Below are 72,089 nucleotides of genomic sequence, written 5' to 3' on the forward strand. Positions count from 1 at the left end.
TTTTGCCATATAGAGTAGAGGGGAGCTCTTGAAATTTCTAATCAATGTCATATTCAGTTAACACTATCTGGGGGTGGGGGGTGGGGTGTGTTGTTGTTCCTATTTGCCATCAAAACTTCTATCCCTTCATCGTTATCATCCATAGGTAAAAAAAGTGGATGACCCATGTGACATTCTTTTTTTTTTCCATGTTTCAATCGCACAAAGTTAGTTTCACTCATACATATTGAACATGCCAACTTTCCCTTCGTACTCCAACGTGAATGTGATATGTAAGCTAATAAATCATTTATAGTCCAAAGAAGTGCCCATGCATTTTAAACACCTCTCATGTATGTGCATCAAAAGTCTGCACACCTTCTGACTATAACTCTTTCAACTCATTCGCCAAAGAGCTTAAATATATATATATATATATATATATATATATATATATATATATATATCAATGTCCAGGGGACTTTGGCCAAAGGAATTATTGAACTCATCATTTAATAGTGATCTTTCAAACATTTCCATAAGGCAGATTATACGACATCAATACCATGGGCATATGTTGTACGATGTACTCATATTGTCAAATGACTTGAAACTATCTGTTGCAAGCACTAAATGTGCATTCCTTGAGTTTGCAAGAAACCCCATGTGCCCTCTATTAAACTCATGCCAAAGTTCTGAATTTTTCAAATGTCTCAACATTTCTTTTTATCTAAATGCACCTTGGCATGCCACCTTATGTCTTTGGCTGTATCATTTGATGTAAACAACCACTAAAGTCTTAGTTTGAGTGAAAAATAACATAAGACCTTCTACTGAACTGAGTTATATTTGTTGTGTGCGTGTATATACTTAGGCTTGTGACATTGTAGACACTTGTATGCCTTTTCATATTCTTCTAAAACAAATTACAGTCATTTTTACATGCATGTATTTTTTGTAATGGAATCCCAATTCATGCAAAATTGTTTTGGCCTTGTAATAGTTATGGGGCGATTACTTCACAGGAGGAAATGCTTTTTTGAGAAAAGAGAGTATATTATCCAATGTTTTATTGCTCATGTTGGAAGTTGTTTTACTGGAAATAAAAAAAAGATGAGAAACTTTGTTTAACCCACTTGACAACCAGGGAATAATGGACTATTAGCATATATGAAGAAGCGAAATTTTTCATCAAACCCACTTGGTCCAACTCTTGGCTCTTGAGCATGACTACTGGACTTTGTTTAACTATCATTGATAAAGGTCTATTTAGCTTGTATATCATGGATACTACCCTCACTTTCCATTTGATAGTCGATTAATGTTATAGAAATCATCCTTTGAGGGGTTTTCTTATAGATATCGAATTGCTCACCATGTAAGGTTCGGCGGGTATAGCTAGGCAACTTCTTGTTCACATAGAAGTTATCCTCTTTCAAGTGTACATCTTGAAAAAACTTATTAGCACACCCTCTACGTTGGACAATACATCTTATTGTTTTACCCTACCACATGATTGGTGTATGTCATACAAATAAATGCCTCTTCCCCTTTATTATATTCTTCATTCAAGGGCTTGTTGCAAACTATTCTTATCCAACTCTTATCCATTTTCTGCATTGCATCAAAATATAAAAACCTACAAATCAGCCATTGACAACTGTACTAGAGAATACTCCAACACACTTAAGTCTAGATGGAAGAAGTCCCACACTAGGATTCCCAAATCACATCCAACTTCATTGTTCACTTGAATTCATGACTCCACCTCACCCATCCAGGACTCACATTTGTTTACTATTTTACGATTATAATTTAAGACACTTGTCAAAATTTTGGCAGCATCTCCCCACACTCATCATGTTATTTCGACATAATTAGTTTACGTGCATACACCACATTACCTTATTGGAGCTCAGTGCATACTAGTAAACGAAGTATACAGTATAACACTCAGAATTTATGGGAGATGCATATGAGTGCATTGACAATTGTGCCAAACTATAATATTAAGAACAATAAACATTTTTGCCACTCCCAAATTGTCTTACAAGACAATTCAAGAGTTGTACAATCTTAATTTAATCTTCATTTATCACTTCATTTAAGACAATTCAAAATATTTAATCTTAATTTATCACTTCATTTAATAAATAGTTATTTTTATCAAGTAAAAAAATGCAAATTCAATTTGATTTAAAGAACAAATTTCTTAAAATTGATTATGTACCGAATTAAGTACTTGACTATTGAATTTAATTAATTTTACTAATTAAGTAATTGGTTATTAAATTTAAGTAATTTACTATTTAATTACTTACATGATTTAGTACTTAAGTAACCAGTTAATTAATTATATAATTAGGTACCTAATTAATTACACTAAATGGTTAATAATTACTAAATATTTCAATTAGCTACACTAATGTTTCAATTAATTAATGATAATTTTTATGGTTATGGTGGCTATGATTGGTGGATTTGGTAATTGGTCTATCCTGATTCTAATAGGTGCATTTTACTTAGCTTCGATCAAATAATATTTCATTCTGGTTGTTCCCACCTACACCATTACTCCTGTTAATTTAATCAATCTAACAATTTAATTAATTAATTAATAGTTAAATAATTATTAGTTATTACATTGAATGGTTTAATTGGTTAATTAATTAATTATTTAAATAATTAATAATTATTCAATTAGTTAATTGATTAATTTATTATTAGTTAACTAGAATTATTTCAATTAAATAATTATTTATTACATTAAGTGATTTATTTGGTTTTTTAATTCAAGAATTATTTAATTAAATATTTAATTATATAATTATACTTCATTAAGTTAATTGATTAATATGTAACTATAACATTAACTATTTCCTCTCCAAGTGAGTTTCATAATTTTTTTAGGAGAATTTAAATTTCCAATATTTTCCAAAAATTTGCTCTTTTTCACAAGGAAAAAAACAACAGAGAAAAACTTCTCCAACCAAAATTGTGCAATTTTTTGGGAGGGGGTATAATTTTCTGGGAGAGGATACCCTCTCCTAACTAATTGCACATTTTTTCTTGGAAAAATATAATTTTCCTATCTTTTTCCAATTTTGTTCTCTTCTTCGCAAGGAAAAAGGAGGAGAAGGAAAACAAGGAAAAAAAAAGAAAAGAAAAGGGAACAATGAAAAGGAAAATATCTTTCTTAGCAAATTAGGAAATTCGGCTGGAAAAGATTTTGATCTTTTGCGTTGAACTTTTAAATTTTTTGGGAGCAAATAATTGTCTCCAAACAAATTTGTAAACTTCGCCAAGAGCATCTTTTCCCAGGATCGTGAAAAATTAGTGGGAGGCTCTCTCCAAGCAAATATTTATAATTAGCTAGTAGAAGGTGACTTTTGCTAGCGAGATTAAAATTCTCTAGGAGAAAGTTGACTTCTTCCAATGAATTCCAAATTCGCTCTCAGGTTTTTTGATGGCAGAATCCAATTTTCTTTTATGAGTATCAAGTATTGCTCTCTATTTTTCTTTGGTACCGGATCTGCCCATAATTGTCCAGTTGTAAGTTCTCCATGTCACCAGAATATATCCTCCAATAAAATTAAAATAACCACTAGTGGAACGTTTTGTCAACTTTAGACCATGCATAGTCAGCAAAAAAAGAAAAAAAAAAGGAAAAACTTCTGTTAGGTTTATAAAATAAACCTTTCCTTGGAGATCTTTTCAGAAATCTCAAAATCCTATATACAACCTCCTTATGCACCATTCTAGGAGACTTCATAAATTGATTTAACACACTAACTTTAAACAATATGTTTGGTCTTGTAATAGTAACACAACAATTTTCCAACAAGTTTACGATATTGACCTTTATTTTTTAATAACCAACTATGTTCACAGTACAAATCTAGTCCAGATTTTATGGGGGTATCCAGTAGTTTGGTTCATAACAATCTAGTTTCCTATAACAGTTCTATTTTTTATTTTCTTTGTGATAATAAAACTCCATATAGACTGTGAGTTACCTCAATACGAAGAAGATACCTCAAAGTCCCCCAAATCCTTGGTTTGAAAAAAATGTTTGCAAATGATGTTTCATATCTGCAATTTCTCATACATCACTCTTGGACAAAAAAATACTGTCAACATACATTAATAAAATAACAATGCCAATTGACTGCCTAAAAAAACACTGAAAGATTATATTGGAAGATAAGCTCAAGCCCACACGACCAAGGAAGATCCACATATTTAAGATTATTATAAGATGGGCCCACACGAGCAAGGAAGGCCCACAAGATGGCCCCAAACTCATAAGAAGTAGGACCCACAATGATTACCATGAGTTGACATCCTTATCACATCAGTTGGAAGATCAAGTTGTCTTATGGTCACGCCAAAGAAGAGCTTTAGTTTGAGTTATGTTTGTCTTTTATCTATATTGAGTTATTTAGTTATGTTAGGACTTATCTTTAAGTGTTAGAGTTTGGGTGTAATTGAGACAAGGGTAGTTTTATTGTAATCGGACTCTACTACCTCCCTCTATTATAAATAGAGGTACATGTACTCTAGTTACAATAAGTTATTGATGTCAATGAAGTTCCTTTTCCATAAATTCAACTTGGTATCAGAGCAGGTTTTGTGAGTTGACTTGGTTAACTCACAGAGGTTATGTGATCATTTTCTCTAAACCCTAAACCCTAAGTCTAGGTTCGTAGTTATTTTTTTCAGTCCCTATACCTATATTTTTCTTTGCATTTTTTACCTCTATACAGAGTTTTTCATATTTCAAAATATATTAATGGAAAGATATTTGAGTCTACTTTCCAAAGAAAAATGATTTGTTCCAATCGGAGTTATCTACATAGATGTCGATATTTGAATGAGCAAAGGTTAGATTGCAAAAAGGTTCAAGCAGCAGCAACAATCTTTAGATTCTGAGGTATTTTTTGCTATCAAGAACTAGACTTTATATGAAGAAATATATATAAAAATAAATATATGTAAGTCTAGTCTTTTACCTATTCAACCAATTTTTTATCTGAGTTATCTACAAAGAGAAATTCATATTTGAAGCAGCAAAGGTTAGATTGAAAAAGAGGTTCGAGCGGCAGCAGAAAGCATCAACTTCCGAGGTATTTTATGCTATCAATAAAGAGACTTTATATGGAGAATTATATAAAAAAAGAAAGATACATAAGTCTATTTTCTTACCTATTCAACCAATTCTCTGTATGATTTTTTTTATAAGGAGATATTATTCTTGGAAGAGTCGATGATCATTCTTGGAAGAAAGGAGAAATAGTACGTAGTTCGGCCAGATGACAGAGACCAGAATCTATCAGACTTACGAGACGAGCTTTGAAGCGCTCAATAGAACCATCAGGCAAATATTTGGTCTGAAAAACCCATTTAGAACCCACAATAATGGTATGCGTCGGACGAGGAACTAAGATCCAGGTACAGTTATTTTGTAGAGCTTGAATTTTTTTATCCATAGCGGTTAGCCAGGTAGGATTCTTGGCAGCTGATTTGAACCCTTTGGGCACAATAGATGTCAAGAGAGCATAAAGGAGACCAAAAGAGCCAGAGTAAGCAAGATAAGCCGAGTGACGAGGTTTAAAAATTCCAGCCTTAGTGCGTATGAGCATAGGATGAGATCACATCGGGAGTGCGGCAACAGGAGCAGGGGGTCCAAGCGGACCAGAATCTGGGGACGGCAGAGGCGGACCTGTAAGCGAATCAGTGGCCTGCAAAGTCTCATCCACAGGATCAGTACAAATAACACAGGGATGAGAGCCGGATGGAGTAATGTGCGGGGAATGAGGCGCCGGAGGAGATGGGGACAAGACTGTTGGAGATTGACCAGGTTCCAAGAAGTTGGAGAATTGGAGAGAGGAGAGAGGTTGAGCCTGAGAAGATGCTAAGGAAGGGAAAATTGTCTCATCAAATTGGGCATGTCTGGTGATATATATTCTAGAAGTAAAGGGATCAAGACAATAAAAACCTTTATAAGATGAGCAATACCCCATAAAAATACATGGAAGACTACGTGGGGAAAATTTATTAGGCATATAATCACGTAAACAGGATTAAACACGACAACCAAAGGGATGGAAATTTGCATAATTGGGAGAAAAACCAAAGAGAAGTTCAAAGGGGGACTTACCGTCAAGAAGTGGTGTTGGCAAACGGTTGATGATGTAGGCAGCAGTGCTAAAGGTAGCAACCTAGTACCGAGGAGAGACGTGAGAATGAAAAAGCAGAGCCAAACTAGTTTCAGTGACATGACGATGTTTGCGTTCAGCACGGCCGTTTTGAGCAGGGGTATAAGGACAAGATAGTTGATGATGAATGCCAGATTGACGAAGGTAGTTTTTAAAACAATTGCTTGTAAATTTGGCACCACCATCACTTTGGAAAATTTTAATACAAGCATAATGTTGATTTTCCACAAATTTTTGAAATTGAAGAAAAATATCATAAAAATTAGATTTCAATTTCAATGGGTAAAACCAAGTAAATTGAGAAAAATCATCAACAAATAAGACATAGTAGACAAACCCCAAGTTTGATGTTACCGGAGACGGACCCCATATATCGCAGTGAATTAACTCTAATATATGAGACGATCGTTTTTCATTTCGAGAAAACGGTAAATGATGACTTTTGGAAAGTTGGCACTTATCACATAATGTAGGAGAGGGTAATAAAGAAGTATGAAAAAGTTGGCCTTTTTTATTTAATAAAGAAAGGACAAAATGATGCACATGACCTAGACGAGCATGCCATAATTCATATGAGACATGGAGAATTTTATTGTGCAAAACAGAAATGAAGGCAGAGTTTCCATGCTCTAGCACATATAAACCTCCATCAAGTCTACCGGTTGCCACCACCTTTCCCGTTTGACGATTCTGAACAGTAAAAAAATCATTAGCAAATGTAACAGATAAAGGATAATCATTGGTCAATTTACTAATATATAAGAGATTTTTGGTAAGGTGGGGAACGACTAAGACATTTAACAATTTGAGGTTTGGGGAATGGGAGAGATGACCTGTATGGGTAATAGGTAGGGATGCCCCATTCCCTACAATTACACGATCCTTACCTGTGTAGGAGATAGACTGGTCCAGCATGGAGTGAGAAGGGGTCATGTGGGCTGATGCGCCAGTGTCCACGAACCAGTCAGAAGAGTCATTTGGGTCGGACAAGGAGAGCGTCGAACCAAAATTCTCGGCAAGCTGCGCCGACGGCTCCTGCGGGGAATACCTCTGGCGACATAGATCGGCATAGTCGCCGTCCTTATGGCAAATCTGGCATCTTGGTGGTCGACGACGGTGATTAGGGTTGGAACGACCCTGGCTGGAAGAGAAATCACCGTTGTGGCCATGGCTGGAGGAGTTGCGCGAGCCATTTTCGGAGTTCTGGCCGTGATTGTTGCCCGGACGCGATTAGGGCGAGAGGAGGTGCCGAATCGAGAGGAGGATGACTGATGCGCCGTGAATGCGGCAGTGGAGAGCGCCAGGCTGTCCATCAACTTCAGAAATATTTCGAAGCTTTCGGCCTTCGAAACTAGGTCGAAAAAACAGGGGAGAGGTGTTTGCGCCATTTGGGCGGTGGAGAAGCTGGAGAAATCGGGGCCAAGACCGCGAAGAAACCAATGTACCTTGTCGGTGCCATCAGCGGGGCGCCCAATGGCATGAAGTTGATCGCACAGAGCTTTGAAAGCTTGAGCGTAGGTGGAGACTGGACGATTTTTCGTTTTTCATCAGTTGGAGATCGTCCTTGAGGCGAATCTCCCGAGGTTTTGATTGGTGACTGAAAGAATTTTCGAGGGCAGTCCACACCTTACGGGCGGTGGTCAAGCCAACGACTTCTACCATGGCCTCTTCTGACAGAGACGATAGCAGAAGGGTGAGAAGGCGTTGGTCTGTCACCTTCCACGCCAGAAATTTCGGATTTGGCATCTGGGAAGTGGTAGGCTCAAACGGCGGTGGTGGCGTAAGAGTATCATCCACATGTCTCAACAAACCTTGGCTGTCAAGAAGAGGAAGAAATTGACTCTTCTATAGGAGATAATTTGAAGAGGAGAGCTTGATGGTGATCATATGAATCAAGGTGTTGAATGGGAGGAGATCGGAAGAGAAATTTGATGCCATTGAAGATAGAGGGATGTTAATCCAGACGGAGCTCTGATACCATGAGAAGATTATAAAATTCACCACACTCTCGGGTGAGTTCTTCCATTAATTTATAGATGTTTGTGTATCAATTACAGAGATTACAATTGATTACATTAATTATAATTTGTACAAAAAAGGTATAAAGGAGCTTGATTAGCTCCTGTAATTGAGGATTGTAATCCTTTGTAAGGAATGTCCTAAACAGGGCAATGGTCTGTTGTGGCATTATCTTCAACAACTTGCAGCATTAAAGAAATTCTATCCTTTCTTTCTTCTCCTCCTCTTCTTCTTCTTCTTCTTTTTCTTTAATTTTGTGATTTGTTTGTTGTAGATTGGGTTGCAAAACTTGACAAGGCAGTGCCGAACCAAAACTGTAATTACAGTCAACGGGACTAAAACAATATCAGCCTACACTGGTACAAAACCCGTCATTCTCCTTTCCCATAGTCTGTAATGTTGCTCGAAAGTCTCTAATGTATCATACCAATCTCTGTGTTTTTTTCTGAATTGACGGGGAGATTTGTTGGGAGAGAACAGGCACGACATTCGGCAGCTGCAAACGGCATGGTATGATGGACCTTCGTTTGTGACTTAGTGCCCCATTCGAACTGGGTAGAGCTTCGTCTACAACTTCACCATCATCGGCCAACGAGGAACTCTATTTTGGCATGCACACACCTCCTGGCTGCGCTCCACTGTGTATGGACCTCTTAAGATCGGCGTTCCTTACCCCTTTCCCGACCCCTACAGGGAAGTTACCATCTTCTTAGGTAATAAAGATCACATCTTTGCAAGATCAAGATGACCTTTGGGTTTCTCCCACCAAGTACCAATTTTTTTGTTGGATATGAATAATGAATCGCAGGGGAGTGGTGGAATGCAGACCCTGAAGCTGTGGTTCGCCAAGCTCTCCAGACAGGTGGGGCACCTAATGTCTCCAATGCGTACACCATTAACGGACTGCCGGGGCTTTCGTACAACTGTTCAGAGAAAGGTATATATGGTTCCTACAAGACAAAATTCATATTCTTGTTCCTGCATATTGAAATGGGAATTTTACCAAAATAACAGTTTGAAATAACTTATTTATGAAAACAACGACGGTATCAACTTATTTACAAAAATACTGAACTTTGACTAGTCCACTGTATATGTGGAGAGTCAAATGCGACACGTAAGCTTTGACTGCTTACACGTCGCCATGTCATCAGTGTGATACCGTAGATTAACACATCGCCTGCCACGTCATTATAGTTGACACATATTCTGCCATGTCAGCTGCCACATCATTACATGATAAAATTTTGAATAAATTTTAAAAAAATCAAATACACTTTTTATTACCTTATATCTAAAATAATAAATTATTAAAAAATTAATAAACAATTAAAAAATTAACTCTTACTTATTTAACACCATTTAATATCAATTAAAATATTTATTAATTAAAAAAATTATCATTACACTTTTTATTTCTTCATATTTTAAAAAATAAAATAAAATAAGTAAATTAGATTTTAAATATTTATAAATTAAAAAAATACAAAAAATTTATTTTGGAGTTTAAAAATACAATTTATTTGTATAACTTTTATCACCTTATTTACACAATAATAATGTTTAAAAATTTTAAATATTTATAAATAGAAAAAATCTAACTCTTACCCATTTATTATGGATTTAAAATATTTATAAATTTAAAAAATCTTACTCTTAAGTCTTACCCATATATTATCGATTTAAAATATTTAAAATTTTAAAAAAATATACAAAAAAGTTATTTTAGAGTTTAAAAATACAATTTATTTGTATACTTTTATCACCTTATTTACAAAATAATATTATTTACAAATTTTAAATATTTAGAAATATAAATAATCTAACTCTTACCCATTTACTATGGATTTAAAATATGTATAAATATAAAAATTTTTACTTTTAACTCTTACCCATATATTATCCATTTAAATTATTTATAAATTAAAAAAATACAAAAAAGTTGTTTTAGTGTTTAAAAATATAATTTATTTGTATACTTTTTATCACCTTATTTATAAAAATAATAAATTATTTAATTAAAAATCTTACAAAAATTTACAATAATTTTAATTTGACAGAAATTTCATTAACATAAAATCAGAAATTAAACAGTAAATCACAAAAAAATCTATATAGTAATTAAACACCTAAATACAAATCTCCGATTGAGAAGTTAATGAGCTTTCATTGGCATACATACTTCCATTTATTCTCAATCATTTGAAAATCCTTCCTAAGTTTGGTTTTGAGAAAGAGAGAGTCATAACCTTGCAAAACTCTGCATTTCTTTCTCTTTCCATCTCCTTGCATTCACATTAGTCAAGCTCCTACATTCTCCATTGTGCATCTAAGGTTGGGAGCTTAATAGAAAAGGCTTGCTAGAGCTATAATCTAGCTAAACAAGTGGTTTAATCTCCCCAAGAGATTAAGTTGTAATCGTGTATTTGAGCAAACACGTGGCTTGAAGGAGAGTCGGAGTTCTTCTTGTAATTCTAAGCTAATAGAGTGCTTATTAGTGGAATTTCTCTAGCATGAGTTCTTGGGCAGTGAATACCAATAGGGGAATATCGATAACAAAACATTTGGTGTTCAATTATGGTGTGTGAATTTCTCCCTATTTATATAAAATTTTATTTTATTTAATTCTTGCACTCCTTAAGTCTTAAACCTTGAAAAGTGTGCCTATTTAATTCTTACATTTTCAAAGTGTGAGGCTCTCTCTTTCACTCTAAAGCAATTTTAAGGGAAATTTACAAGATAGAGAGTAATGACTTTAGGATTTGCGAATTAATGCTGATTCTCCTCTCTACTCACGGTTTGGTGGGATATTTATCGCTTCTCCAACTCAAACTAGTCGTTATTTGCCTACTTGAAAAAATCAATACTTTGATTGATTGATCACTGTAAAGTTGTTGATCAATTACTTGATCATAAAAACTACTTTTCTGTTAGATGGTGACTGATTGATCGATCAATATGTTACCGTTGGTCTAGAAAAGTTAAGTTGATTGATATTGCTATTGGCTGAGCGATCAATCCAGATTCCCTCTGGTTGTGCAATACAAGTTATCAATCGATGTATTTTCCTATGATCGATCATGCTTTAAGTCCCCTACTTGACATGGTTTTGATTGATCGATAAATCAGGTGGGATGATCGATCGTTCCATGAGAAATTAGTTTGCCTAGGCAAAGATGATCAATCAATCGGGAAGGTTGATTGATCATGCATTTTAACATCAAATGACCATGTTTTTGATGATTGGTCATTTAACTATGGTTGATCGATCATGCTTTATATTTATGGTCTACACATTTCTAGATAAGCCATCATTACCAATGGCAGATAGATTATTCCAATCCAATTTAAAAGTGTAGACTTTTTAAAGCATGAGAATATTTTTCTCTAAGTGCTCTAGCATGTTGTAAATGATGTTTATGAACCTCCTAAATATGTCTAAGTGTAAATTATAACCTAAAGCTCCGATTTCATGTACTTAAGGAAAAGTGACTGAGTTTTGGCATTTGTCTATTACACTTGAACTCTAGTTTTCTTGTTGTCTTCTTCCTTGAGTGTGTTTCTTCAAGAGACATTCTTCAATTGTGCTTAAGGTCTTGAGTTTGGCTTGAAGATTTAGACCTTAAGATGCATTTACTCTTGACACTGAAGTATCTAAAATATTTAAATTTTCAAGTTGTTAGATCAATTAAGGTTTGTTATCATGAAAAATAATATGGGAGTCAAACTACAGTCAATACAAACAAAATATTTTATACTAACAAAATAATAACTTTTGTATCCTTTCTAAGTGCTAGAAAACCCAAGAACACACACTTAAGAGCACAAGGAGAGTTTATTTGGAGGATTACCAACCACATGAGCAAAACATGTAGAATCGAAAACATCAAGACAATGTTGAAATAAGTGGGCATGAGGTTTAAGAACCTTGAATGGAATCCGACCTTGAGATACAAAAGAAAAAAACCCGATTTATCAAATAATAGGTAGTAAGAACTACCTCAATCCAAAAAACTTAGGATCATTCATATACAAGAGAATAGTGCATGCAATATCCTATAGATTTCTGTTCTTACACTTTGCCACCCCATTTTGTTGAGTGGATACAGACGATGATTGATGCAAATTTCCATTAGAAGAACAATATGCAGCAACATGAAAATTCATAAAGTCCAAGCTATTATAAATATAAAAATGTTAATAAAAACACAAAATTGAGTCTTATTTTCATCATGAAAAGTGACAAAACATCAAACACTTCAAATTTGTCTTTCAACAAATAAACCCACAAATCCTTACTATAATCATTGTAAGAAGGCACCCATGTGATGGGGAGGCATGACTGGTAAATAGAGGAAGATCTCACTTAGAAGTGGCAAACAGGTAAATAAGATGACTTCCATATGGATGGCATAAGGGTGTAATTATTTAATATGATGTATGTTTACTTATGTCTTTTCTTTCTTAAATTATGTAGCCTTGAGAGCTTTGTAGTCATTGTAAACATCCTCCCTCAGCTATAAATAAAAGTCTCAAGGCATAGGGTAGAGCATCAAACCTCTCCTCTTCTCACTCACATTCCTAACCTATTCTCTCCTTTCCCATGAGCTCTGTCTCTCTCTTTCTCAACTAGTCATCCCTTTCTTGTTCTTCTCTTCTTCTTCTTCCTCTCTTTTTAATTCAATGAGTGTGTCAAGTTTGTCAAGTTGGAGTTTCAGTTGAGTAAGGATGAGGAACTCATGCTCATTCAAGATAAGGATTCTTCCTCTTTTTAGTTGAGATGATTATTAATGATTAACCTTGTGAAGAAGGTTGGAGAATGGGCATTTTCCTCTTATTTTCATGAAGATTAAATGCTGCTACTTTGTATGAATCAGCATAAGGTTGTTTGATTTGGTTTCCTCTCATTCATACAAGTTCGGTTAAGGAGCAGTTTTCTATATCTTAAGTTGTTTTTTATCCTTGAAAATTTATTTGAATCAAGCCTACTTGATTCTCTACTAAAATCGTGGTTTATTATGCTTGGTACCATGATTAAATTTCATTGAACAGGCCCTAGAAGACCACTGCTCTTGGCTATTTTTGCTTGGTTTTCCTTCATCATTGATTTCTTGGTTGACGCAAGGAAAGGGGGATTTTTTTTTGCAAGAAGGTTGCTGGATTTAGCAACGTTTAGGTCCTAATTTGGGATATATTCTGAGATTTCATTCTCTAAATAATCAAGAGCTAAAGAAAAGTCAAAAGGCTGAGATTTTTTATACATATGGAGCAAGCACTTAAGAAGGAAAGTTTTCTTCTTTGGATTTGACTTGATTTTAAGCAAGATTTGATGATTTGATTTTATCTAATTTTGGATTTGGAGATTCTTTCTTGGTTAATAATGATATAAGAATCCTTATAGATTGCATGGGGCAGAATACGGAAGGTTTATTCTTGTTTAAGTGCATCATGGATTGAGTTCGGATTTAAGAAAAATAGATTTGGTATGTGCTTTCTTTGATTCGTTTGTTGTTCTCTTGGCTAAATTCTGGATTGTAACACCATATACATGAATCTAGTTTGACTCTCTCTTAGCTTTTACTTCATCTTTGGCTTTAAAACCAAGAGGACGTGTGGTTAAGAGCTTGTTGTCCCACGTCGAAGAAAAAAAGAGGGTATTGTAATTTCAGCAAGTATGATTGATTCTTAACTTTAGCACACAAGCTCCTTTGAGTGTTGATTATTTGATTAGTGATTTATACTTCATGTCTGAAGATATTGGTTTTATTATGGTTGGAAAAAAGTGACCTACTCAAAATCACACAATTCCACTTAAGAGATTATCCAATTACTTCAATTGTTCTCAATCCGTTAAGTGTTTCTCATCACTCGTTACTTGTTAAGTTACTTGAATAGACCGCTTCCTCTCCTACAAGAGGAAGATAGTGTATTCACAAATGAGGATACAATTGTCCTTAGTTGGTTGATTAATAACATGGAAGAGATTGTTGCAAATAATGTGGTGCATCTTGAGACTGCTAAACAAGTGTTGGAAGATTGGCCCAAGCCCACACTACCAAGGCAAGCCCACATATCTAAGAATGTTGGAAGATGGGCCCAAACCCATAAGATATGGACCCACAGAAGATGGACCTAAGCCCACACGACCAAGGAAGGCCCACATATCTAAGAATGTTGGAAGATGGACCCAAGCTCATAAGTTATGGACCCACATAAGAGTTTCAATTTAAAAGTGTTTTAGTCATGTTAATCTTTTATTTATATTGGGTTATTTAATTATGCTAGGACTTATCTTTAAGTATTAGAATTTGGGTGTAATTGGGACAAGAGTAGTTTAATTGTAACTGGATTCTACTACATTCCTCTATTATAAATAGAGGTTCATGTACTCTGATTATAAATAAGTTAATGAAGTATTTCTCTTTTCCATAAATTCAACAACAAGTGTGGGATACTTGTGCAAAGCTATACTCCAGAGCCAACAACTTGCAAAAATTATATAATGTTTTACAAATAATGTATAACACCAAGCAGGGAGATAATTTACATGAATTTCTTGCATGGTTTAGATGTCTCATTCAAGAGTGGAAACTTGCTCAATCCTATTATATTTCAGTTCAAGAGAAACAAAAGAAAGCATTAGCAGCAACCATCTTTCTTGCTAATATCAAACCTTACCTTGAGGTAGCCAAATCTCAAATCTTTAGCTCAGGTGCTCTTACCTCCTTTGATGATATGAGCGCTACACTTATACATATCCTAGATCCCTCCACCACCTCCCAAGTTGATGTCTCTTCAACCATGTACTCAAATAATAGAGGTGAAAATTCAAGTAGTCAGGGACGAGTAAGAAATATTAGGGGTGGTCGTGGAAGAGGTGGTAGGAATGGGTAAAAATCTTCTCAATCTGAAAATCAATCTGAAAATCAAACATGTACTCATTGTGGAAAAATAGGTCAGATAGTAGACACTTGCTGAAAAATCCATGGGAAACCAGAGAAGGTTACCACCAATCAAACTTCTACAAATAATGGAGACAAGGTAGAAAACAAACCTAACACATCCAGAGGCAAGAAAACTATATTTGAAGAAGACTTTGATTTAATTCAACAAATGATGAGCGTTGGAAGACACCATGAGTGGCATTAAGGTAATAACCTTGCCCACATCAAGGAGTTGGCACAAAGGGTAATTATGTGAGCTTCTCATTAGGATGACACAAAGGTGTAATTATGTAAGATGATGTATGTTTACTCATGTCGTTTCCTTTTGAAAGCTTATATCTCTAAGGGCAATGTAGTCATTATAACCTTCCTTCATAAACTATAAATAGAGTCTCAAGGTAAGGGGTAATTCATTCAAGTCTTCCCTCTTCTCTCAAATCCATCCCTAGCCTTTCTCTCTTCTCCCAAGCTCTCTTGATCTTCATCTCTCTCTAGCCATCCCTCTCTTCCTCTCATCATATTTCTTCCTCTTTTTCCTCTTCTTATTCCTCTCCTCTCTTTCATCCTCTACTTGTGGGATCCTATATCCAACAAAGAGTATGATGATACCTACCTTGAACAAGACCTCTCCCACTATTGCACACCCACAACTATCTTAGGTATGGTCTCTGCTACTTCACCCTCTCCATCCTAGATTATTGATTATGGGGCCTTTGAACACTTGACAGGTAATGATAATCTTCTCAGTTCTATCTCCCATTTTTTAATAATAATTTTTTTCGTAGCAGATGGATCCCAAGCGAAGGTAAAAGGGGTGGGATCCACATATGCTACACCTACACTTCACTTACATGAAGTGTTTTTTGCTCTTTAGTTTCCTTTAAGTCTTCTATCAGTCAGTTAATTAACAAGGATTTAATTGTTCCATTACTTTTTCTCTTACCTCTTATCTCTTTCAAGACCTTTAGCAAAAATTTTGGGGTTGCCCAATTGAAGTTAGTTTCTACTATCCACATGAGACAAAGTTAGACTCAAGAACAATTAGTGGATATTTCATTGGCTATGCAGAAAATTCTAAGGAATATAGATTTTATTGTCCATCTTGAGTGACAAGAATTATGGAATCTAAGAATACTAGGGTTCTTGAGAATGATGAGATCAGTGGGAGTACCCAACCTCAAAAGTTAGTTTTTGAGGAGCATAACAATTATCAATCTGCTCCTATATCTTCACATGGATTTGTTGTGTTTCATGATAATCATCAAAATTCGATAACTCATGAATAACTAATAGTTGAAGAACCAGATCATCATGGGGATATTCCTATAGATCCAGTTACTCAACATTCTCAACCTGAAAATGTTGGTGTAACATTGAAAAGATCTTCAATGGTTAGGAAACTTGCAATTTCTTCACATTATGTTGTGTACCTAAAAGAATCTAATATGGACATTGGTGTTGAAGATGAAAGTGGCTAATAACCAAGCCCGAGATCTTGTTAAATTGCCTAAAAGTGGAAAGGACATTGGATGTAAGTGGGTTTTTAAAACCAAAAGAGACTCTTTAGGAAATATTGAAAGATATAAGGCAATAATTGTAGCCAAATGATTTTGTAAGGAATAGTCCCACATGGATTAATGAGTATAAAGATCTTAAGCTTATTAATGGGCCTTGGACCCAACTTGACATAGTATCAGAGTGTATCATGCTAGACTGAAGTGTGGGTGTAGATGATATGGCAATGGGTGTAGCTACATGATTTGCATTTGTCATGCGTGTGTGAGCAAGGAGATCAGAGATATACCAGCATTGAGACAGTAGTCTTTCAGAATGAGGAACAAGTTCAATTCTGAGAAAACAAGTCAAGGAGCCAAGATCCTTGAGTGAAAATCTCTGAGTACGAAGGTGGATGAACATTGTCACAACTTGATCATTATCTCTTATAATAATGATGTCATTCACATAGACCAGAATATACAACACAACTATACCTGTGTGAGTGATAAATAAAGAGGAGTCTACATGAGAGTTAGTGAAGTCAAAGTTAATGAGAAACTGGTGCAACCCATGATACCAAGCACGAGGAACTTACTTGAGATTGTAGATGGCCTTACGAAGTTTAAAGACATGATGGGGATGATTATGATCAATGAAGCCCAGTGGTTGTGCCATAAAGACATCCTCAGATAGAGTACCATGGAGAAAAATATTATTAACATCAAGTTGTCGAAGCAATCAGCCATGACTTACTGCAAGGCTAAGAATAATGCGAATAGTGGTAGTCTTGACAACAAGACTAAATTTTTCATGATAATCAACCCCAGGGCGCTGGTAAAACCCTTTGGTAACTAAGAGATCCTTGTACCTGTCAATAGTGCCATCAGAGAGATATTGAGTACAAAAAATCCATTTGCAACCAACTGGATTCTGCGAGGTATCCGAGGGAACAAGTTCCCATATCTCATTATGAACAAGAGCATCATACTCATCAGACATAACCTGAAACTATTTGGGATCGGCAAGAGCTTGAGTTATGATTGTTGGTTAATGATTGGCGGATGCAGGAAGTTGGGCTATGAGGTTTAATTTTTTGATGGATTTGTAAATGTTGTTCTTGGATATGGTGACAATAACATGGGGAGGGGAGGAAGCAAGTAGGGATGATGGGTGTGGGTTGGCCGATATTTGAGTGTGGTTAAGTGTTGGAGTGGGGTGTGGTGGTGGAGGGGGGTTAGGTGCGAGGTCATGAATGGAGCTTGCATAAGGTGCAAGGATCAAAGTTGCGGTGGATGTGCCAATAATTGGAAGTAAGGACACAAATGAACACTAGTGGGAGAGTGTGTCAAATGAGGGACGATCGAGGTGAGACTAAAGTGAAATGAAGGGGAAGATAGACTCAACAAATTTAATATGATGCGATACATAAAGACGAGAGGTAGTGGGTTCAAGACATAAATAGGCACTTTGAGTGGAAGAGTACCCTAGAAAAATACAAGAAGTGGAACGTGGAGTGAGTTTGTTGGAGGAGTATGGTTGGAGCCATGGATAACAAAGATAACCAAAACTTTGGAGTTTAGAGTAGTTAGGAGGAGTTCTAAAAAGTTTGGTATATAGTGAAAGAAGATTAAGCGTGGGTGTAGGTAGATGGTTGATGAGATAGACAGTAGTTGAGAAGACTTATGACCAGTAAAAAATAGGTATGGAGGCATTAGAAAGAAGAGATAAACATGTTTCAACAATATGACGATATCGTTGTTCAGAATACCCATTGTGTTTAGGTGCATCTGTATATCGAATTGTTGTTGGAAGTCTACAATACTTGTCTTTTTTTGGCCCTAACATTGCTTTTGTGGTGAATAAGTTATCCTAGTTTATGCATTGCCCTACTACTGATCACTGGGATGCTTTCAAGCGATTGTTGTATTATCTCTGTCGAACTTTGGATCATGGTATCATAACACATCAAAAATCTTCTTTGTCTCTTCATGCGTACTCCAGTGCTGATTGGGCATGAAAAAATGATAATTTCATTTACATAATGTCTATATTATTTACCTAGGTCGCAATCCTATCTCATGGAGTTCTAAGAAGCAATGGATTGTGGCGGAATATCGATATGTTGCAATCACTGCAATTGAGATCCATTGGATTTGCTCTTTCTCACTGAGCTTGGTGTTCTTCTTCCTCAATAATAGGTGCTTTATTGTGATAATATCAGTACTATAAATCTATGTTCCAATCCAGTCTTTTGTTAGGAATTAAATGCCCTAATTCTAATCGAACGAGAACAATAATAATAATCGTAGAAGAAGGAAAAACAAACACAAAAACAAGCAACAAGATTTATACAGGTTCACCTTGTTACTAACCATTGCGCCAAAAGACCAGTCTTTTAGCGAAGGTGCAACATGCATATTAAAGACAAGTCATTCCAACACTCCTCCGCACGGGGAACACCTGTGTACAAATGCAAAATGCACAATCCCACCTATACGGGGACGGCCAAAGACAAAGTCCCACCTATGCGGGGACGAAACAAACGGGGGGAGCGGGACTCGAACTCGAGACCACTGCTCTGATACCATGTTACTAACCTTTGCGCCAAAAGACCGGTCTTTTAGCGAAGGCGCAACAGGCATATTAAAGACAAGTCATTCCAACATACCTCAAGGTGAGACTACGTCTTGTCTTTCGCCGTTGTAGTAATCCACTATGAAGATGAAATAGTTTACAAAGAGAAATCACACACACTTATAGGTATTTTTCTCTAACTTCTCTCGGGCTGCAACTTATGATCTCCTCGAAAGATGATAAAACCCTAATATACTTTTATGAAACATTAGTCGATATATCATAGACCTTTCGGGGGCTCAACACCACCTTCCAACCCCCGTGGCAACCTTATTGCGAAGGTCGATCTGCATATTGACTCATTGTAAGGTATTGATTAGGCTCCACAACTTAACATCTTCCACGTGCACATGAAAAATGTAGCTTTGGATTACCACTTTATTCGAAAACAAGTTCAGAGTGGCACTCTTCGGGTGACTCATGTCTCATCTGCTGATTAGTTAGCATATGTTCTCACCAAACCGCTTCCAAGAACATGCTTCCTCTTCTTGAAAACCAAGAATGGACTTTCCTCTTGGAGCTCCATCTTGCGGGGGCATGATAGAGATGAAGATAAAGCCGATAGAATTTGTGATTGTCTCAAATTGTAACTCTAAAGCAATGTAAACTCCTCTTAGTGATAATGTTTGTCATGTAAAATCTTATCTCTTTGTAACCTATAAATACCTGTATTGATGAATGTAAAGCATGGGGAAATTATTCATTCTTCTTATTTTCTAGATTGTATCAGAGCAAGTACTCATATGTGGGTCTCCACCCAAATTATCCACTTGTAGAGCCACAAAAAAAACCTACACATGAGGAAAAATGTTAAGGAATAGTCCCACATGGATTAGTGAGTACAAAAATCTTAAGTTTATTAGTTGGAAAAAAGACTTCCTAAGTTGGCTAGTCATTGTGGAATGGGTCTTGGACCCAACTTCACATGATTCACTTATCAAGAAGGAATTAATTTCCAAAGAAAATTCATTTCGGATAATCATGGCAATGGAAGCTAATTTTGATATGGAGCTACAAAAAATGGATGTGAAAATAACATTCCTCAATGGAGACTAAGAGGAAGAGGTTTACATGAAATAACCAGACATTTTAGAGGCAAACGATCACATGGTTTTGTAGGCTTAAGAAATCTATATATGGGTTAAAACAAACCTCTATTAAAATTTCATAATGTTATTTATTCATTTAGTTTTACGGAGAATATCATGGATCAATGTATATACCATAAGATCAGTGGAACCAAAATAATTTTTTAAGTCCTTTATGTAGATGATATTTTAGTTGCTTCTAGTGATTTAGGTTTACTTCATGAGGTTAAGCAATTTCTCTCGATGCAATTTGATATGAAAGATATGGGTTTTCATATGGGTGAAGATTCTTATGTCATATGCATAAAGATTGAGAGAGATAGATACCGAGGGACATTAGGATTGTCTCAAAAAATCTATATCAATAAAGTTTTAGAGAGATTTCGTATGAATTTTTTTTCATCTAGTGTTGCACCTATTGTCAAAGGTGACAAGTTCAGTTTGGAACAAGGCCCAATAAATGATTTAGAGAGGGATCAAATGAAAAACATTCCTTATGCTTATGTGGTTGGGAGTTTAATGTATGATTAGGTTTGTACAAGACTTGACATTGCATATGCAATTTGAATGTTGGGCAGATATCAAAGTAACTCAGGTTTGAATCATTGGAAAACTGAAAAGAAAGTCAATTGATACCTTCAAGGGACTAAGGACTACAATGTTACATATTGGCGATCTAATAATCTAGAATTGATTGGATATTCAGATTCTAATTTTGTTAACTGCCTTGACTCGATAAAGTCAACATCAGGATATATCTTCTTATTAGCTGGAGGGGTCAATTCGTGGAGAAGTGCAAAACAATTTTTGATTGGTACTTCTGCCATAGAAACAGAGTTTGTAAACTATTTTGAAGTGACATCACAGGCTATATGGTTGAGGAGTTTTATTTTTTATTTTAAAATTGTTAACACAATGTTAACAATTTTCAAGCCATTGAGTATATACTGTGATAATTCCGCTATAATGTTTTTGGCCAAAGACAATAAGAGTGGAAGTCGTAATAAGCACATTGATATTTAGTGCCTAACTATTCGATAACATGTCAAAGCAAACAAAGTGGTTGTGGAACACATCAGCACTGGATTGATGATTGTTGATCCATCGACAAAAGGTCTACCACATGTTTCTTATAAGGGACATGTTGAACATATGTGACTCAGTTCTACTTTGTAGTTTTTATGTGATTGAGATACGCATTTTGTCAATTGAAAGACTCCATTAATTTCATATTTGTCTTCTTTTATTTAGTTGTATACATGAAGTTTAGAGAATGACAATGCATGTTTAAATTTTTGTTTGGTCACCCTGAATGAGCCTTTGGAAGTTTATTAATAAATATATGTATCATATATAGTTCTCATTCAAAGGAGAAAGTTGCATTGTGATTCGTGGAAGGTAATATTTATTATAAAGTACTTACTGTCATGATTCATGTAATTTAAAATCATTTATTTGGGTATTAGGATATTAAATCTATAGATTTTTTTTTTAGGATATATCAATATTGAATGGGTCAAGTGGGAGAATGTTAGATAAGTCCCTTTTAGTTGATTCATTATTAGGTAGTTTTTCTTTAGATGTAGGGATGAACAATTATAATTATCCATCAGTTACAACTTCTCCAATTTTGATAGAAAAAAAAAAGCTTTGAGAAGTTTTACTTTTCACGGTCAGTCAAAAGAAGATTTCTAGTATAAAAAAAAATCTCCGGCGACCTCTCGTCGCTACCATTTGTCTGCGTTAGCGTTTCAAGAGACTTCTCCGTCTCTGGTTCCTTGTTTCCGATATCAACATCGGAGAGATTTTCGTCGCTAAAGAGCTTCGTCCAACTCGTCCTCACCTAGTTCCGAAAATCAGAGCTTCAGAGTAGCCGCTGCAAATCTGCCGTTGCCGCCGGGAAGAAATCCCGACATCAAAGTCGCCGCCGCAAATCTTCCTCACCGTTGCCGTTGCCGTCGTCAATACCATCAGTATCTGGTATTTCTCTCGGTAAATTTCTTAGCATAAAATTTCTCGTTTCGTTAGCGGTAGAATTTTTTTTTCGTTTCGTCCGAAGAACAAAACGGAGAAGACGAACGCTGAATTAAATCAGCGATTTAATTTGAGCCGAGCCGAGCCGAAGTAATTATTTCCAAAATAGACACACACTGAGGTGTCACGTTCGAAGGCCTCTTGGTACAAGGTTTCTTTCTTCAAGGAACGCAGTGTTTCATGCTGGTTACTCGCAGTGGTAATTCGTACACTATGTCGAATAACCAAAATCCAAGCACTGATCTTCCCCAGCTTCAAGCATAGATCAACCATCTCGCTTCTGTTTTGGAACAGATTAATCAAAGGCTGGATACAATGGAGGAACGTCGAACTCGAGATGAGTTTGGACCTCAAAATAGGAGAGTGCGTAAACCTCCTTCGGAAGATGAAGTAAACGGCAGTGAAGGGAACGAAGAGGATGAAGAATACAGGGAGAGGAACAGGGGATTTGGCGATCATGAAGCTCATTTTGGGCGGCATGGCCGTGGATTTCCCAGGGGACGAGGAGGACGTGGCTTCGACCGTTACCCTCGCGATGAACCAGCTAAGGGGATGAAGGTGGAAGTCCCAGATTTTTTTGGGAAGTTGGGTCCCAATGTGTTTGAAGATTGTTTGACGGCCATGGAGGATTATTTTGAGTGGTTCTCCGTGTCTGAGGATAGAAAAGTTCGTTATGTTCGTATGAAATTAAAAGGACATGCACGAGCCTGGTGGAGTAGTGTGGAAGAACAACTACGTCGTACTCAATGTGCGCCAGTATCTAATTGGGGCGAAATGAAGGAACGACTAAAAGAGAAGTATTTGCCTATTGATTACAAGCAACTCATGTTTGAAGAGATGTTGCGACTGAGGCAAGGAATATTGACTGTTGATCAGTACACAGATCGTTTCCATGAATTGACTGTTCGCAGCAAAGTGGTGGAAAATGAGCAACAAACATTGGCTCGTTACCGCACAAGCTTACGTAATGAGCTGCATAAAGAGATGCTGAGAGCACGGCTTCTAAATGTTGATGAAGCTTATCAATTGGCCTTACGAGTTGAAAAACAACTGGGATTCTTCAGCGGGAGACGCACATCATCTACAGATCTCAAGCAGGAACGCGCATCAACACAACAATTCCAGAAACCACCTCTACTCACAGACCAAGGTAGACACGTCGTGGTGGGTGACCAAAGAGTAAAGGCCAAACTTACGGGTGATGGACCACAATGCTACAAGTGCAAGGGATTTGGACATTTTGCTATAGTCTGTCCTACGAAAGAAAAAAAAATTGGCTTTTGTGTGTGGAAAAGAACTTAGAATAGTTGATACAGTTGAAGAAGTCCAAGGAAAAAAAAGAAGAAAAAAAAAAGAAAAAAAGAAAAAAAATAGGAAAGGAGCATGTGTTCTCATCAATTGTATGGATTAAAGCTTTGGATAGACTAAACAAACATTTTGAAAATTCCTCGAATCTGACAACTATGGGTGGATGTATGTATTTTTTGGCTTCCGTTTTTCAGTTTCTGAAATTCACGATATGTTTAGAAATTTTGCTTTTAATTCATCGTGTAGTTAGGATTCTAAATCGTCGTGTTCAATGGATCATCGATCTATATTCTATAAAGACCATGAAATACCGAAAACAAGAAAGTGAAATCCCTTGAGGCTTGAACACTACCGGACAGCGAAAGAAGATTGAAATGTACATTTTTCTTTGGGTCAAGACTGGTCGACTGGCCCCCTTCACTTTGCGAAGATATTTGTTCCGACGAACCAGTATGTGTACAGTGCAGGATACAAACCAATCTCCATTAATGTGGAAAAGAAAACAAGTTACGGCTTCAGGGTTACATATTGTTAGTAAAAATGACAAATGGGATTTTTTTTTTCTTCTGGCGATTTGAACAAATTCAGGAAGGCATTCCGAGTCTCTGCCCAACCAAATCGCATCTAGCTTTGCCGAACCCAACGCGCGAATTTTGTAAATCATATTCCACCCATGTGTCTCGCTGGTGATGATGCCCGATAATGTACGCTTCCACCGGCTCCAGATCCGAATTCCCAAACGTGAAACAGAAGATCCTGTCGGAGACCCTGAACAGTAACCTCTCTCCCGATATTGATATCTCCGCCCCTCTGAACATCAGCACCACTTCCGGCACGTAATTCATGGTGGTCTCCGAAATCGAGCCGCTGAAACAGAGATCTAGAGCCCCTTCTAAAATATAGCCAGGAAGAACTTTTAAAAACCCTCTGGTCTGCTCTAGGAACTCGTTTCTCAGAGCCGAGTAAGCCGGACCCAGCAGGAACGTGAACTGGGTCCCTGAATCTACCATCGTCTGGCCTGCTCCTGTGTGGTCCGGCACGAACACCGACTTTGGCAGCGGCAGCAGCTTCTCCTTCACGCGAATCCCGTCCAGCTGCACCGAATATGCTACCCTGTCGAAGTACGGCAATGGCAGCGGCATCTGAATCAGAGGCGTATAATTTAGCGGTGAAAGCCGCAGAAAACTCGAGTTGCCGAACACCAGAACGCCCGAAAATTCGTGACCCGATATGCAGTAGGAGAATTTCGGGAAACGCATCTGGGAGACGAAGGACAAGGAACCCCTGTTCATGCCTAACAGACCTGCGGTCTTGGAGTCTTCTTCCGGATGTGAGCTAAAAGTTGAATCCATGCAACCGAATACTGTACGAGGCACAGGTATGCCTCCGATACGAAAGGTTTCAGTAGCAAGAATTCCTTCTGAAGTAGACGCGTCAGCATAAGAAAGTTGTACGTGACAGAGATTATTAGGCGCACACGAGGCAGGAATGGGGAAATCGCGCGTCTTCGTTTTGCAGATTTGGGAAGAACAAGGAATCCTCGAGTAAGAAGAAGAGAGAAAAGGGTCAAAGCCAGCGGTAAAGTTTTTGCCACAACGAATCCAGGAGAGCTCGCTACCGGTGTCAAAAACCATAGAAACGTTCCGCGGAGGCGTTCCGACGGCGAGAGAGACGGTGAGAGAAACGTTGTAGCTGAACAGAAGACTGTTGCGAGGAGAACCCAACTGGATTTTTTCAGTCCTGAGAGGCAAAACGAGGGATTGGGAAGAAAAGGAGGAGGTTACACGCTGAAGAAGAAAGAACAGAAGAAGAGGGAGAACTGAGGACATGGTATTGCGGGAATTGTTCTACGAAAGTGGAAGACAGTGCGAGTCTGCGAGAAGTGGGAACTGAAAAAACGGAAATTTGAAATTAAAAAGCTCCCAAAGTCGGAGGAGGAAGAGGTGCGGTTTGTTGCAGTCTGCGATTTGGGGCTCATTTGGTCCCAACTTCCAACTCCCAACTCTTGAGTGTAAGATAGAAATAAATATCCGCCATTGAATTTCTAATTTCTAATAGTCGATTCCAATTTTTCCAACAGTTCTTTACAGTTTCCAAATATTTTAATGAGTATTTAAGTAAAAAAGAAAAGACGCTTAAAGACTTGTCTCACTTTTCACTTTCCAGTTCAACTCATCTTCGCAGTCATGGCGACTGTTTGGACGGATTAAACAAAGCAATACAAGAACGACGTGTGTTGTAGTCAATGAAACTGCAACCGTTTAACAATTAAGGAGCTCTAATGGATTAAGCTTTGCAAGTGATAATTGCCACGACGACTATGCAATCGAGTGAGAGAGTTATAGGTGAAAGCTTCATGAGTTCTGGTTTCCAGAAACGGGAAACCAGAGTTGGTAAGTGATGAATCAATGAGTTCAGTTTTTCATTCGTGCATCTGTGATCTGTTTCCCGGAGAAGGGTCAAGGCAATTTGGATTGGGTAATCGGCGCAATCCTCAATGTTTATGCGCATGGAGTTTCGAGATTCAGGAACAAGATCTATATAAATCAATAGGTTTGGTCGCACTGGAGACAAACCTTTAGATCTTCCACATCGTTGCCGGCTTTCCCAGAATCAAGAACATTGTATATAAGATTTGGATTCCCAGCTTTGCTGCAGCATCCACTACATCGTGTAAAGAAGCAGATCAAAACTTTCAAGTAAAACAATGGATGGTTGAAATGGGATCGTATTGATCAATTCACAAGTAAAGAGTCTTCCAAGGTTTTCACGAATAGCCCGGGATCAGTAACTTTTAATGTCGTGTACTGGGGAAATAAATCTACTCTCAGGGCGGGCAAGCTCGAAGCTGGCATCAAACTAATGCGCACTTCTCACCGACACTCTGAGGTCTTTCTTACTTTTCCTCCAAAGAATCGAGATTCATGACCCGCGTGTCTGATCGTCGGGACATGACTAGGGCAAAACCTGACCGATTTGTCGTCTCTTAGCCACCGGTCCTTGAACCCCGGTTCTGGACCCTCCCCCAAGACCATAACGGGTTTCATGTCTCTTCAAGGAGACTAATTGACACGAGGGCAATGGTCCCATATTTGAAAGAATCCATTACCATCTCTTAGTTACAGACACATAATTTTCAGGTTTTAACAAATTTTAATCCATCGAGGATAGGGGTCGGCACAAGTCAGATCAAAGGTTTTGCAAAATCTGAACCCAAAAAAACCCGAACGGGATTGAAAAACCAACCTCGTCACCACACCGTTGCCCTATCCTTCAGAATCCATTACCATCTCTTAGTTACAGACACATAATTTTCAGGTTTTAACAAATTTTAATCCATCGAGGATAGGGGTCGGCACAAGTCAGATCAAAGGTTTTGCAAAATCTGAACCCAAAAAAACCCGAACGGGATTGAAAAACCAACCTCGTCACCACACCGTTGCCCTATCCTTCAGAATCCATTACCATCTCTTAGTTACAGACACATAATTTTCAGGTTTTAACAAATTTTAATCCATCGAGGATAGGGGTCGGCACAAGTCAGATCAAAGGTTTTGCAAAATCTGAACCCAAAAAAACCCGAACGGGATTGAAAAACCAACCTCGTCACCACACCGTTGCCCTATCCTTCAACCCCGTCCTTGCCCAATCCCACAACCCAACCTTATATCCCGGATCAATCCCTGGCCCTTCCCGGTCTTGCCCTGTCCCGTTCGTTTGGTCCATAAGCTTTACCCATAAAAATCTATAAACTTGTAAAAGTTATAATGTTTTTTAAGAAATTATAAAAATCTCAATACACCATAAAAATCCCACAACATCAAAATTTGTTTATTTAAGCCATTACCCATTATCCTTTGAGAACAAAATGTTTTAAAATATTTATTTTTCTTAACTATGATAAGGGATTATCTTCCTTTCACTCCAAGAGATAATATTTCTTATCTTCCCTGCGATTTACGAGATAAGATCTCTATGATTGTATGTATCCTTTCCGTGTACCTCCAATATTTCAAGTTGAGCCACTAGAAGTGATGGATTGCATCCTCGCCATATCTTCCTCTTCCCTTTCTCCTATGCTCATGTGACACCTCTAATCCACACTACACTGACGATCTTGTCATACCCAGAATAGATCGTTTTGTCTTCAACGAAGAGTGCCAGAAGCCGCAAGCAGACCTACTCGTGTCTCAGGCTCACCCCTCGTCCATCTGACTCCTGTCCCGTCGCCATCGCCTCCTTCCTGAGTCTGCAGCGTCCTATTCCAATTATCCTCTTCATGTTGTCGACACCCAAATTCTGCCAACGATCATTCTTCCTTCTATCGTTGTCCTTCAAACTTCCCATCGCCAACACATCCCTCACCGCTCCACCAGTCGCTGGAGCAACCCAAGTCGATGCCCTCCAGCGTCTGATGTGTTGTAGCCATCAATCAGTCCCCACATAAGAATCATTGTTGTTGTAGAGGAAGTTCACCAGTCGCCATCACTAGAATCAAGCCTCCGGAAGTCGTCGCTTGGTCTCCCCTTCTTCCTCTTTCTCTGTTTTGACCTTCGATTGATTAGAAAGTTTCTGATTAATCAAAGGAAAGGGAGCCCACACATGTGCAAACATCATACGTGTAGCTTAAGTAGTTCACAAGTGCGAGTTTCACATGTGTGAAAAAAATTAAAAAGAAAATTCCTCATAATCAACGACTGCCTACTCACTTTTTCTTAGTTCCAGCTCATTGTAAATCTCTCACCAAATTCAAGCTTTTACCTCTTGGCTCAAATTCCTCCTTATCGAGTATGATCTCTTTGGGTACATTGATGACTCCAAACCTTGTCCACCTAAAATCCTCACTACAAATCTCTCCTCAAATTCAAGCCTCTCCCTCTTGGCTCAAATTCGTCCTTATCTGGTATGATCTCCTTACATAGCCATTGCCACATTCACAATTTCAATTGCTAAGCGACAAGATTGGACTCTCTAACTGTTGCCTATCTTGCGGGGGCATGATAAGGGATTAGCTTCCCTTCACTTTAGGAGATAAAATTTCTTATCTTCCCTTTAGTTTAGAAGATAAGATCTCCTAAACTATTCTTAAGAAACTTATAAAATTATATGACTGAATCATTAAAATAGGTGTCATTCATATATTTGCTAAAATGCATTATAGGTATAAAACCCCACAGGTTGGGTTCAACATTGGTCAGGTTAGGAAAAACTTGCCCCTCACCCAAAACCCATCCCCGGGCTTTCGAGTTGGGTGGGTTCCCAACAAAACCTGACTTGGTGCCCATCCTTAACCAAGGAGTGTAGTTACTCTGCATATTGGGACACTTAAAACTACAAGCTTCCACAATCATTTTCTCACAACTAGGAGATATGAATTCTAATAATTTGGTTAAAATTTTAATAATTTTTTAGAAATTTATTTTTTATGAAAAAATTATCAGACACTAAGAAATAGTTGAACAAATTGGTGTTTGGATTTGCTATTTGTTATAAACTGAACAATATCAAAGTAAACAAAAACATGCAAAAGATTTAAGTGGTTCAAACTTAACCTATGTGGAATGGAAAAAGGCCGAATGAACTTGCCATTCCCAGTAGTTCCAATTTTATTCATTCAAATATTTACGGACTCATCAAGTTTTTAAAAGGAAACCATATTGTGAGTGGTTGTAAGTACCAACATAAGTTCTACCATTTCTTGCTTCTACTCCTAACTTGTGGGGATTACAATCATGAGAATTGCATTCACTGGATTTTTCGTTATTTTCTGATTCTTGACTATCCTTAACATTCGCCCCCAAAGAGAACCGAAACAAAGTCTATCACAAAGAAAAACATGATGACAAATGGGAATCTGCTTTGTGAGGATGTCAGCGTTCTAGTCTTCTGTAGGAATATAAAGAGTTTGTAAAGCATCACAATCAACTTTTACTTCGATGAAATGATAATCATACTCAATGTGTTAGTTGTGGTCAAGAAAAACAAGACTGGTTGTTAAAGTAAATTCACTACAATTGTCACAAAATAGGGTAGACATCCTTTTACTGACGAGAATGAAGTGTAACAATGATGTATCTAAACTAATTCAGACGTACCAAACACCATAGCTCAATATCCTATTTGAATTCAAGAGTGATCTATAGGTCGTTGTTTTTGGCTCTTCCATGAATTAAATCCATCATTGAGATAAACACAAAATCCACTAATGAACAACGAGTAATAGGATCATCGGCCCAATTAGAATCTGAAAAGTTCAATAACTACTTAAAAGTAAGTGAACTCAAATCACACTTGTGAAACTTGACTCCAAATCCACTAGTACCCTTCACATACCATAGAGTACTTTTTTATGCTACAAATTCTGATGGCTAAGATTGTGCATGAACTAACGTACTTGATTAAGCATAATAGAAATATACAGGTGAGTGATAGTCAAATATTTTAACACTTGTTGAGCTTCGATAATGCTCAAGCAAAGAAGTAGGATCAGTTAAAAGTTGTGAAGTATTACAAGCTAAAATGCCAGAATGGAGATGGGCTTAATTACAAGTTAGAAGTCAATATCCTTCCAATAAATCCAAAGTGTAATTGTAATTAGTCAAATGAATCTAAAGAATGGTTTAATAAATTTCAATACTCAATAAAGTTATGAAGAGGACCCGTCTTTCATACGCAAATACTTGTTCAAAGAAGATTAATTCAACAACCAAATAAAAGTTGCATTATTGTTGGTCACAACAATGTCATCTTCATAATCTAATACCAAAGTTAGTAGTGATCCACGCCTATGGAGAAATAGAGAATGGTCAAATTGAACTTGAATAAAATGATATTGTTAAAGAACTTCATGAAACATATTACACCAAAATTTAAAAGCACACTTGAGGCCATAAAATGGATTTTTTGAGGTGACATACATATTGACTGTAGTCTTTTATTCAAAGCCTAGTGAATGTTCCATAAAGACTGTCTCAGAAAAGTCACTATGCAAACATACATTTTTTACACCCAATTGATCTAAAGACTAATTGATCTTTAAGGGCAACAAAAGAATAAGGCGAACAATAACTATCTTCACCATTGGATTGAATGTCTTCACATAATCAATTCTATGTTGTGAGTTAAAATCTTGAGAAAAAAAATAGGCTTTATATATTTTAATAGTCTTCCCATAATCTATTTCATGTTGTTGGGTAAAATCTTGAGCAAAAAGATGAGCTTTATATCTTTAATATTGTAATATGCATGATATTTAATGTAATAGACCCATTTGTTGCCATCGAAAAATGTGTCAGAAGGTCAAATAAAAATATCCCATGTTTAATTTGAATGCATAGCAACAATCTCTTCTTGCATGGCCTGAACCCATCGAGGATCTTGGGATGTTACTTTGTAGGAAGTGGGCTGAGAAACTTTCACATTCTGAGAGTAAAGGACATGAATAAATAGAAAAGTCACATAATTAATAGGAGAATAAATAGTGAAAGGTTAACGTATATGACAAGACCAACACAACTTTAGCAAAGATTATACGGGCAATGTGGAACAAGCAGAAGAAGGAGGTGATGTGTCAAGGGAACCAAAAGAAGACGTGAGGATACTATAACAAAATATGGAGGATTAGATGAGGAGACAAGTGAAATCAAAGTTGATAAAGAGAGAAGAAGAAAAAGACTCATTGGAAGAGGAGACCAGGTTGAAATCAAGTCAACTTAAAGGTGCATGGGAGTCGACTCACTGAGAAGGAACAACAACAATAGCTGGAGGAACCAAAGATATTTGAGATATTGCAGAGTGTGATAAAGTTTTCTAGTAAATTGTGATGAAATATCTGAACTATGAGTACCTTTCCCCTAAGGAATAGTCTTAAGATCACCAAGATGATTAGTAACAACATTAAATTCATTGACATTAACATGTCGAGAAATATAAATGTATTGAGTCACAAGATTATAAGAATGACATCCCTTGGAGACAGTATCATAGTTAACAAGAACATAAGGCATTGCCTTGGGGGAAAACTTATGTTGTCGTGTGGTACTAAAGTAAATAGATGTAATAGCCCCAAATAGTCTTGTTGAAGAGCAAATATGGAAGATTCTTACATGACTCTGTCAATAAGAAGTTAACAAGAACATAAGGCATTGCCTTGGGGGAAAACTTATGTTGTCGTGTGGTACTAATGTAAATAGATGTAATAGCCCGAAATAGTTCTTGAAGAGTAAATATGGAAGAGTCTTACATGACTCTGTCAATAAGAACTCTTGCAGAGCCACAATTATTTGGAAGGAGGTCTCACCGAAGAGTTTGAGTTTAAAGGTATTTTAGTTATGTTAGTCTTCTATTTATGTTAAGTTATTTAATTATACTAGGACTTATCTTTAAGTGTTAGAGTTTGGGTATAATTGGGTCCCTGCCTCGGTTACACGTGTTCAGGTCCCGAGTTCTATACATATTTCTTTTACGACTTGATTATATTAGTCTACTATTTGACTCGATTCAACTTGGTTCTCTATCTCTAGTTGGATTATTATCTTGGATTAGTACTCGGTTCCAACATACTATTTAGTGCAACTTCTTTATTTATTGATGGACTTGTTGTAGACTATTTCATGTGTCCTTATCCGTTACTAGTTATTATTTACTGGTTATCCACTACTATACAACTGCACTTGTGGTACATTATTTTTGAAAAAGAACTCCTCGATTGCTAGCCTTGGGTCCATTATTTGCTGGCTGTTGTTAGCATTGGTTCATCTGGTGCGGAATTTGAATTTCTTAGAAAAATAAAACATATCGTGGCACTCGACATCTTATCTTCCTCTTTACCCATTACCCCTTGGTTATTTGGTAGCGTTTTTCCTACTATCCTTTATTTTGACTCTCACATACCCCTTTGAGCCAATCTCTTGTGTGTTGCTTCGGTTGGTTTACGTTTATATATATATATATGGGTATTTTTTTAAATCCATTAAGACTTTTTATATGTATACATGGGTCCTTTATCGTCGTCTTGTGAGTGACAGGCATTACCCACTTATCACCCATTTTCGGGGTTGGGACACTGGGATGGAGGAACTTATTACTACATCTATGTTATTTGGTTCAAACTGGGATCATTACAATTACCTCCCAGTTTGAGGGAGAGAAGTAGAAGTAGTACAAGAAGAAGTACAAGAAAGAGGTATTGTATTCCATATGTTGTGGCAATTTTAATGTGACAAAAATATTCAAGAAGGGAAAGCACAAAAGATGAAGTTTTTGCATCTAAGAAGAAATTTTTGCAGCAAAGCAAATTGAAGATCAAAAATCCTTTTTATTGCAAGCTGAAGTTATAAACTCTACCTTGAGGGGGAGTGTTAAAGAGTAAAAAAAGAAGAGTCTTACATGACTTTCACAATAAAAAGTCTTACAAAGCCACAATTATTATGGAATGAGGTCTCATAGAAGAGTTTCAATTTAAAGGTGTTTTAGTTATGTTAGTCTTCTATTTATGTTGTGTTATTTTGTTATGCTAGGACTTATCTTTAAGTGTTAGAGTTTGGGTGTAAATGGGACAAAGGTAGTTTAATTGTAATTGGACTCTACTACTTTCCTCTATTATAAATGGGGGTTCATGTACTTTGATTACATTAAATCAATAAAGTATTTCTCTTTTTCATAAATTCAACAAGTCTCGAACAATTATAAGATGGAGACTCCTTGCGAAGTAATTCATAGGTTAATTCTTGATCATAGAAGATGAAGGAAGTCTATTATTGATATAAACCATAGTATTAAAGCTTCAGTCTATAATCCTTTTGGAATCTTACTACTAATAAGATGGAAAATCCCATTTCTGCCGCATGACAATGCTTACTTTTGATAACACCATTTTGTTATGGTGTATAGGCACATAATCATTGATGGAGGATAAAATAGTTTATAAGTTAAAAGATAAAAGAGATGTGTTCAATGCCTCCATCACTATAAAGGATACTAATGTGTGCATTTAAATACTTCTCAATGAAAAAAATAAATTATAAAAAAGTCAAGGAAACTAATTATGTATGAGTAATGAAGTAAATCAAATGAATCCTGGAAAAATCATCCATGAAATGACTTAAAATTGTGAATTGGAAAGAAAAAACATTCGAAGACAACCCCAAACAATTGTATGAAATAACTGTAAAATTCCTGTTGGCTTACTTGTGGAAAGTTTAAAAAAACAAAGTTCAAAACTTTTTGAAAATTGGAAAATATGATAAATATCATGTAAATTAATTCAAAATTTGTTATCACCATGTCTAACAAACTTTTAGTAATAGGGGCCAAACAATGGCCAAGTCTACTATTCCATAATTGTATATCAAAAGTAGAAACTTTAGGAGATGAGACAAAAGTCAATCACTAATATGAAATACTAGGGTGAATAAAATTGTTGCAAAGCTAGAAGGAGCTTCCTTATAAATGTGCCTATCTTCAATGAGATATGATGTCCTTACTTATGGCCTCTAGCTAGGATCTCCTTGGACAGTCGATCCTTCAAGAAAACATAAGATGACGTGAATAAAATTTTTGTATTTAGAGCAACAAGAAATTGTGAAACTGAAAAACCAGTTATAATAAAAAGAAGGAACTAGAATGACATTATGAAGTTCGACAAGAACTTGAGGAGTATTAATGTGCACAAGATGGGACAGTACAATCATCAATGATAATAGAACCAATGCCAAAATAAGGAGCAAAGTAGAACTTACCATAATCAGAGAGACATGTTGGGCCACACCATTATCAACGCCCAACCTTTATCAGGAGCATCACCAATTTGTAACCCGCTCATGTCTGAAGTCAAGTACTAGTGGACACGTTGGCAAACGATCTCAACAGTTTCTATAACGTCCAATAATTAATTTTTTTCAATACTAACATTCAATATCCCTGTCTAAATTGGAACCACTATTACAAGCCACTTTGTTTCCATTATAATGAGCTCATGATCCATTGTGATATGTGTGGCATCCTTCAGACATGTTATGATTTTGAGTTTGAGTTTAGTTCTAAGTTGTCATGGTAGCAAGAACAATAGTGATATCCTAGGTTGTTGGTTGTTTCCCATTAAATAGAAATTGTTCTTATCACAACAGTAAAGGAAGTAGTGCTTCATAACTTAGAATTTGTGCTTGAGTGGTTAGAGCGTAAACAAATTTTTTTATATTCCTCTTATAAATTGCTTAATATATAAGATAATTTATCCTTGAGCGAAATCGTCTCACCCACTACCTTTAATTGAACACAAATACTTTTAATATGATTATAAAACTCAACCACCTTCGTACCTTCTTGTTTAAAGTTTTGTCACTCTATCTTCAATTGAAAGACTCATGCATCAATCTGAATAGCATACATGTTTCATAGGGACTCTCATAAGGATCACGAAGAGGTGGTCTTTACCCACCAACTACCTAAGATTCTTTCAATAACCAAAACTTAAAATCTAGATTAGACACCTCTATCATTTAACACTTATCTTGTTCAACTTCAACAACAATAAATTATGAAAGCTTAAAATATCTTGTCTTACTGTGTTCCATAACATCCTTTCAATAACCAAGACTTAAAATCTAGATTAGACACCTCTATCATCTTACACTTATCTTGTTCAACTTCAACAACAATAAATTCTGAAGGCATGGAATTTTTTGTCTTATTGTGTTCCATAGCATCCTTACTAAATATGTAATTTTGAATAAGGTCCCTCAAAATTACATAATTTAAACTATACAACTTGCAAACACTAATTTTTTAACCTTTTGTTGTAATTGATCAATTTAATAATACAACAAATCAATTTGAAGAATAAAAAATTGTACAAAGGAGTGCTCAACTAAATCAAGTTGACTATTGAGTTTTGTAATGTAGTTTGGCAACATTGTTAAAAAACAACTCAAGTCGACTCCTATCCTATCTTGATTCGACTCTGCATTGTCTTCAACCTTGCAAAATCTTAACTTAGAGGTCGGGTTTGCAAAAAAAAAAAAAAAAAAAAAAAAGTGAACAAACAACTTACACAAAAAACGAAAAACTTCCTTTCTTCAGCAAAAGAGGAAAACAAACTAGTAGTATATTGACTTGATTTATAATTGGAGTAAAGCAAGTCAATTATCACAGAAAGACACAATCATTCAACTTCATGAGCAAACAAACTCTCCTTTCACTAGGTTGATAGATTATTAAATAGATTTAATTTCCAATATGCTTGGACATCATGTGATGGAGGATCAACCAAGATCAAAGTAAACGGAAAAGAAAATAAACAACGCAAAAAAATGTATGTGATTTGAAGTTAATTCATTCTAAAAGAATTGAAAAAAAATAAATCAAAATTTTTTGTTTCCAATAGTTTGTTTATTCATTCAAAGAATTATAGACTCATCCAAGCATTTACAAGAAAACAGTCATCCCGCCTCCTCTCTTCATTGCCTTCACTCATGAGAATTGGGTCGTTACTTAAAAAAAGAGTCACAAGCATGTGTCGCACGTGAGTGTGGGACCTAGTATACGGAATTTACACATGGTATCCTGTCCTCTGCCGTAGCAACCGAACCTCATGCTCCTGACCTATCCATCAATAATTAAAACACAAGTCACTGACTCTACTCTGCCCCTGCAGGTCACATGACTAGGACCATTGCCTTCCATCATGTGTGTACGCTCAAATGAATGCCCACTTTTAGCCTTTTCTTTACACTACTGCATTCTTCCTTCACGCATGGATTTGGTACCATTGTTTCTATTCTAACTAATTATTTAGAGATATTTGGAAAGTACTCCATGTTTTTTTTTAAATATTTGGTGGGCCCCTCCATGTCATGTGTATTCCCTCTTTTGTGACTCTATATATGGATAATTTGGGTGGAGGCCGATATACGAGTATTTGCTCAGATTCCATGTAAAGTTAAGTTTAAGGCCTATCCCAAAATGAATAGTCAAGCTTAGAAAGCTAACTAATAAAGTCAAAATCTTTGTACTCACTAATCTATGTATGACTATTCCTTTCAAATTAGAATCACAAATAGGCATTGACAATATTGACAATTACTTGGTATGGAACCTCGAAATTGGACATCTTAAAATTCTGAAAACTTTTAAAACTGAGAATAAACATATTATGGTGTTGTTAATCTCCCTTTCGATCCTTCTTCACGCTGCACTACCATGGCCTTTGATGAGTATTAACAATGAACAAAATGGCTGGTATTTCCATCTTCATATTCTTACCCCATGTTATTGGCTATTTTCTTGATCGATGAGTATGTTCCCAATACCGAGCAAATAATCCCTACAGTAATAATGAAACTGCATGCTGCAATCTGTAAGAGACAAGAGGATAAAAAGGTGAGAATCATCGTTACTGCTGCCTACCTAGCTTTGAACCCTAACCCCAAAAACAGTTTTGTCTCTACCTGATTCCAACGCAGTCTTCCTCTCATTATTCTCAAATAGCTTGCACAAGGGAAAATTAAAGCCTGCATCAACCGACATAACGAAAAGCATCAGCTTATTCGATAGAAGCCAAATTCTCAAAAGGCTTTCAATGGTGGGATACTTACAATGAACATAGTGAGACAGGACCCGATTAGAGACATCACAAAGCCTGCAAACAAGATTCATCGCAAGTCATATTCTCGGGACTAAATTACATAAACCGCATAAGATGGAAATAGTTCTCTCACCGAAGAAGGGAAAACTAACTGCTGCAACTACAGTTGATAGGACCAGAACTGTTCTGATGAGGAGTGAAATGCAGCGAGATCTGAGACGACGAGGTAACAGCTCTTCCACACTCATGGCGACTGGAGTGAGTGTTATTGCGTACTTGGTAAGCGGATTCACAACCTACATGTCAGAAATCGATATTGATTCCTTCGTCGGATCACAGATCGAACCCGAACTAATTAGAAAATGTAGCTTTTGCTTACAGTTGTCCAAACTGCGATTTTGGAAGCAGTGAACTGCGTAGGCATGTTGAGGGTATATTGAGACTTCACAGCATCACCAAACATGAGGAACCCAGCCGCAGCTACTCCGGCGTAAAGAATCGAACAGATTATGAAACTGCGCACAGAAACCAAAATCACACGAAGCTGAAAAATACTTGCATTGCCAAGTCAACGGATACAAACGACACCAGAAGAGGTCTGTAATTTGCTGTTAAATCTTGCAGGAAAAGTATGACGTACCTGACGATTAGAACTGAGGGGTAATCTGACGGTTTCTCCATGGACTGGTAGATGTTGGGGAATACAGCGTGGCCGGCATAGCAGAATCCATACAAGCCAAGTGCAACTGGAAGATTGGCAATGTCTAAAGCAGTTCCTTGTGAGCGAAATCCAATTCCATCGACTGCCCCAACCCAGAACAGGCAAGCGGCCACGAGTAATGAAGCAAGCACACCCCCGGCTGAAACAGGAAATTATTCAACTTCTCATCAGTGACTATATCCAAACCAATGCACGGAGTTGACAAAGCATGATAGATCGATTTTACCTGAAAGATACGACAGAAAAGCAAGATTTCGAAAACAAGTAGTGGGAAGAACAACAAGACCCGCGATGACGGCGAAGAGATTGCTTGAGTTGAGATGAAATCCAAAGAGATACAGATGGGCGTTCTGGAACACTGACGCAAGATTGTCACCCATCAGAATAATGAACTCTAATGCGGCTCCCTGCGTAGAAATCAATTTGCTTTCTCATATTACGACTAAAATGAACTCAAAGATGTTTCAAACGGAGGTGTAACTCTGGATCAAAGATACTTACATATAGCTCCACATACAAAAACATCTGCATGAGACAAATTCCAAGCGTCAGACATCGAAGCATATTCAAACAAATAAAGACAGATAAGAGTAATGTAGAATGAACTTAACGGATGCAATTACGCGCCCAGGCATCCCAAAAGCAGCCTGAGCGATATCAGCTAAAGTGTAGAGTTCAGGATTGCTCTCTAAACATCTCTTGAACAAAATTCCAGTGTAGCAAGCAATGACACTGAAAGCAAAAAGCAGCAAGAGGCCCAGCCATCCTCCTTCTTTGATAGCGTATGGGGTGGAGAGGAGGCCTACGCCGCACAAAACGTTTATCCCTGTAGATAAAATGATTCCTGTGAGAATTATAGACGAAGTCGTTCCAACATGGCCAGCCTTTGTAAATTACGTTTCCAAAGTATAGATGTAAGTTGTTAAAAAGGTTTTGGGGGGTGCCAGGATCACCATTAAATAGAGACTGAGAATATGTGCATCGCTGGGACTCCCTCGAGGGTGATGAAGTAATCTTTGACGTTGAACCTGCTAAAGAACTTTCCTCTATCTCAAGATCATTATGTAAGAGCTTGTCCTCCACGTCTGCGGATGTGAGAGATGTAATGAGAGGTGAGTTTAGGTCACAGTTTGAGAATTCCGTTTTCGGAGGAGAAGACCAAAAGGAGCTGCTCAGTATGCTTAAACTGGACGCTGCTCGAATAGCAGGATTGGACTGAGATACACTGCCATAAATGTCCATGGACTGCCTGCAAAGATCAGCGAAATTGTTCTCGTGAGAGGGATATTTATACAATTTAGAATATAAAAAATAAGCTTTACGGGAGAAATACAACATGGGATAAATCCCACCAAAGCATCATTATTTATCAAGGTTGTAGCTGTGCGGGTTCCGTAAACTTTTAATTTCCACTAGAACGATGATATTACTCACTTTCGAGTATTATAATGAGTTTATTTTGCCATAGGTTTGCTTGATTCTACACAATCTTCAATCAACAACTGGAACACCGTTTTCATGGACATATACAATCATCTACAAAGTCACAGAGGTGAAACAGCCGGAAAACTGCCATCCGTGGGATTACAAAAGAAGGAAATCTTTTCTACTAAGCAAGATTCTTGAACCCCTTGAGAGCAATTTGCATTCTTCTGAGCAAACATTGATCGATGCGTTTATTTTTCGCACTTCGTTTGCATTCTTATAAAGCTTCTTACGAATCGAGTCCTTACTAATCAAGACTGGATCAGATATGCTTAGAAAAGTAATGCTACCTTGTTGCCTGGCTCTCTGTTATGTTACAAATATATTAAAGGAAATCTTACCTGTTATGATGAGGTGATTATTTCTAAGCAAGTATTAACTGAAAAAACTCCTTATAGTTGGTAAAAATAGCTCATTGGTGAGTTCTATATTAAGCCAGATATACCAGAACATCCATGGATAGATACAGCTGATACATTGAAAATGGGCAGAGAAGAACGTGTTTGTGTTTTTTTTTGGGTAGGAAATATGCCAACGATATTACTAGGTTTGATTTTGGTTCTGTTTTTAAAAAAAAAATTAAAGATGGGAAATTAAGTAGACATAAAACAAGCAAAAACATGCACTGAAGAAAGAGTGGGTGCAGGAAGTCACCGGTAAGTTCTTGGCCACGACGTGCCGTAGGCGGCATCGATGGGGCCAGCCGACGACGTAGTGGCCTCACTCTCGTCGTCGTAGTCGTAGTCGTCGTCCTCTCCTCCGACTCGCTCTGCCTCATCGTCTTCATCATCTGTCTCGAACAGAAAACCCCGATCGGGACCCAATTCCTCGTCGGTCTTCATCGCTTCCCGACTTCTCACCTCTTGGCCCGCGATAAAAAACCCTTAAAGTGTCTACCGTTTTTTCAGCTCTACGCGATCAGACTCTTGAAATCCAATTGGAGTCCTTGGTAGGGCAGAAGTAGGATTCAAGCAGAATGGATGGAAAAGGAAAAGAAAAGAAAACGTCTTCATCCGTCCCTCCCAAAATCCTGATAGCTATCCATAGAGACGGGAACGAGGAAAGAACGTAGAAGGGTGAATTGAGACAACGTGTGAAGCGGGAGAAGTGCAAGTGCTGGTCCCTCGGGGATGTTCTGAATGCTTCGTGATTTTCGGGTTTTTTGGTGGAGCGTTGTTTCCGCAGATTATTTTGCGTAAGATGTAGATTATGCAGAGCTGTCTAGACATTACTCATCACGCCATTAGCTACGTAATCCATGATGACCCCTCATAGGAGCATTTATATTAATTGATGAAGAATGCTCTTAAATAACAGTTGTAGATCAGCGAGCCAGTTGTGTAAGCTGACCTGTTTTCGTATTAAAATACCTATCTTGTTAACGTATTCATCAAAATACCCATTTTTTTTATTGACTGGTCAAAATATTGACTTGCCACGTTGGATGCTCAATGATGATGTTCGTGGTTGACTAGTCAAAGTTGTGTATTTTGACGAATAAATTTAGGATATGGATATTTTTCTAATTAATTTTTTTAAATGGGTATTTTAAAAAATTCTTAAGTATTTTGATGATTAGCTATTTATCAATGTAGTTGTAACTATTGGTGCAGAAGTCGATCAATTCTTAAGTTATCTTCAAGATGTTTCAACTAGCCAAAAATGTGAAGCAATTTCTTGTGGTTGGTCCTAACACGAATTCATGCAATTTCTTGTGGCATTTTCCGGCAAGAAATTCTTTTTGAAAAGTGTCTTTTAGTTGCCTTTTTATGAAGGTTGAGTTAGTAACTGTTTAAAGACTGCCCTTATTGCTACTGAATTCAAGTTAAAGCAAGTAGAAGAAAAAAAAAAAAAAAGACAACTCTCAAGATGAGCGTAAAGATTGTACTTGATGCCCTTCTTTCGAGAGCTAAGCAGACTAGAGAACTGTCGAAGCATGAACAAGCCAAAACACTATTTATTGATGAGTATTGAGTCTTTTTTTCTATTTTCAATAAATATTTATTTATTTGTTGTTTCTTAGATAATTGGAGAGAAATGCAGTGTGTAGCGCTATCTGTGCATGACTAATCCTTTTATTTGTTTGAATGAAAGTTTAAATTCCAACATCTTTGCTATAACATTTCTCTAAATTCTTCATACCTGCCCAACCTAAACTTTTAATTAACTTTTCGTTATATTCTCAGGTTTGAGGCCAATGAAAGCCCCAGAGAAATGGGTTGCATAATTGTTTGTGTTTAGCATATTGTGTAATCTTGGAGAAAGCAAGCTTTTCCATTTCTTACATTGATGAATACTTTAAAAATTACTTTATGATTTTTTCGCCTATATTGATATTCTTGCTAGGTATTTTTTTTTTTTTTGTGTAGTATAATAAAAAGGATTGATGGATTTTCAGATCAATGCTACAATTTCAAGTACTTATTTTTTCCACAAGTGTCTGATGCTATTACATGGCCTAAAAATGACTATTTTCTCCGCAAGTGCCTTGAGGCGTTAGGTGTATATCTAATTACCTTTGTTGAGTTGTATACTAGTTGTATTGTTTCCATTTTATTGTGAAAAAATTGTGGGCTAATCGTATGGCACTAGGCAACTGGAGATCTAGGTTCAAATCCTAGCTTATTCATATTACTCTTATTGTGTACTAAATTTTTATAATTTTCTTAGCCAACTATTTGGTAATATCGGTTTGAGCTTTCAACTATAGATTTTTTTCTTTATATATTGTTTCTTGTATCTCTGTTGTTCAACCGCCAAATAGCAGTTATTTGCAAGGATTTTGACACAAATGACTTGTAAGACTAGTTTAGTCGAAAAAATAAATTTATCGATCTTGTTGATTTATGTATTTTACAACTTGGTGAGAATTTGGATTAGTGGCCAAATTAGTTTCATCCTCATTCCTTGACAAACTCTTGGGTACCTTACCAATGCATGCAGAAAAGGACTTCTCCATTCTACTAGTTAAATAAGATGTTTCAACACATATGGATAGAACCGGTAGGTTCAACCTTCATGGTCAAATGACAGTGGTCCAAACAAGGGTGCACATGACTGTTTGGCTCTCGCTTGACAGTTTGCATAAGAAAAATGGATAAAATATAAAAAATTATAGAAAATAATACACAACATGCAAGTGAACTTACCAAACTTCAACTCACATAGTAAATTCACATGCAGTTCTAGTATCATTTGATTTATAGCTGCCATCATCTTTGTTGGTTACCTGTTAATCATGGATAAATCTGTTATTTATTTAAATCTCAAGACACTTTCTCATGCAGTAATATATTTTGTAAGAAACCTTAAACATACAGATAGACACCAATAGGCCTTTTGTATAGAAGACCAAAGAAAATAAATGACTTTGCTGGGAATTGAACCAAGATTCTCCAGTTAAACTGGTGCCTTATCCATTAGGCCACAAAGTCTTCAATGACTCTTAACTCGTCCATTGTGGAGGATTGGGTTGAAACTGTCTTGCAAATAATTATCTTCATGGATAATCCAAAAGATAAACAAAACACAAGGGGGAGGATTGGGTTGAAACTGTCTGGCATTTTAATCAACAAAACACAAGAGGGAGGATTGGGTTGAAACTGTCTTGCATTTTAAGACATACAAAATAATAAAAATCCTTATAAAGTACCCATGAAATAATTTGATGCGAGTATATGCACCAAATAATATGTGGACCAAGGAATATGTTGCGAATACCTCAAAATAATAATCCAGCCAGAGAAAAAGAACTGAGTCATGCCGAGTCAAATACTAGGCCAATATAGCCAAGTCCTGGCAGAAATATGTATTGAACTTGGAACCTGAATACGTATAATCGAGGAAGAAAATAAGTGGGCATAGTCAGGTTGACCAGGCTAAGTTGACCCGGTCGAGTTAACTCAGTTTGAGTTGGTCCGAGTTGACTCAGTCATAAATAGAACCAATAAGTAGCCTTGGGTTGCTGGGTTAACTCATCCTGGTCCGGGTTGCTCTGCAAGTGCTCGACTCGGCGCTCCATTAAATCAAGTTTCCTAACTTAGGAAACTTGATATTCAGCAACAGTGTTGTCTTCCCCACAGAGCAAAGATGCTGGTTCGACGTCTATAAATGATAACACGGCGGGCTCAATCAGCTAGCACCTTCATCTTCCCAAAGTAACAACCAAGATCAATTTTGGATTGACAGAAGATCATGGGAGTTTCAGAAGATAGTAGAATTATGCAACAAAAACAGAGACACCAATGAAAATAGAAACTTCCTAGTTGATGCAAAGAACCGACGGTTCGGGAGAATATCTATCACAGAGAGATTTCTAGCACACTTTCCTCGATAGATTGGAACCTCAGCATAACAGCAAGGCAAATTTAATTCTGAAAAATTATCATCTTCCTCCCTGACGCCAAACACAGCGGGACAACGTCTTCGTCCTGAAATGGCAACCAAGTTGGAGATGAAGATGAGGCAGAAGAGTTTCCGGAAAATGAAACAACACTTGATTTGAAATATTTTTTTTCATATTCTGGACTCGCTGGAAATACCACGTTGACTCCCAAACAGCGCAGAACAACAACCCAGTAGAGGATGTAATTTTGGGCTCGGAATGGAAATTTTCCACAACAATGCAATGTCGGTCTTCAGACTGGAATTAATCCCGCCAACAGGTTTCTAGTTGAGGTTTTCAGAACTAAGGATTCGTCTACTGGAACGATGATACTTTGACTAACAAACACCATTCCAGAGCTTGATGGCAGCAATAAACCAGAGTTGGAAACGAGTCAAAAATAGCTGGATCTGAATTAAGCCGCAAATCTTTGAAAGATAGTAGAAAGATCCCAGATAGGCAATCTCGGATGATTTTCAGGATGACGTACAGCAAGGCAATGAGTAACGTCGGGAATAATGGCCAGGCATATAACTCGGCAGAAGATTTCCAAAAGATCACCAAGATACAACAATAGAGTGATTAATTAACAACATCATTCTCAAAATAAAACTCTGTCAATATATAATATGCAATATTAAGAGCTCAGTGTAGAGGTGAAAACTTAAAGCAAACAACGAGTATAGGGACTAAAAATAAATAAATACGAACCTAAACTACTAGAGATAATAGATCAGAAAGGATCACATGACCTCTTTGGGTTGACCGAGTTAACTCACCAAACTTGCTCTGATACCATGTTGAATTTATGGAAAAGAGAAATACTTCATTGACTTAATGTAATCAGAGTACATGAACCTCTATTTATAATGGAGGAAGGTATTAGAGTCCAATTACAATTAAACTACCTTTGTCCCAATTACACCCAAACTCTAACACTTAAAGATAAGTTCTAGCATAATTAAATAACCCAATATAAATAGATGACTAACATGAGTAAAACACCTTTAAACTGAAACTCTTCTGTGATACCTGTTTCCATAATAATTCTGGCTCTGTAAGACTTCTTATTGTGTAGGACTCATCATGCCACCTCACATGATCATGGTGGGTCCCACCAACTCATCCCAATTTACACCCAAACTCTAACACTTAAAGACAAGTCCTAACATAATTAAATAACCCAATATAAATAGAAGAGTAACATGACTAAAACATCTTTAAATTGAAACTCTTCTGTGAGACCTGCTTCCATAATAATTCTAGCTCTGTAAGACTTCTTATTGTGTAGGACTCATCATGCCACCTCACGTGATCGTGGTCGATCCCACCAGCTCGTGTGAACTTGGTGGGTCCATATCTTATGGGCTTAAACCTATCTTCCAACACACTTGGATATATGGGCTTTCCTTGGTCGTGTGGGCTTGGGGTGGAAATTGCTAAGTATCCTTTTTATTCCTTGATCTTGGAAACATAAATGTCAAAATTACCATTCTTCACAGAAACACATATTTACACAAGTGCCCGAAACGTCCTCTTTCATAAAAATATCCTTCAACTTATCAAGATAAATCCTTCGATTAGTAATTTTGGTGAAGCCAAGGCTTTCAATTGTCTTCCAAAGTTTAGTATTTTTTCTTGACCCTCAGCTAGCTTTTCTAAAGCTGTTATTATTTCTCAATCCTACAAAAATTACAATTTTCATTAGTGAAATGTGACATGTAGCTATGATAATCAACACAAAAGGGTTCATTTGTTGAGAAAAGAAATCTAAAAAAAAAACAATCCTTTGACCTAGAATAGATCAATTATGATGGAGTTGCCTATATAAAATGTTAACTATTGCCACAATAAATGATTAACATTTTAAACGTAGATCCAAAACATGATTTTATGTATATGCAAGTAGGAATATCAACATGGAGTGCTATTGTAGGGACAAAAACATTCAAATATGTTAGAAAATGAATGACACTTTACCCTACAATATGGTTTTTGTACTATTCACAACTCCATTTCGTCAAAGAGTATTTATCAGTATTATATTGTTTGAAAGATAGATAATCTTAGAACAAAGTGTGAAAGCACACATATAATTGTAGGAGCAATGTGGGAAGCATTACAAACTTTAAAAAACATGAAGAAACTATTGCTACAATTTACAGAAAGATTATTTGGTGTGGTTTTAGCATATCTAGTATACTCTAAGATAAAGCACTGTAGATAAACCAACTATCAACACTCATAACCTATGAAGTTATGTCAATTAAGACAAAAAAATTCATTTTGGTAATGTGAAGCTGCAAGGAGTCTTCTTGTCTTGGATCTTCCAAAAGGTGTTCTTGGCAAAAGGTCTTCTTGGATACAATTGGGCTACAAGGCAATAGATGAAAAGGAATGCTTTATTGAATTTGAAGAGACTTTGTGGCCTAATGGAAAATGTACCATTCTAATAAGAGATCTAGATTCAATTTCCAGCAAAGTACTGCACTAGTTTGTTTCATAGGTGCTGAAATAATGGCAAGTTCAACTTGATTATAGACCTGAATACATAAATACATTGGATCACACAGGAGGGAGAATTTGCCCCCTGTGAAACACGAATCTAAGAAATCATAGGAAGTCCTCAATAATTGGCCTACTGATGAAAATCTCATGATTCAGATGATTAAGTTAGTGCTTAAAAATGATGCTTACAAAAGATTTTATCCACTAATACCCTTTAATTTATCTTCAGCTAGAGCTTGAAAGGTTCCATTCCAAGTATTGAAATCTTTAAGTTAATAACCATACTATCACTACCATCAAGTCCATGACATTTTAAGCAACCAAAACTAGTATCGAATGAAAATATTCAGATTTAAGAAAATGACTGGGTGTAGACAATTCACTTTTTATTCGTAATGATGGTATTTTAATTTTGGTGGTACATAATCAACTTCTTTAGTAACATAAACTCTATACTTAATGCCTGAGCTGGGGCAATATTCTTTTTCACATTATCAGTGTAACCATGAAGTGAGCATTATTTTGTTTGCCCAAATCATGATGTCAATAACAGTTTCTATACAACCCAAATACATGAGAATATTTATTTGAACTAGCTTCAAATGAAAATTATCTCTATGGCACCCTTTCTTGTGGGTACACAACCCTTTAGTAACCAAAAACCACACTTGTATACCTATCGCAGTATACCACAATCCAAAAATCTATCCAAATTATAAAGAGAGAAAACGAACCAATGAAGATCAGAAAATAAGATTAGCAGAAATTATTGAAAACAGTGGATAAAATAGCTTGGAAGGGAAGAAACATAGATTCCAAGTTAATATTTCACTGTGTAAAATACAGATTTCATTTCATTTTCAATAATGAGATAAACATAAATATTGATTAAGAGAGACGTACAATAGGGACATGCTACACTTCCAGAATCAGTTGTTGGTTTTTCAGAAGCTCCTATTGTCGTTAAAGAATACAAGTTTAGGTTAAAATAGAAGAAGCCATAACCTTGCTTTCATTTTTGGAAAACGAAGTCATAACTAGAAAACCCACTCTGAGTGAATTAGAATAAAACTGCAATAGAGAGCAAATTACAAACAATCAATACCTGAGACCACTTCCTGCGAACCAAGAGTAAAGTTGCTTCAATTGTCACATTGGTGAGGGTTCCACAATATATCCACATCGCTGCATGAAGAAGAAATATCATACATATTTATCATTGTATATGGCATCCAATAGAAAGCAAATCATGACTCAAAATATTATACCATACTAGAATTGTTATATTATGATATAATCATAGTAAGAAATAAAAAAGAAAAAAAAGAGTTTGGATTAGCTAATGATTGATGCTAACTACACAGATAGAAAAAGTTCGAATTACAAGCAAGGCTTGTAACCACTGGAACAAAGTGAAGCACTCGCATATCAATACATATATTATCCCTTCTCAAGTAGGTTGACAAACCTTCTTGCCACAATATGCATCAAGCACATAGATATGATTGCTTGTTGTTGTGAAGAGCAAAGACTTTCCCTTGTTGTTGAACTTGATGTCACATACCTCAGATGCATCCCTACCTACTAAAAATGTATCAAAATGACCCTATATTTGGGATGCAAAAATGAGATCAAAATCACAATTTACACACATGCTTTTGTATTAGCAGGGGAATTGAGAACCATACCTTACTGTATGAACAAGAATCAAACAACTTTGGCACCCCCTGTTAAGAAAAATCGATGACAAACAAGTGTAAATGGTAATCAAATGGCACAAAATGTTATGTGGTTCGGCAAATTGCCTACATCCATGGAGTTGCAGAGGATTCTATTTCTTCTTTAGAGGAATCACAATACAATAGAGAGAGCCTCAAACCCTCTCTATTCACCAGCGTCAACTAGTCACAAGTGTCTCTGTGTTACAGCAAGCCCCGAGAGCTTCTCAGTAAGCTTCTTTGTTTGGGCAACACCGTCGAAGCTTCACTCGACAACAACGTCAGAGTCCCGAGAACTTATCTCTTCCCGGCAACAATGAGTCTAAAGATCTCTCACGACAGCGTCGTCCTCGGCTAGTCCAAAACCTTCTCACGATAGCGTCGTCCTCGGCTAGGCCAATGCCCTCTCACGATAGTAGAAGAGCGGTGATGGAAATCTCTCAATCCCAAGAGATTATCTCTGCTTCTTCTCACTGGAACAGCGTCACCTAGCAGCACCGGCAACGATGACGGCAACAGCGTCGTCCATCTTGAGCACTCCCTCTTCCGAGCATAGCTCTCTTCTGGGTCTCGAGGGTTTTTGTTTCGAAAACAGAGTCGCGGTCCTCTTGCCAAGAGACTCTGTTGCACACCGTTTCTATTTCGGCAACAGAGTCAAAGTCATCCGGAAGAGAGACTTTGTTTCTTTTAATTGCCGAGATAAGTTCCCCTGTTTCAGGGAAACACGAAAAATCAAAAGAGAATGGAAATGACCTCCATGCCCCTTGGGCCCACCTCTCAGACGGTGGCCCATCTAGAGTGTTGTGGACCAGATTCCACCACTCAACAATTCTCCCACTTGGAGACTGGTACACCAACTGCATCGCCCTCTTCCTCAAACATGATATCCTCCACCTCTGTAACTCACTACCCCTATCTTCATGCTAGAAGACCAACTAAAGTTGCTCACAACTTCAGTTTCTCAAGTGTAACACCCTTTGTCAACATATCCGCAGGGTTCTTACTTCCAAAAATTTTCTCATGTACCAATTGTCCATCATGTAACAATGATCGTAAGAAATGATACTTGATCTGAATGTACTTAGTCCTGGAATGAAATGTTGGGTTCTTAGCAAGAAATAAGGCACTCTGACTATCGCTGTAGAGAGTGCCCTTATGATTCTTTTTGCCCAATTCCTCCAAGAAACCCTGTAGCCAGATCATCTCATTTGCAGCTTTAATATTGCAATGTACTCAGCTTCTGTGGTAGACAGAGAAACTGTTTTCTGTAGATTTGAACCCATGAAATTGCAATACCATCCAGAGTGTAAACAAACCCTGTGGTACTTTTTCTGCTATCAATATCTCAAGTTAGATCAACATCAACATAGCCCCTCACCTCTAAGCTCTCTCCTGAGAAATACCAGCACGTTTCTGAGGAACCTTTTAAGTACCTTAGAATCCACTTCATAGCTTCCCAATGTTGTTTTCCTGGGTTACTCTTGTATCTACTCACAACTCCCACTGCATGGGCAATATCCGGTCTAGTGCAAACCATAGCATACATAAGTGAGCCAATGGCTGAGGCATAAGGAACCTTACTCATGTAATCTAGTTCCTCCTCAGACTTGGGTGACTGATCATTGATGAGTCTGAAGTGATTGCCAACTGGTTTGGCCTTATCCATATTAAACCTGCCGAGTACCTTTTTCACGTACTCAGCCTGCGAGAGTCTCAACGTACCTCTGACTCTGTCTCTAACAATTCTCATACCAAGGATTTGCTTCACAACTCCCAAAGCCTTCATTACAAAGTGCTCTGACATATGCTTCTTCAGATTATTGATCTCATCAATACTAGCCCCTGTAAATAGCATGTCATCCACATATAGCAACAGAATAATGTAAGAATTGTCAAAATACCTGACATAGCAATAGTGATCTGCCTGACATCTGATGTACCCAGCACTACACATAAAGTTGTCAAATTTCTTGTACCACTGTCTAGGAGCTTGCTTCAGGCCATACAAACTCTTCTTCAGTATGAAAACTGAACCTTACTTTCCTTGTACTACAAACCCCCTCAGGTTGGGACATATAGATGTCTTCTTCAAGGTCTCCATGAAAAAAGGTTATCTTCACATCTAACTGCTCAAGAAATAAAACTTCAGTAGCAGCCATGGATAGTACTAACCTAATGGTTGTGATCTTCACAACCAGTCTAGCCTTTACAACAAGTCTAGCCTTGTACCTCTTACTGCCATCATGCTCAATTTTCACCTGGTACACCCACTTGTTATGCAATGCCTTCTTCCCTAGTGGAAGTTCTGTCAACTCCCATGTCTGATTCCCTAACAGGGAATCCATCTCATTCTTCATGGCCAACTCCCACTTGCTAGAATTTTTATCTTGCAAGGTTTCTTCGTAACTCTGTGGTTCTCCACCATCTGTCAACAAAATATAATTCAAAGTAGGTGAGAAATGGTGTGGAGGATGAATAGTCCTACTGGCTTGCAAACTACAACTACAGGAGTGAACAGCTCTGGATCTTGCTATGGAATAATAGGAGTGGGTACACTGGACCCACTTTCCTTATCACTCACATCTCTACACTGCATTGTGGCCTCTGGTAGGTCATCCAATCTAACAAAGTCGGACTCCCGAGGAGCTGCTTCAGCAATTGTACTGGACTTGTCCTTGTACACAATCTTCTCATTGAAAATCACATTCCTGCTTCTTATAATCTTCCAACCTTGATCATCCTAGAAACGATAGCCAAATGCCTCGTCTCCATAGCCAATGAAATAACATTTCCTTGACTTAGCCTCAAGTTTACTACGAGCATCAGAATCAACAAGAACATAAGAAAGACAACCAAAAAGTTTAAGGTGAGAAAATTTGACCTCTTTCCCACTCTAGGCTTCCTCAGACAATCCACAATCCAACGGAACTGATGGCCCTCTGTTTATCAAGTAGACTGCAGTACTGATTGCATCTGCCTAGAAAGTAGGTGGTAATCCAGCATGCAGCCTCATGGTTCTAGCACGCTCATTTATGGTTCTGTTCATACGTTCAACAACTCCATTTTGCTGTGGTGTCCCAAGAATGGTCTTCTCCATTCTGATACCCTGAGCTGCACAATATTCCTTGAACCCGCCATCAATGTACTCACCACCACTATCAGACCTCAAACATTTCAGTTTCGAGCATGTCTCTGTCTCAACCATGGACTTCCAATTTTTTAACACATTAAATACACCAGATTTATGCTTAAAAAAATAAACCCATACCTTCCTATTATGATCATCAATGAACATGACATAGTATCGAGAACCTCCAAGGGATGCCACTTAGGAAGATCCCCACACATCTGTGTGCACAAGGTCCAGTTTTTCTTTCTTCAATGTTCTGCCACCTTTCAAAAAACTGACCTTCTGTTGTTTCCCTATAATGCAACTCTTACACATATTGAAATCAACTGATTTTAGTTCTGGTAGCTTGCCTCTGGACAACATTCCTTTCATGCCCTTCTGACTCATATGGCCATGCCTGCAATGCCACAAATTTGTTGTGCTTTTTGCAACAGTAGTAGCAATAGTGTTCTTCAAACTAGTAGTCGAATAGAGAGTACCAGTTTTTTTACCCCGAGCCAATACCAATTCCCCTTTGGTGACCTTCCAGGTGCTATCTGAGAACACCACTGAATGACCACAATCATCAAGTTGTCCAACAGAAATGAGGTTCTTCTTCAACTCAAGAATGTGCCTGACCTTTTGCAAGGTCCATTTATTCTTGTTAGGGAGTGCAAAGTCAATGTCTCCCATCCCCACCATGCTCAAAGCCTCTCCATCAGCCAAATACACCTTCCCAAAATCACCTGCAAAATAGTTTTGCATTATCTCCCGAAGGTAAGATGTATGGAAGGAAGTCCCTAAATCCAGTATCCAATCATCAACTGGACTATGAACTGCAAGCAATAGTGCATTTTGTACTTCTTCAGTTACTACATTAGCACTATCATTCTCGGTCTTCTTAGGGTTTCTACAGTTATTCTTTATGTGGCCAGCTTTGCTACAATTCCAGCAAGTTGCCTGCTGACAACCATTCTCATGGTTTCCCAACTATTTTGCAATGAAGCCAATAGTATTAGTGCATGTATTTCATCATCAAATTCAATTTCAACAGACGATAATTGATTTTTGATAGTATTAAAATCATTCAGATGTTGTGCAACAGGTGTACCATATGCCATCTTCAAATTGAATATTTTTTTCATCAAATAAACCTTATTATTCACTGAAGGCTTTTCGTACATACCTGAAAAAGCCTCCATGAGATCCGCAGTCGTCTTCACCTTGCTAAAGTTGTTTGCAACGAATCTCAGCAGGGTTAGCCGAATAATCCCCAGAACTTGTCGATCCAACAGATTCCAATCAACCTCCATTTTTTTGGGTCTCTATCTGCATCCTCCAGTATCCAAAGTCCGTGTCATTGAACTTTTCGATCCCCAATACCTTCACTTCGTCTCTAGCCATCGTTTTCCCTCAGATCCAAACCTTAGCTCTGATACCAGTTGTTAAGAAAAATTGATGACAAACAAGGATAAAGGGTAATCACACGACACAAAATTTTACGTGGTTCGGCAAATTGCCTATGTCCACGGAGTTGCAAAGGATTTTATTTCTTCTTTAGAGGAATCACAATACAATAGAGAGAGACTCGAACTCTCTCTGTTCACCAGCGTCAACTAGTAACAAGTGTCTCTATGTTATAGCAAGTCCCGAGAGCTTCTCAATAAGCTTCTCTGTTCGGGCATCACCGTCGAAGCTTCACTCGACGACAACAACATCGGAGTCCTGAGAACTTATCTCTTCCCGACAGCAATGAGTCTGAAGCTCTCTCACGACAACGTCGGCGGCGGCTAGACCAAAACCTCTCACGATAGCGTCGTCCTTGGCTAGGCCAAAGCCCTCTCTCGACAACAGAAGAGCAGCGACGGAAATCTCTCAGTCCCGAGAGATTCTCTCTGCTTCTTCTCACCAGAACAACGTTACCCAGTAGCACCGACAACGGCGACGACAATGGCATCGTCCTTCTTGAGCACTCTCTCTTTCGAGCACAACTTCGCCTCCTAGCACAACTCTCTTCCGGGTCCCAAGGATTTTTGTTTTGGCAATAGTGTTGCAATCCTCCTGCCGAGAGACTCTATTGCACACCGTTTCTATTTCGACAACATAGTCGAAGTCATCCAGAAGAGAGACTCTGTTTCTTTTTAGTGTCGAGATAAGTTCCCTTGTTTCAGGGAAACACGAAAAATCAAAAGAGAATGGAAATGACCTCCATGCCCCTTGGGCCCACCTCTCAGACGGTGACTCATCTAGAGTGTTGTGGAACAGATTCCACCACTCAATACCCCCTTCCATTGCAACTGCAGATGCTAGGCCTTGTTGATCATACGCACAGGTAGGCCTACCACATAAGCTCATATGCCCTTGAAAACTATATAAGTAAGAATGTATACCTATCCATATTGATTCCTTTTTTCCCTAATTCAATTAAAAAATGCTACTTTTAGAAATTAAACTTTCAAGCTATTCACACGAGAAGTAATATTCCAACCTGGCAAGCATTGACACAAAAATCCCATAAACTCACAGTATTAGGGACTGGGCAGGCTTCTTCTATGCTAGAGTAGAAGAGGGTTGAGAAGAAGATGGATGCGTAGGCTTCTTTTCCATCAGAGCTGGCTGTAAGGTTTTGCGTGTGGCTCAGTCAAGTGGGAGAAAGTGGAAGGGATCGTAGGCAGCTCGGTCACCTATGTTGATCGTCGGGCGGTCTAGGACTGGCGGGAGAAAGAGGAAGGAATTGAGGAAGTGTGAATGAGAGGCTTCTGCGAAGGAGGAAGAGAGGGAGGAAGGAGTGTTTCATCTTCAGGCAGCTCAGTCGGGTAGGTGATAGAGGAAAGAATAAAAATTGATGGGAGGAAGAGAGGTTTGATCAAAATTAAAACAACACCATTGATGATGATCGAACGGTAAATAACTCAATTTTTGTAAGTTTCTCACATAAGGGCTCCGTCTCACATAAGCAACATTAGTCTACGACCGTTGAGAGCTCGAACACACGTAACAATAGAAATTTTAATGAAATTGATAGCAGGCCAGAGATGAAGCTCTGATACCAAATGTAAAACCAAAATTTTAAATACATTATGAAATTCATAAACTTAAATAAGAAGAATCATGGAAACATACCTCCAGCCTTGGCAATCGAATTACAAAACTTGCAGGAAATTGTATAATCTATCATAAAGCTCTTTGATAGAGGAGACACAAACTCTCTTGCTAGACCAGATCCGAATTTCTTAAACCCCTCTTTTCCCATAAACAGAGGGAGTGATTATAACTGCCCAATATCCCTACATCTAAGGGAATAATCGGTCAAACCATGAAAGGAGGAAACTGCTAACATACATATGTAATCTAATTAAAAAGAAGTTTTGACACCAAATTAAATTAATAAGATCACCGAAGGTAATAATTAATAGATCAAATTGCTTTTTGAGAAAATCCTGGTTTTCATCTTGTCTCTGGCCTGCCAAATATACCACCATTAATTTACAAAGAACTCCACAGGTAAAAAAAAGTGGTAAGGACAAGCAAAAGAGGTAAAATTACAGAATTCCGTTCCAAATCATAATCTTAAGAAGGTTGAAGTAGAAAAGTAATAACCGAGCTTAAACCCTACTGATATACACTAATAACTGAATAATAATAACAGAGCATAGCACAAAGTATAGACCATAAATGTTGCAATTGCTACAACAAAACTCAAACAACTAGTAAAAATAAAGCGCTAAACATGTAACGATAGAGCAATGAAAATAGAACACTTAAAATAATAAAAACAAAGTAAAAAAATATCACATTAATTATAAAAAATCAAGAAAAATAAAAAAAGGGAAGAGAGATGAATCTAGAAACAATGCAAAACAAGTATAGAGGAAGGTCTCACAAAGGTTTTTAAAAATTGAAAAAGGAGGGCACCAACAAAATCCAAAATCAAACAGGTGAGACGTTCCCCAATTCAGAGAAAAGGTATTTCTAGTAGAAACATGTTTTCAGGGACCATTAATGCATCATGTTTCTTGGAAATACTTTTCTAACTAAAAATTCTTACCAGAAAAATCCAAGAAAATCATATAAATTTTTAAAGTAAGATTTTCCAGCTTGGATAGATTCCAAAAACCATATGAATTTTTTTTTTTGAATAAGTATTTGACAATTGATATTATAATACTTTCAGCACAAGGTAATTTTCATGATAATTTTTTATTTGACATTTTATTTTATTAAAATTTATCAAATAAGCATGGTACTATATAAGACTGATTATTAATTTTAATTTATTTCCCTAAAAAAGTAGGTCTATTTTTTCCTGAGATATAAATTTCCAACAAGGCACTAATGGGGCCATATGAACCCCAAAAGAGTATGCCTTGTTTCAGGGGGTCAATATATTGTTTAAAACCCCCAAAAAAGAAAGAAATAGTATCATATAGAAGGGTATATACACAAATAACCATGTAAAAAATAAGTTGAGTGGCTACGGCCTACAAGATTGTTCCTTTTATTTCACCAAACAGGAATATGGAATTTAAACAAGTTTAATAGCTACTCAACCATTTGTACTCGTCTTTTCAAGCCATACACCACTAACTTCCTTGTTCCTTTAACAAATCCAATATGAATATGGGGTTTAAACAACTTTAACATTTTTTTGTGATTTATTTCCACTTTCAATCACTACCGACAGCGAATACAAGCAAAAGTGTGCAGTCGGGATGTCCAAAAAGCAGGCTCCAAAGGAACGGCAAAATAACAAGCAAATAGAATGGAGATACTATAAAGCAAAACCAGAAGTTCCACTCGAAGAACCAAATCAAGGCTTTGACATAATCTCCACTCGAACAACTCTCACTCGATAGAATCCAAGCCCTCAATGCAATCAAAGGAAAAAAAAAACATAAACCGGAAGGGACTTGAAGAGCATGCCTAAGGAAATCGAAAACGAACTGGGAGACGAGATCTGTAGCCGCAGAGGAAGGACGGTATTCAACCCAATGGTTGAGTTCGAGTCTGGCTCAAGGAAACCCAAAACTACAAGGGTTCCTCCCTCCACCCACTAATCATGTCCCTGCCCTACTTGCGAGTCAATCGTGCCAAGTTTGTCAAACCTCGGGCTTGACTTGTTAATGGGGAAATGAGTTCATCTAAATTAAAATCGATGGAGAATGGTGGAGTCATCAAATTTTTCTGTATATTAAAATCGGTCCTTGTAAATGACACCTTCTAGAAGTGTCCGAGGGCCGGCCTGCTGTCGAGAAGTATCTTTCCCTTTGGTAAACAGAAAAGAGTCGCCTTTGTTAGAGGGAGAACCGAAGTTGGAATCAAGGCGTCATCTCGATTAATCCTTCGCGGTTGTCTCTTTTTTTCTCTAATAGTTTTCCGTCTGGAAACTATGGCGGAAGACGTCCAGCAAATTGGAGCTCCTCAAAACCAAGGAGAAGACCAGCACGGTGAGTTTTTTATCAGTTTGGTTTCTTGCTGTTTGCTTCTCCACTTCTTACGACTCATACTGATGCTTTTTAGAGTGCTTCAGATGATTTTTTTTTTTTGTCGTTCGTTGTGAGTAAATGTTAGATGAAGGTCAGCAAGCCGAAGTGACTTAATAAATATGAACGTTTCGATGGTCAATTGGGCTTCGATTGTTTCGTTCACCATGTAATTCTTTCTCGCATAGATTATTAACACCGAAAATTCTTTTGTTCTTCTTCTGCCTTGCCTTACAGTGTCCGATGGAGTAGACATCCCGACAGGGGGAGGATTCCTTCAAGTAATTAATGGAGGTTCCAAACGGGAGTGGCCGGAGGTGGTGGGTCTTGCAGTGGAGGAAGCCGAGCAGAAGATTAAAGAAGACATGCCGCGGGCCATTTTCCAGGTGCTCCCTCAAGGCTCCTTTGTGACCATGGATTTCAATCTACGTCGTGTCAGGATATTCATGGATGAGTCTCGCAAGGTCGCCAGGCCCCCAAGGGTTGGATAACACTTCCAGCTTTCCCATCATCAATTCGTCTTCTGCTGCACTGGCTTTGCGCGTTTATGGCTTGTGTATTTCTTCGCTTATTTCGTGGTTTTAGTTGCTTTATTACGTTTGCTACCACCAGTATATGTATATTGGGGAGAAAGGATGTAATTCACGGCTCATGTCTTTCAACAGGATACGTTATGTATGAGCTATATATAAAGTGGTATTTTCATATTCTAATTCTATTTTGCCAGATGACTCTACAAAGTAGTAAGGCCGAAACATGTTTAAGAAAGGGGAGAACAAAGTTGTCGATTGAAAAGGCCTACGTAAAAAATATACAATGTACATATTTAAAAATATTATCTCATTCAATGAAAATAAATTGTTTTCCATTGAAATTGAAACACAATTAGGTATTATTTAAGGGTTGTATTTATATATAATTTACAACAAAAATTACCTAAACCTAAGGGTGATTTAGAGGAGTCCCATTCTTATGGACGGCTCAATGGATTTTTTATAGAGTCAAGATAATCTGTACTGTATGCCCCCTCAAGATAGGTCACGATTTGATAGGTCAATCTTGTCTCTTAGTAGTTGAAATTGTGAACGTGGCAATGACTTGGTAAGGAGATCAACAAGTTGGTCAACAAAAGTAACATGAATAACCTGAAGTAGACCAAATTGAACCTGATCATAGATGAAGTGATAATCAATTGCTACATGTTTTTATTCTGGAGTGAAACATGAAATTTGAACTTAAATAAGTGGCACCAACATTATCACAATAAACAACAAGAGAATACTGCAAAGTCACACCAAGTTTAGTAAATAGAGAGCACACCCACCAAAGTTTAGTAGCAACTAATTGATACTCAACCTCAGTAGAAGAACGAGCAACAATTGTTTCTTTGAACTCTTGGAAATGAGATTACGCCCAAGGTGGATAAGGTAGGCACTAGTGGAAGAGTAATCATTTTTTTTTTCGGTACGACTCGAATGAACGACGATGATGACGAATGGCAAGGAGCAGAGGAGGGATGACAACAACGAACAATGGGGTCAAACAAAAGTTGAGCAAAGGAGAAAAGGAAGAATAAGAGATGGGAAAGATTCTTAGTGGAGGTGGTCAAAATGCAGTGGCAACAAAGTAGAAGAAAATGTGCTGCTCTGATACCATGAAAACTAATTGTTTTTTGTTGAAATTGAACCACAATTTTGTATTGATTTAAGGGTGGTATTTATATACAATTTACACCAGAAATCACCTAAATCAAGGCTGATTCAGAGGAGTACGATTCTTATGAACGATTCAACGGATTATTTTACAGAGTCAATATAATTTGTTCTTTGAGATCTAGGTGTTCTCCTATAGACATTTGATTAAGACTAAAGAGGAACAATATCCCTTAGAAGTAATCGAAACATAACACCAAAAAAATAAGAAGAATTTCCAGCATTTCATGTCAAATGTATTTCTACATCCAAGAATAGGTTTTTTATATCTTTCGAAGAGATAAAGGAATGGAAAATCATAGCCACTACATTCAAAATACATTCAAAATTCCAACTCAGGAATGACTTTGGATACTTCCCAATTGATTGAGGAAGAGAAGAGGATATCTCTAATCCAGCAAAGAATGAACGCAACCGTTTGCGACTTCCAGGTAAGCATTACGCTTCCCTCCACCAACTAGGCATACATCCCACCAAACGCTCAGAGGAAAAGCATTTCACGTTCGTGATCTTACATCTATTTCTCCTCTCCTCGGCCGCTCTCCTGAAATGGCTTTAACCACTTTGTATAGAAAGGAGTAATCCTTTCACTTCGTTACCACGAGAGGAATGTTCTACCCGTAAGAAATGCAAATGCCTTCTGCCATCTCTAGCTGCTTCTTCCTCTCCGCGATGGTCATTTTGGTCTTCCATGTCATGGCAGAAGCAAACCAAGGTAAGCAGTACCTATATTTATCCATTGCTTTTCATTGAAATTGAACCACAATTTTGTATTGATTTAAGGGTGGTATTTATATACAATGTACACCAAAAATCACCTAAATCGAAGGGGAGTACGATTCTTATGGACGATTCAACGGATTATTTTACAGAGTCAAGATAATTTGTTCTTTGAGATCTAGGTGTTTTCCTATAGACATTTGATTAAGACTAAAATGGAACAATATCCCTTAGAAGTAATCAAAACATAACAGCAAAAAACTAAGAAGAATTTCCAGCATTTCATGTCAAATGCATTTCTACGTTCAAGAATAGGTTTTTTATATCTTTCGAAGAGATAAAGGAATGGAAAATCATAGCCACTACATTCAAAATTCCAACTCAGGAATGCCTTTGGATACTTCCCAATTGATTGAGGAAGAGAAGAGAATATCTCTAATCCAACAAAGGATGAACGCAACCGTTTGCGACTTCCAATTAAGCGTTACGCTTACCTTCACCAACTAGGCATACATCCCACCAAACGCTCAGAGGAAAAGAGTTTCACGTTCGTGATCTTACATCTGTTTCTCCTCTCCTCGGCTGCTCCTCTGAAATGGCTTCAACCACTTTGTATAGAAAAGAGTAATCCTTTCACTTCGTTACCACAAGAGGAACGTTCTATCTAAGGGGAGAGCTGGCATCACCTTTACCCGTAAGAAATGCAAATGTCTTCTGCTATCTTTGGCTTCTTCTTCCTCTCCGCGATGACCGTTTTGGTCTTCCATGTCATGGCGGAAGTAAACCGAGGTAAGCACTACCTATATTTATCCATTGCTTTTTCTTCCTCTTGGAAAACGGTTAACACCTCCTGCTCGGATCTCCCTCTTAACTCTTTTTTTTGGTTGTCTTGCTCCAGAGGTTTCTGAGCATGGCGTGGACGTGGGAACGGGAGGGCATGCCTACGGAGCATATAAAATCCGTAGAAGGTCGTGGCCTGAATTGGTGGGGCTCAAAGTGGAGAAAGCTGAAGAGATCATTCAGGAGGACCTACCCTTCGAACCAAAATTTGTTTTGGTCCCAGAGGGGAGTTACGTTACCATGGACTTCGACATTTCCCGCGTCCGGATCTTCGTGGATGGCTCTGATGACACTGTGTGCATGCCGCCTCCGGTTATCGGCTGACATTTGTTCTTCAGCTGCAAGCAGTGCTGCACTTCCGGCATTGGAAAGGGTCTTCTTTTGTGAATGAGTTTAATGCCAGGGCTATAAAATTTTTATCTCTGTGCCGTCAACTGTAATAATAATCCGTGGAGTTCGCTGATCCTTATGCTACTAGTCTAAAATTCTCTCTTATCATGCTTTTGAACATTCATCGCATCATCTCGTGCTTTACGAATGGAAAGAAATCCCCTTAAACGATAAATAATCAAGTCCCTAAAAGAGCTAGTTCTTAGGGAAGGGGTTCTGGCCACTCACACTAACGGCCAGTTTGGTGTTTGGATTACCAAATTAGTCAACACAAATATTGGGGGCAGTGGGATTCGAACACACAACCGACCTGCTCTGATACCATATTGAAAATATTTGCTCTAAAATATCGACCTTTTAGAGAAAGCCCAACGTGAATATTAAAGACAGATAGCTAATTCCAACGATTCTTACATTTGGAATGAGAAAAATTGAGCAACAAAAATGTGTATGGGGGGGTTAGTCCTCCAAATGAATTTTTGAAGTTCAAGTTCATGTCCAACATGAAGATCATGTCAGTCTTGTACATGAAGATCATCTTCGCACTTGGTGTTATTAGTGTTAACGACTTCATGTGCACAGGAAAACAGTTTCCAGTGTTAGTGCCCCAATATGAGAAAAACATAAAAAACAAGAGAATCCCTAAACACTTACAGTACACTTAATTACAACATAATTCTTAAACCCCAAATTAGGTAAAACAACCATATTTCTACACGAGTAAGTTATATAATGTATAATTAAATATATTAATATATGTATTAATTGAATTAGATATTTTATTGTGCATTAATATGGTAATTACATGAGCCAATGAAATATGCACACGACTAATTAAAAATAATAAATAAATAACTTTATAAATAAAAAAAACGAAAGCAATACATTGAGTTATTAATTTATTAATAACATATGTTATACTTTAACCTAAAAATAAATAATTTAAGAGAAAAAATTGATCTAATCATAACTTTAACACACTATATATTTGTACATAATATATTTTATGTATTATTAATTAATAATATATTATCACAAAATTTAAAACCATTGGTTTAATTAACTATATCAATCGGATAATTATGCCAAAATAATTTATCAAATATTTATTTTAACAATATTTTAATTATGACTATTAAATTATTATTTTAATATATTAATTATAAAATAAATATATTAAATAAATAAAATAATTATTATTTTTATAAATAAAATTTATAAATTAATAATTTTTATTACGATAGTTTAATTTTTCCTAACTTAGGAAAAATTAAACCATCGTCATCTTCCTCAACGGCGACAGGCCAGTGGGCAACGACAACTGCGGCGGCGACGGGCAACGCCGATAGAGGCGGCGCTCCGACGGTACGCCGAGAGGGAGAAGAGAGGGAGGCCGAGAAGCTCTGCAACAGATGCTCGAGCTCCCGTGCTCTGCCACGAAGGTCAAGAGGGAGGATGGCCGACTGGGGTGAGGGGAAGAGAGGAACGTTGAGAGAGAAGAGAAGTCGTCGCCAAGGGAGGAAGGCCTCCCTCCCTCTCCTCTCCCTCTCAACCTCCGTCGTAGAGCCTCTCGGTTTCCTGTACTCTACAGCGGAGGTCGAGAGGGAGACCGGAGAGGGACGGTGAAGACGAGAGAGGGAGCAGAGAGCTCGGGGTTTAGGGAGACGATAGAGGGGCTACGGGAACGAGATAGTGTGCGCCAGAGAGAGTTCCCCGCATGAGTCATGTACATGATTCTCAAAATCGGGTGAAAAATATTTTCCGCCCTTTACTCTTGGGACATGAACTCCTGAGTCATTGATGATCATGTATATGGCATCAAGTTTGGTGCTCCCTAACGACATCAGGACATAAACTAAATAATGCGCATGAGTCACGTTGAGAAACCACCCCTAAAAGTCAATTTGAACTAGTTACATCGGAATTCATAGCAAGATCTGAGAGGAAGGTGTCCAGTCATCAAATTTCCAGCTCTTGAGCTCGATCAGTCTACGATGCACTTATTGAGTGACAGTCCATTTCCATATCCACGAATGAACGCATCGGCCAAGTCAAGCTCTCTACGAATAGAAATTAGAAACTTCAAATCTTGCTCTGTCAAAAATTAATTATCCCATCCAAGTGTAAGATTCGTGGGAGCGTAACTCACTCCAATCTATAGTCCCATGATAAAAAAAAACAATTTTTTTAATTCTCATTCATGAGTCATCTTTTTTTGACTTCCCAGTTGAGTTAGCCACCCAACACGAGTACCAATTCTGACACCTGTCTTTGCCGGAAAAAAACAAAAAAAGATTTTCTTCTTCCAGCGTCAACTCAAAGACACTTTTCTGCCCGTGGACAGACGCAACATGCCTGCCCTCTTGCGCTTTCTCACCAAAAATCGTTATCAATTCAAATTTTGGATCAACCGCTGGCATTGGGCCAGATTGTTCCTGGAGCCGCAAACAAAATATCTGCCGTCGACGTATCATCGGTCTCAAAAGAGAAGATTGGACCCCCCGACGATGACGGGTACGAGCTAAGAAAGTCGTCGAACCCTACCGTCCTATTGTTGTCCGTCGGTTGGATCACCGGAACCTCCGGTACAACCGCCTTGCCGTCCAGGTACCGCACCGCGTCTCTCATCCTCGGCCGCTCGGCCGCCACCGGGTGCGAGGCGAGTAACCCCATCTTCAGCACCAGCTCCGCCTCCTCCTTCACGAACACGCCGTTCAGTCGATGGTCCATTGTCGCAAGAATCCGTCCCTCCCGCCACTGCTCCCACACCCAGTCCACAAGTATCAGCTCCTCAGGTGGCGCCTTCGCCTCGATGGGCCGCCGCCCGCAAGCCACTTCCAGCAACAGGGCCCCGAATGCGAACACGTCCGTGCTCGTTGTAGCCTTCCCCGTCCGAGTTAACTCCGGAGCCAGGTAACCCAGCGTCCCCACCACATGCGTCGTGTGCGGGTTCGTCCCGTGCTCGTATAGTCGGGCCAAGCCGAAGTCGCCCAGCTTCCCGTTCAAGTCGGGGTCCAGCAAGACATTGCTCGCCTTCACGTCGCGGTGGAGAACCACCTGATCCCACTCCTCGTGCAGGTAGAGTAGTCCCGCCGCAACGCCTCGTATGATGTTGAATCGCTGCTCCCACGTCAGGACCGATTTCGGCTTGTCGAACAGGAATTTGTCCAAACTCCCGTTGCACATGTAATCGTAGACGAGGAGGAGATCCCCCCGCCGCCGGCACCACCCTTGCAGCTGGACGAGATTCCGGTGGCGAAGCCGTCCGATGCTTGCGATCTCGGCCACAAATTCTGGTAGCCCCTGTTTTGATTCGTGGGATACTCGCTTAACCGCGATCTGAGTATGGGTGTTCGGGAGCGTGCCCTTGTAGACCCGCCCGAAACCCCCGAATCCGAGCAGCTCCTTATCGCGAAAGTTCTTTGTGGCCTGCTTCAGTTCACTGTAGGAGAAGCGATGGGGACCATATTCGCGCTCCCATGGCTCGATCACATCGGCGTTTTTAATCTTTTTGAACAGGTAAACGGCGGCAGAGATTGCGGTCCCCATAAAAAAAGCAGCTGCAGTGGAAGCCCCGATTATGAAACCCATGTGCTTCTTTTTGGGTTTAGGCAGTGAAGGTAAAGCAGAGAGGTCGAGCGAAGCTGCCTTCTCATTCATCTGAAAACTCCAGCCCATGATATAGTGCGAACTCGCCAGCAAGCCCGTCGAGGCGGTGAATCCGACGTACATATAATCTTCTAAAATAGGAGAGAGATCAACCGGAAATGACAGATTTGGCGACGCAGGTTTGGAGGAAGACATCGCGAACGAGACGTTGAAGACCTTGGTCTCTCCATCGTAGTCTACCCAAGCCTGAATCGTATTACCACTTTCGAGATAAATATCGCCGGCGGACACGGTAGCATTTGACGTCATGCCATTGATATCAATACCGACGTGATTATCGTTAATATCTCCGAATTCGAAGTCCTGCACGGTGTCGAACTCGACTGCAACGATATGGTTCGAGAAATTCGCGTTGTCGGAGGCGTTGAGGAGGCCGAGGTACTGACTGGGCTGCGCCCCCTTGAACTCGGTGGAAGGAGCAAGGGCGAAAGCGAGACCGTGGCCTCCGAGCTTTGGGTAGTTGGGCACAATCGCCAAGGCGAAGGCGGCTGAGAAGGAGAAGGCGGAGTTATTGTTGGAGCCATCCTTGAAGCGGAACGGAGAAGGGTAGAAGGCGTAGCCCTTCAAACGGGAAGTTCCGTTGGTAAGTCTGAGGATTCTATTTGTTCCGATTCTAGCTTGGCCTTTCAAGGTCAGGTTCGCAGTAGCCGGATCGAATCCACTATAGAAGAAGCCACTTTTCTGAGCAAGAGATGGACTAAAGCAAAGGAAAAAAACCCAGATGCAGAAAAACAGAGTTTTCGTCATGAAGCAGAGCTTTGGAGGAGATCTAAAAGAACGATAGATGGAGGAGAAGGAAAGTGGAATGGGAAAATATTGTTGGTCACATGATGCCTCGAAACCCTCTTTCAGGACAGGAAGGGAAGAGAGAAGAGAAGCAAAGTTGAGTTTCGGTTGTGACCTGCAGCATGGTGTCTTTTGTGGCGAGCGCAGCCTTCGGTCTCACAGAAAGCCGAGCCTTCTAAATAACAGGCGTTGTTTATCCCATGGTTTGCACTACATATTTTATATACATGTCTCTTTCTACGAAATTACATATTTGCCAAAACCAATTGTTGAATTAGCCGCCTCTTATTTCCCTCCTGGCTTCCACGGACAACGACCGGACTATGTAGCTCATTCATTTTCATACCTCTATTGATAGTTTGTGGCTTGAATATATACTAATAAATGATCATATCTCTATTTATTCACGGTTCGTGATGGACCGGTCGATCAATATGTTACCGTTGCTCTAAAAAATTTAGGTTGATCGATCAAAATGTGTATGATGATCCAGGTAACTTCATATTATTTATGTTACCTTATAAATTAATTATTCATATGTAATTAATCATGTGTTGTTCTATCAATTTTATGTTTACAATCAATTATTATAATGACTAATCTATTAGATGCATATTTAAATCGACTTAGGGCAACGTATTTAGGTGTCATTGCTTTGGACAACGTATTTAATGAGACTAGAAATGCCCATGTTAGTATTTTTATGTTTTATTTATTTTTTAATTAAATTTTAAAAATAGTAATTACTATATACAACTTTAATAGGAAAAATGAACAATTTAGTTCAAGAGGCCAAAGCTACATGTATATAAGCCCTATTATAGTGCTATATACGATCAGGTGATTTCGAGTTGTATATTTTTGCACATATTTTTGTATATATTATTTTATATTCGGTTATATAAATATAATTCTTAATTATTTTAAAAAAAAATTATAATATATTTTATTATTTTTAAAAAGTAAATGAGAAAAAAATTAAAAAATAACAATACTTATCAAAAAAATAAATTATACATAATCTTCGATGAAATGTCTATGGGAAATAAAAATAAAAAATAAAAAATTTCCTAAAAATTAATTAAAATAATTCTCAATGAAATTATACAACAAGAATTAATTTTCAAATTAATAAAATAGTTCTAGGTGAAATAATTTCACTAAAAATTATATTTTAAAATTAATAAAAATAATTCCCAATGAAATTATTTCACCTAGAATTATTTTCAAAAATTATTAAATAATTTTTAGAAAAATAAATATTTGATAAAAAAATTTAAAGATTAATTAAAAATAAATAAAGTATTTCTTGGTGAAATTATTTAATTCAAAATTATTTTTTAAATTAGACAAAAATAATTATTGGCCAAATTATTTTGTTAAGAATTAACTTCTGAAAACTAAATTAAATTTAACTCTTAGAGAAACAATTTCTCCATGAAATGTTTTATTATTTCCAGTAAATTTTTTTTCTAATAATATTTTTTGGTAGGTTATTCCTTATAAAAGTTCTTGGTGAAAAATGCATCTTTCATGGTAAAAATTATCACCAAGAAAAGTCAATTTTCTTGTGGTGGGAGTCCACTCCACATCAAGGAATTCGAGCCCACTAGCTAGCAAAAACAAAAAAGGAGTCAAATCTCACTTACACTAAGTTTTGGATTTAAAATAAAAAGTCCAACTCTGTATAGAAGCTGTAAAATGAGTGGCCAACATATGGGAGGACTCAACCCTATTAGAGTTAATAAAGGAAAAAGGATTCAAACCCAGGTAAAGGAAATTTTTAATTAAAAAAAATGTTGAGTACATATAGGAGGAGTCATCCCCATTGCTTAAGAACAAAAAGAGTTAAATTTGGCAGACAGTTAGTTTTGGATTAAAATGAGTAGTTGATCCCTCCAAGCAAAAGTATACAATAGGAGTTGAGTACATGGAGAGAGTTCATCTAACTAGGGAGACAACAACAAAAAAGGAGTTGACCAAGCTAACAAAAAATGATAGCGAGGTTCAGGATTAAATCTCGATAATGGATTAAACTTCCTTAGTACCCCTAGTTGAAAATTTATATTCTAGGAAAAACTAAAAATGTTTTCCTATGTTAGATATTTCCAAAACGTCATTTAAATAAAATCCTATTACTATTAGTGAGTTACTAGAAAATTACAAAAAATATTTTAAAATTTTCTTAGGAAAGTTAAATGGACCTCTTATTGTCTCTTCTAGGAAAATAAATAAAAATTAATAATCAATCTAATATATTACTATACTTATTGATAAATTTTTAATCAAATAAAATGTCAAACACAAAATTGCTATGAAAATTGCCTCATGTTAAAAGTATTACAACATCAACTGTCAAATACTTATTCAAAAATTTCTATATGGTTTTCTAGCCCATCTTGGCAGGAAAATCTTACTTAGAAAATTATATGATTTTTTAATAAGAATTTTCAATTAGAATTTTTTTTTCCAAAAAACATGATGCACTAATAGTCCCTAGAAACGTATTTCTAGTAAAAAAATATTTTCAACAAAAAAACCCACTAATAGTCCCTAGAAATTTATTTCTACTAAAATGTCTTTTCAATTTCTTCAAGAGCCACGAGGAAGGGACAACAAGAGTTTAAGAAAGAGTTTTTTTTTTCACTTTCTTATGACCTCGCACGTGCGAAATCATCTTCGCGCACGGGAGGGGTGGGGAATTATTTCCCCCTTTTAACTTAGGTCTCTGGTTTGGTTTTTGGTTTTCTCCGTCGAGACGACACTGAGGGAAGGGGTCTAACGACGACGGCGATGGAAGCGACGACGACAGAAGCGGCGGCGGCGATGGAAGCGACGACGACTGAAACAGAGCCAAAGGCAGACGAGTTGAGAAAGAAATCGAAGGAAAAAATGGAACCAAGCGGCGAAGGCAGCCGGCATGCAGCTGTCGACAGCGACAGCAGCGGACGAAGGGGCTCGATGGTGATGAGGGGAGAAAAAAATTCCCCCCCTCGCTCTTGCTCTCTTGCTCCCGCTCCCCCGCTCCCGCTCCCTAGTCCCCAACTCTCGAGTCCGTTAACGAGCCGGTTCGCGAGCTTTCGAACAGAATCATGACTTGGTCGAGTTCGGCTCGTTAACACAAACGAGCTTTATTTGGATCTCAAACTTGGTTCGAGATCTAGGTATACTGAATCGAACTGAGCCGGAATTGAGTCAAGCTCGAGTCGGCTCTGTTCGAAGCCACCTTTAGGTCCAACCTACATTTAAAACTAAAAAAAATTACAAAAATCAATGAAGAGAATATTATGATGAACTTAGTACCATTGACTGCAAGCTATCACAGAGGAGTTCAAGACTTAGCAATAGAGCAAACTAATGTATAATAACTAATTTAATAGACTTAAAAGAAAGAACAAACACCTCTATCAATAATGTTTATTCTATTGGCAAACAATAACATTAATGTTGAGGGACCTAAAAGGGTTGAACAATTGAGATAAATAAAAGCAACTATTAATCAACTAAAGAATGAATTGATGAGAACAATTAGAGTAAAAGATATTTTTGTAAAAAAATCTTTTTAACGAGTCGGCTCACGAGCTAACAAGCCAAACTTGGAAATTCTCAAGATTGGTTTGTAATGCTTAACGAGCCTTATTTCAAGTTTGAACTCGAACAGAAATCAAGTGAAAACTGAATTGAGCCGAGCTTTTTTAGAGCCGAACTCGAATGTTTTGGCTTGGTGCCTCCAAATGCTCACTCACTCACCTGCCTTTGAGCCTTTTAACATGGTCAAAATTGTCACTCTCAATTGAAAGATTGAGAGAGACGTAGAAGCCATTTCGGCGTTTAGTACTTCTATCACGAGAAAGGATCCATTGACCAAGCCTAAGCTGAGCTCATCCTCTTCCCAAATATTTCCTCTCGCTTGGACTTTGGACGAGTTCAAAATAGGCTATAGTGGAAGCTTCTTCCTTTGAAATCTTTTTGACTTAGTGGGAGCATCTCCGGGTCTCGCGTATGTTGAATTTGAGACGATGGAACTGTTTCGCCGGCTCCACCTTCAGTGGGTGGGTGGTGAATTCATTCTCGTCACCCTGATCGAAAACACAAGAAAGCGGAGAGTAGAGAAAAAGAAAACAAGTTCCTAATTTTGTACTCGCGCACTCCATTGATGGAGCTTTCAATCCATTATATCCATCAACATGTAATAAAGTACGTTCATATTTTTATGAACGTTCAAAGGTCAATACTTGCTCCCATTAAAGAAAAGAAATAACCTTCTTTCACCGTATTATCTGTCTCAAACTGCTCTCGAATGAAAAGGTCTTGAGCAAGAATCTGGAAAGAATTGGAGAAGAATGACTTTTGCGTCCGTGGGCGATCGTAGTGAAGGTAATAATAACTGGAGTCTTGTCTGCTACTATGGGTCTTAATGAACTTGCCAAACTGGGTCTTGATCAGGCTTAAAAGCAGACAACAACCAGCATTCAAGATGCCACCATTTGGACTTGAGCTTGACTTTGGGTCTTCGTTAGTGTTGGTAGGTGGAATCTTTTTTTTTTTTTTGTTTTTTTGGCCTGGACAAACAAGGAGCCCTTCAGTCACGGTACAAAAGATTAAATATTCCTTTGTCAACTTGAAAGAAAAAACTATACATCTGATGGATATATCTAAATGTAGAGGAGTGATTAGGTTGAACCATCTAACCAGTTCTTTCTTTCCTTTCCCCCAGTTGCATTCCTTAACCCTAACTCAAGGTGTTTTCACCAATCTGGAGATTTATAGGGGTTGCTGGTCTCTGCACTCGGTCAATGTTCCTCACCCTCAAGGCAAAGGTGTTTACTTAGTCTTCACTGCACTGGGTCGGCCACTTTTAACAAGATTTTAGAAATATTTTCTTCCACCACGAACTTTTCTTTCTCTCATTTTCATATTCTAATCAGAGTTTCAAATGAGGGAGGTAAACGTAGAGGCTTGACATCACATTTTCTCTCTCATCACGGACCACTGGATAATTCATCTAGCCTCGCACACTTAACTAGTCATTTTCTTTTTCAATTTTAGTTGAGTGTGACAACTCACAAGTTAGCCTCTAGTAACTTATCATCACATTTTCTTCAAGAGTTCCTGACATTCATAGCATAATTTTATGGGGCTGTTTTTTACTGTGGTAAATTCTGCACAGATAATGTGAAGCATGTGAGTTTTGTGTTGGCTGTTGGACACGTCTGTTTATTAGGTGGTTTATTCTTTAGATGTAGGGATAGTGAGACAATTATGTAATTATCCATCAATTATAACTTCGCCTCTTTTGATGGGAAAAAGCTTTGGAGAAGACATACGTGAAGTTTTCACATACAGTGAAAAAGGGATCTTTAGTCTAACAAAAGGTCTATGTTGCCTCCATCAATTGAATGACCCACAAAATCAAGCTCCCAAGTTGAGAAAACATCATATGATCCTTGGGAGCGATCTAATCGCTTGAGTTTGATGTTTATCAAGTCTCACATTAGGAAGAGTATTCGTAGATCCATCCCTGATCGTCAAGCTATTCATGATCAGTTTGAGACTTCTAACAAGGCATTAGTGAGCACCCTCATGACAAAAATGTGTTCTATGAAATTTAATGGCACCAAAGGTATACATGACTAGACTGAAATCTTTGGAAATTGAGATGTTCGAGTCATTTCTCGTTCACTTCATCCTTTACTCACTCCCATATGAATACGGACCCTTCACGATCTTACAAAACACATAAGGAAAATAGTAAATTAATGAACTTTTGACTATGTGTGTACAAAAAGAAGGGAGGCTAAATCAGGAGAGGATAGAAATTGCACATTTGACGATTCGTGGCAAGAAACCATTTAAGAAAGGGAAGGGGAACACACCTCTTAATTAAGTTAATAAGGACGATGTTAAATGCTTATTTTACAAGAAAAAATGACATATAAAGAAGACATATCCCAATTCAAGCATTGAGTTGAAAGAAAAGGTAATCTCATCTCTTCAGTATGTTTTGAATCTAATATGATTAATGTTTCTTATAACACTTAGTGGATTGATTCTCGTACTATAATCCATGTTGCACACCATGCAGGGGCTTCTTAAACCAACGAAAACCGACGAAAAATAAACGTTCCATCTATTTAGGAAACAAAATAGGCTCACATGTGGAAGCGGTTGGGACATAGAGTTGTCCTTAATTTTGGTTTTGTTTTAGACTTTGAAAGGATTTTTTATGTTTCATCCTTTTCAAGAAGCCTTAGTTCAATTTCTAGATTTTTACCTTGTGGTTTCAATTTCAATTTCATTAGTAGTTCCCTTCATTTGTATAAAGACAATGTTCTTGTTGGAAATAGTATTTTGGATGATGGGTTTTTTAATTTTTTTTTTTAAATTCTACCTTTGATTGTAGTCTTACAATTATGCATAGTAATAATGTTGGTATTAAGCATAGTATTATAAATGAGAAATCATTCATGTTGTTGCATAAGAGATTAGGTCATATCTCCATTGATAGAATTAAGAGATTAGTAAATGAGTCTTTTAAGCTCTTGACTTCACTCGTTTTGGTACTTGTGTGAATTGCATTATCGAACAACAAACTAACAAATACAAGAAAGTGCCAGGAGGACTTCTAATGTTTTAGAGATTATAAACATTGATATTTCAGGTCCTTATGATGCATGCTTTAATGGTAAAAAATATTTAATTATCTTTATTGATGATAATACTCGATATATGTATCTCTATTTGATTTAAGATAGAAGTGAAACACTAAATACTTTTAAGGTCTATAAAGCAGAAATAGATAAACAATTGGGCAAATATATTAAGACCGTGAAGTCAGATAGAGGTGATAAATATTATGGCAAGTACACAGAAAAAAGACAATTACCAGGTCCATTTGCAAGGTTTCTTGAAGAACAAGTTATTGTGGCACAATACTGGGCTCAACATCTCAAAATAGTATGGCTAAAAAGAAAAACCGATAATTAATGGACATGGTGAGGAGTATGATTAGTAACTCTGATCTCCCATTGCCTTCGTGGAGTGAAGCTCTAACAATTGTAGCATATATACTAAGTAGAGTTCCAACCAAGGAATTTCACAAAATACCATTTGAGTTATAAAAATGTTGAAAACCTAGTTTTAAGGCATGCACATGTTTGGGGTTGCCCAGTTAAAATTAGAATCTACAATTCACATGAGACAAAATTGGATCCTAGAATAGTCAATGGATATTTTATTGGCTATGAAGAAAAGTCTAAAG

General features: G+C 37.5%; 5 protein-coding genes across 5 annotated transcripts; 2 read left to right on the forward strand and 3 right to left on the reverse strand.

Moving 5' to 3' along the window:
* Positions 1 to 22,728: 22,728 nt before the first annotated feature.
* LOC137943025 (uncharacterized) lies at positions 22,729 to 23,715 on the forward strand. Its single transcript, XM_068788723.1, has one exon. The coding sequence runs from the start codon at positions 22,729 to 22,731 to the stop codon at positions 23,713 to 23,715; it is 987 nt and encodes a 328-aa protein (XP_068644824.1).
* Positions 23,716 to 23,968: 253 nt separating this feature from the next.
* On the reverse strand, positions 23,969 to 25,725 carry LOC137941797 (aspartic proteinase PCS1-like). Its single transcript, XM_068787381.1, has one exon. The coding sequence runs from the start codon at positions 25,548 to 25,550 to the stop codon at positions 24,306 to 24,308; it is 1,245 nt and encodes a 414-aa protein (XP_068643482.1). The 5' UTR covers positions 25,551 to 25,725; the 3' UTR covers positions 23,969 to 24,305.
* Positions 25,569 to 40,351, reverse strand: LOC137943026 (amino acid transporter AVT1E-like). The gene is made up of 13 exons (XM_068788724.1): positions 40,164 to 40,351; positions 38,978 to 39,273; positions 38,636 to 38,850; positions 38,526 to 38,549; positions 38,251 to 38,431; positions 37,944 to 38,163; positions 37,683 to 37,818; positions 37,437 to 37,599; positions 37,314 to 37,357; positions 37,167 to 37,229; positions 36,982 to 37,073; positions 26,298 to 26,385; positions 25,569 to 25,610 (listed from the first exon to the last, which is right to left on the reverse strand). Exons 1-13 carry the CDS (start codon positions 40,349 to 40,351, stop codon positions 25,569 to 25,571), a joined length of 1,752 nt encoding a protein of 583 aa, XP_068644825.1.
* Positions 40,352 to 56,617: 16,266 nt separating this feature from the next.
* Positions 56,618 to 57,202, forward strand: LOC137943027 (subtilisin inhibitor-like). Its single transcript, XM_068788726.1, has 2 exons — positions 56,618 to 56,675; positions 56,949 to 57,202. Exons 1-2 carry the CDS (start codon positions 56,618 to 56,620, stop codon positions 57,200 to 57,202), a joined length of 312 nt encoding a protein of 103 aa, XP_068644827.1.
* A 5,337-nt stretch (positions 57,203 to 62,539) lies between these two features.
* LOC137935022 (L-type lectin-domain containing receptor kinase S.4-like) lies at positions 62,540 to 65,047 on the reverse strand. Its single transcript, XM_068779649.1, has one exon. The coding sequence runs from the start codon at positions 64,787 to 64,789 to the stop codon at positions 62,780 to 62,782; it is 2,010 nt and encodes a 669-aa protein (XP_068635750.1). The 5' UTR covers positions 64,790 to 65,047; the 3' UTR covers positions 62,540 to 62,779.
* Between the last annotated feature and the right edge of the window lie 7,042 nt (positions 65,048 to 72,089).

This window comes from Aristolochia californica, unplaced genomic scaffold, assembly GCF_029961685.1.
Source record: "Aristolochia californica isolate CCGP_79_NKW_82.1479 unplaced genomic scaffold, dmAriCali1.0.hap1 SCAF_10, whole genome shotgun sequence".
NCBI lineage: Eukaryota > Viridiplantae > Streptophyta > Magnoliopsida > Piperales > Aristolochiaceae > Aristolochia > Aristolochia californica.

Bases quoted from the DNA above. Each gene is read 5' to 3' on its own strand.
- LOC137943025 (XM_068788723.1), top strand. From the start codon at position 22,729: ATGGAGGAACGTCGAACTCGAGATGAGTTTGGACCTCAAAATAGGAGA.
- LOC137941797 (XM_068787381.1), bottom strand. From the start codon at position 25,550: ATGTCCTCAGTTCTCCCTCTTCTTCTGTTCTTTCTTCTTCAGCGTGTA.
- LOC137943026 (XM_068788724.1), bottom strand. From the start codon at position 40,351: ATGAAGACCGACGAGGAATTGGGTCCCGATCGGGGTTTTCTGTTCGAG. The intron at 37,600-37,682 runs GTAAGCAAAAGC...TCTGACATGTAG, and splicing joins AAATCGCAGTTTGGACAACT to GTTGTGAATCCGCTTACCAA. The intron at 37,230-37,313 runs GTAAGTATCCCA...CGGTTGATGCAG, and splicing joins CCTGTCTCACTATGTTCATT to GCTTTAATTTTCCCTTGTGC.
- LOC137943027 (XM_068788726.1), top strand. From the start codon at position 56,618: ATGGCGGAAGACGTCCAGCAAATTGGAGCTCCTCAAAACCAAGGAGAA. The intron at 56,676-56,948 runs GTGAGTTTTTTA...CTTGCCTTACAG, and splicing joins CCAAGGAGAAGACCAGCACG to TGTCCGATGGAGTAGACATC.
- LOC137935022 (XM_068779649.1), bottom strand. From the start codon at position 64,789: ATGACGAAAACTCTGTTTTTCTGCATCTGGGTTTTTTTCCTTTGCTTT.